Source organism: Cyprinodon tularosa, unplaced genomic scaffold, assembly GCF_016077235.1.
Source record: "Cyprinodon tularosa strain WSP-4 unplaced genomic scaffold, ASM1607723v1 ctg137, whole genome shotgun sequence".
Taxonomy (NCBI): domain Eukaryota; kingdom Metazoa; phylum Chordata; class Actinopteri; order Cyprinodontiformes; family Cyprinodontidae; genus Cyprinodon; species Cyprinodon tularosa.
Window position 1 is genome coordinate 637,102 of NW_024038189.1, and position 71,250 is coordinate 708,351.

Genomic DNA, 71,250 nt, shown 5'->3' on the forward strand with positions numbered 1-71,250 from the left:
ATTTTCGATAAAGAAGACAGGTGGTTTGAGAGGGGCATGAAGGAATCCATCTATGTTAAGGAAGAAAAACCAACCTTAAACAGAGGGCGTGGACCTACAATGCAATCATCGTAACCCCAACCCCTGTACAGGAGAGTAGAAGGCTTCCCCTATTCAGCCAGGCCAGCAATTCCCTTTAATGACCCCCTTTCAGACACCTAGATGGGGTATGTAACAAAAGAAGCCAAACGACCCCCATTCCAAAGGGGTGGACCCGTTCACCTGTTTCAGTTTGCATGCTTTCTAAGCAAAAACAATACTTTGTTGGGCTACTGGATAATCCAGACTCTATTTCTGACATTTTGAATTTAAAAAGCTTCCTGGATCGGAAGCAAAACATCTTCAAGCTTGGAAACAAAGATCAGTAGACTGTTTTTAGTTTTCTTTTTTTTTTTTTTTTTGGAATATATGTTAGATCTGTCCAGGGTGTACCCTGCCTCTCGCCCGTACATCCCACTTAGGATAAGCTTGACAGAAAATGTCAAGGTTAGGCTGAAGTTTAAGGACCCAAATGCAGAGGCAGGGAGGCAGAGGTGAGTTCTTGCAGTTTTATTTGAATGATCACAGTTTACAGAGGCAGGAATCCAAAAATCCAACTTAAAATGTTTTACTATGGAGAAAACAGGGAAAACAAGGCAGAGGAGCCAGGGAAAAACAAAGAGAGATGAGAAACCAGCCATGAGGAACTGCACAGGGAGAGTATTTATGGCTGACTGCAGAAAGGCAGGACTAACGAGCTGATTGGGAGCAGGTGTGAGCAGGACCAATTGGGAAGAAGGGAAAAACAGGCACAAGGGGGTAACAGAGGATAATTATAGAACTCAGCACTTAAAGAAATAAACTACAAATACAGAACACTAATAAACTTAAAAAGAAACCCAAGCAGAGGGCAGAAGCCTGACAGAAAATGGATAATGGAGTATATTTTAAGTAGTTTTAAAAATGGTACTTTTACACTTGAGTACACTCACTTGAGTAAACAGCTTAAGTTGATAACTTTAAGTTTTTTTAAACATTAGCATTTTGATCTACTTGAGTAATATACATGAATACTTTTGACACCTCTACTGATTATCCTTTCATGCTTTTAAAAGTCGGGTCGCAGTAAAGCTTATACGACTACAACTCCCACAATGCAATGCATCCTCTGCTTCCGCGTGACGCGCTCCCCGCCTCTCACGTGAATCACACGCCAACATGGCGGACGTGGAAGTCGCTAAATCTCTAAGCGGTCTGTTGAATGGAATAGCTCAAATGGTGTATTACAACAAAAGCGAAATAACGGAGGACTTGCTGAAAAATGAGCTGTATGCGGAAATGCCGCAGGAGGAATTCAAGAGTTTGTACGAAAAAATGAAAGGGCTGATAAAGGTAGGAAAAAACATCTTTCTTCCCTGCTTGCAGATACAAACAGCATAAAGTAGGTATGAAGATGGGTATGACACGAAGCTGGAGGCATTAATGTTCGAAAAACTAATATAAATGCTAACGAAATTAGCACTTTGCATGATTTTAGGGGCTAAGCTAAGGCTGAGTATTTTTCTTTAAAAGTCAGTGACTGGGGTCAGATTTTAATGCAAACTCTTCTCTGTAGGCCTGCTAATTGATGCTTAAGTTAGTTAAAAATGCACATAGAGCCTCCTTCATTAGGCTAGTTGTAAATAGACACCAACATAATGAATTTAATTGAGTGTTTCCCTGCTAAGTGTATCAGTTTTGGCCAGCAGGGGGCAGCATTGCCTGCTTATTATCACAGCAACAGTTTTTCAGACTTTCTTTAAAAATGATGTCAATTATGTGTGGAATTGATCGAGGCTAGACCACTCGCAGGCAAAAATGATTGTGGCCGCTGGCGGGTGAGGCTAGTTTATTAGGCTAATCCTAAGTTTCAGCGTTTGAAAGCTTGATTGCCGACCTTCCATTGTTACGGGACTTTTTTTATCGTAAACTGCTTACTTCTTACATGCATGGATCTGCATATTGTTTTTACTTTGGACTTGAAATATATTTATAAATCCTCATGTGTTTATATTGCAGGTTTATATGTAAATGTAAGAGGACGACACTGTTAAAAATAAATAATTGGACCGATCTTACTGGTGCTCTTCTGTTTATAAAGTAGATCTTAGCTGTGCTGAAACTAAACAAACAGCGATGACCTTTTAATAACTGAAGAGTTTTAACTTTAAGATAACTTAATGTTATTTTCCATTAATTTATTGTTGGAAAGTATGCAATAACACATGCACACTACTGTGTAGCCTGTGTAATTTTTTACTTATTTATAAGGTCAGTACATCTCTACAGAACAAGTGCAATAATCCAAGTCAACTACTATGTAATCTTCCATTCCCTGCAGATAATTTTATATCTAAGAGAAACATATTCCAGGACATTACAACAATTTTGTAATGCTTTTTTATACTATATACTTATATTTATGTGTTATATTTATGTTTATACACTCTTAGTATATTGTCTGTTGTATTTTTATCTTTATTGGCATCATGCTTTAACTCTTTTTACTCTATATAAGCTACAGTGACCAGAATTTCCCTAAAGGAGTAATCCCAAGGGATAAATAAAATTGAGTCTTTCAGTATTGTCCACTAATATTTCATTTAGTATTTAATTAAGATTGAATATGATTGTTAAATAATTTGGTCAAAATAAGAGAAAACAGTTGAATGAATGGTTAAGCTTTGACTCATATTCCTGTATTTTAGATCAAATTCGAATATGGTTTATTTTACAGAATTTAGCTATTGAATGTATCAGACTTACTGATCAAAAATGAAGGACAACTTTTTCTGATCCTCGTTTTTCTGTCTTCTTATTTCTGAAGTCCATCGCTGCAGCAGACATGGACCATGCCCAGCTGGAGGCCTTCCTCACAGCTCAGACCAAGAGGCAGGGTGGCAGCGGGCTGACTGCTGAGCAGGCTGCTGCTCTCTCCCGCTTCTGGAAGAGCCAGCGAACACGAGTGAGAGAGAGCCTGCTGGCTCAGTGTCGCTGGGAGCCCACTCTCAGGGGCCTCTCATGGAGAGTAGACCTCCAAACTGCTGACAGCTACGGGAGCGCCGACCACAGAGGGCCAGTCGCCTTGATGGAGCTGGAGCTTGGCAGAGATGGACAGGTTAGAATCAGTCCAGGTTTGCACACATTCTGGCTGTTTATGTCTACTGACGTGGGGTTTAAAAATAGAAACACAAACTGAGAAAATACTAAAACAACTAAAGATTATTTTACTAACCAATTAAAGTGTCAAATTTTTGTCTTTTTTTATTAACTGATGTAAAATACGCTTTTTCACAGAATCAAACCAGGTGAAACTAAAACTTTTCCACTTATTAACAGGTGAAATGCAAAATATTTACATATTTTAAAATAAGATAAGATAATTCTTTATTTGTCCCACAGTGTGGAAATTGCAGCGTTGCATCAACAGTGCAGTAGGAAAAAAAGAAGAATACAAAGTATAAAAAATATTTAAAAATATATAAAAAATATACATTAAGTATATACAGAAAAGGCAACACTGGTATAAAGTGACAACAGTAAAGTTCTGTGCAAATGATTGATTGTATTAAATTATTGCAGAGTTAAATAGATATGAGTGAAGTATATAATAGATATGCAATAATAACAGGTAAAGTGACGGTGGACATATGGTTGATACGGTTTATATATTTATATAGTTTATATGTTTGTATATATTTTTACATTTGCAGTACAATTACTGCTCTTGGACTACATTCACACTGCAGGCCTTAATGGTCAATTCCTGATCGTTTTTGTGAAATCCAATAGTTTTGCGTGTTCATGTATATTTCCAAATATATATATGACTTGCATGTGATTTCCTGTCTGAAATGCATTCAGAAAACTTAAGGGTCCTGCATGAGCATTAAGGCTGATTTATACTCAGAAACCAGGTCGTCTGCGTTAGAGACTGACATTTTTTCTGGAATCCCATAGGTCACGGGATTCCCGTGGGATGGGAGTCAGTATTATTAACGATCATGTAATTGGGACGGTACAGGATTAAACATTAACGGGAGCAGACGGGAGCGGGAGCAAACCAATAGTAACTAAAAGAAACAAGGATTGATGCCAAAAAATTAAATAGAAAGAAAAAAAAATCCAGTACTGGCGCCGCCATTTTGTAGTTTTTTTCCTTGAAGCCTACACTATAATGCGAGTCAAAAACAACAAGAAAGGGAGTGGAGCAGGAGCGGGGGGTCATTCTGAATGGGAGTGGGAGTAATTTCACCAGGAGTGGGACGGGACAGGATTTAGATTTCTACTCTGGCCCGGGATCGGGACGGGACACAATTTTTTTCTGTGGGAGTGGGACGGGACAGGAGTGAAAATCCACTCCTGTGTCAGTCTCTAGTCTGCGTGTGTTGCAGTGAATGCAGATATGCCCCGCCCCTTCCGCAGACACTCTGCTATGGAAGTAAATATGTGCCATCAGAATTTGAATAAAAAATACCTCTGAAATTTGATTGTTGTATATCAGTGCTTACTTTTTCAGTATTAAAATAAATTCAGAATATATTTTTAACCTAAAAAAAATTCAATGTTATTATTTGTACATAAAAAAAAAAATCAGTGTAATTTTTTTTACATGGTTGCAATTTTCAGTTATTAAAAAAATTCACATTCCTATTTCAAAGTGTTCAAATTTTCAATATACATATTTTTCACAGTTTAAATTTTCAGTGTTAAAAAATTCAGCATATAAAAAATTCAACTTTTCAAAATTCAAATGCAATATTTTCGTTGTCCTCCAATTCAACTTGCTCAAATTCACTGTCTCAAATTCAGCGTCTAAAAATTCGCTGTAAAAATGGCCAAGGTTACTTCAGGTCACAGACATTAGCAATGGATGTCCGATTCCAACATCCACCTAATCACGTGATACAACCGTTGTATTGAAGAAGTACCAGAATCACCCAGGCTGGCGACCATGGAGGCGAACTCAAACCCAACGGTGAGTTTAATGCTTTCATATTTCTGTAGTATATTTTATTTTGCACATGAAGTTTGATACATTATCTTAAAGCCTGATTTAAAACACTGGTTTGGGCCGTTGTTAATCTTACACCGTGTAGTGCCGGCATATTACCCCCCTCCCCCCACCCAAATTTCCCCCGTTTTATTTCAAAAAGAAATACCACTTTTCCAGGCAGTCTTAGTAAAGTCGTAATTTTTCAGGAGATGCTACCGCTAATGTAGTAAGCTAATATGGCTGTCTTGTGTGCTTCAAAGAGGGGCTGTGAACAGTTCCGACCCCACTCTGATCAGCTACTGTATTGTTAGCTCGGAGGTAGCGAGAAGTAATATGCCGGCACTACACGGTGTAAGATTAACAACGGCCCAAACCAGTGTTTTAAATCAGGCTTTAAGATAACGTATCAAACTTCATGCGCAAAATAAAATATACTACAGAAATATGAAAGCATTAAACTCACCGTTGGGTTTGAGTTCGCCTCCATGGTCGCCAGCCTGGGTGATACTGGTACTTCTTCAATACAACGGTTGTATCACGTGATTAGGTGGATGTTGAAATCGGACATCCATTGCTAATGTCTGTGACCTGAAGTAACCTTGGCCATTTTTACAACGAATTTTTAGACGCTGAATTGGAGACAGTGAATTTGAGCAAGTTGAATTGGAGGACAACGAAAATATTGCATTTGAATTTTGAAAAGTTGAATTTTTATATGCTGAATTTTTTAACACTGAAAATTTAAACTGTGAAAAATATGTATATTGAAAATTTGATCACTTTGAAATAGGAATGTGAATTTTTTTAATAACTGAAAATTGCAACCATGTAAAAAAAATTACACAGAATTTTTTTTTTAATGTACAAATAATGACATTGAATTTTTTTTAGGTTAAAAATATATTCTGAATTTATTTTAATACTGAAAAAGTAAGCACTAATATACAACATTCAAATTTCAGAGGTATTTTTTATTCAAATTCTGATGGCACATATTTACTTCCATACTCTGCTGCACCTCTCCATAATTGTAGGTGACTGCAGACAGGAGGCCTCTGATTGGTCGAACCTACATCCACTCTACACTGTTAAAAACCTTGCAGGTCAGCTTAAAGCTCTCTTCTCTCAATAAGCCATAAAGAAAAAAAACAAAAACAAAAAACAGGTATTTAAAAAAATCTGTGAATCAGGAAATTGTTTATTTACCAAACTGACTGATTGCTGTTTTCTTCTTCAAAAAACACTTTAGATTTTAAAATGGAAAAATATTTTTCATATATTTTTTTTTTATTTAAAAATTCAAAGTATAACATGGATGCATAAAAAAAAAACTCATTTTATCTTAAATTCTGTTTCAAGCAATAGATTATAATTAAAAATGTCTCCTGACCTTTACTGGTTGATGATTATCTTTATCTGGACCCCTCTGATTTTTAATTGGTTAACCCTACTCTATAGCAATGTTGTTCTAAATCAGAATTCACCCGTCCTCTGTATGAATTTATATCAAATATCAAACAAAAACATTTAAGTAGCAAAGTATTTAGCTACAAAAAATACTGTCAAATATTTGGGTTTCTCATACGGGTGAAACTCCTGAGCCAACAAACAAGTGTTGTATTATAGTCTGATTACAGTAAACTGGCTATGAGCTGGATTAGAGGGCTGATTGTACTGTGGCTGGAGGCCTGGTTCAGATTATTGGTAGCTTTTAATAAGCCTCAGTCCCATGAGAAAGCTACTTTATTTTTTCAATTTCACTGAAAGCAGCTTTAGAGACCTTCCCTGAAAAAAACAAACAAAAAACATCTCACAGATTTAACCCCTCAAAGGACCAGGGTCTATAAATTACTTTGTGCTTCATCATATATCTTTAAGAGAAAGCATGTCATAGGCTACGTTCACACTGCAGCCTGAAGTGACCCAATTCCGATTTTTTTGCCCATATGTGACCTGTATCTGATCTTTTTATGACAGTCTGAACGACACAGATCGGATTTTTTCAAATGCGACCCAGGCCACTTGGATATGTGGTCCTGAATCCGATACGTATCTGATCTTTTCAAATGCGACCTGTGTCTGTACGGCCAGGTCGCATTCATCCGACCTACACGTCATTGATACTTGACAAATGTTACTAAACGTTACTAATCTGCGTCCTACTAAGCGGAGGCGGGAAAAACTAACAACCATGGCGGAAGATAACACAGAGAGCAGTCAATAGAGAGAAAGTGAGAGCTCTGTACGGACGTTGCTATTACTGCCCCACAAAACGCCATTGTAAGAAATCTGGCTCTCTTTCTTTTTGATCTTCTTAAAAAGATTTCATTCGTAATGTGCCTGCTCCTGTTGGAGAAGAACTTAAAGAACGCAATATACGCTGCGGTATTACGAGTCATGTTTACTTCCGCAAACACTGAGGACGCTTGCTACATGTGACGTCATCGCGTCCTCGAGTGCGCATGCGGGACACTTCGGTTGAACGCTTTCAGTTCACACAGTAGATCACATACAAGTCGCATATACTTGGAAGTGTGAACGGACATGCAAAAAATTTCACAAAATTTCACAAAAAAATCGGAATTGAGCATTAAGGCCTGCAGTGTGAACGTAGCCATAGAGATGCATCATGGAGGGCTTATTTATTGACCTGTATAAACATCATTCTCCATGTTTTAGTTTTGGTTTAACATGATGAGAGAATAAAATACATAAGATAAAGCTGATTATTTTTGCCCGTAAACTTTAAATTAATTTGGGAAAGTAACTCTGAGCATGTATTTCACTCTATATTCTATTTAGTAACCATGTTTGTCTTATGAGAATAAAAAAATCTAGCCTTTTATATGATTCTATCTGTCTCTGAATTTATATGTTTTGACGATGCCACATGTAGTTTAATGGGATTACATGTGATTTTCCAACATAAAGGAGCAACTGACTCTGAAGATGAATAGAAATTATGCATCATTTACTATTAATTTCATCCAAAATAATCGAAAAAAAGTGCATCATATAGATGCATTCAGATTCCTGATGCTTTTCCCCTTGAAGGTGCTTTTGTTTTTAGAAATAAAACTTTAAAGGAACTACTTAAGCATGTTGGCCTAAATATGTTGTAACTGTCCTATTAACTTACAGGCACACCATGTACGTTTTGGCCACCAGGGGCGCTAGACTTGTAAGTTTCCTGTCTAGTGCCCCTAGTGGCCACAAGCGCTGCAGCACTGTCACAAAAGTCAGAAGGCGTGGGAAACGCTGCTGCCCTCTGAAGAGCACCGCCTGTGTTATTATGTGACAATATTTTATTCAAATTTATTTAAACTAAACGGCTTACAGAATTATTGATATATTTTATTTACATATAAAAGTCTGATAACTCTCAAATAGGACTTATACGTTAACATGAATTTAATCTAAGTTCAGCAGAGGAAAATGACAGTTCATATCACTTTGTTCATGTTGATGCAGGAGTTAAAAACATGGAGATTAATCATGAGTAACGTTTCCGCTGTGTTCTTATACCTCAGTCATATCAGTAAACCATGTGTCGGTGCCTGTCTGATAAGTTGTGTTAATATTTATTTTGAAAGCGGCTCTTCAATGCCAAGGTTACAGATGTACGTCCCCTTTATCAAACCAGGCCCCTGAGAAGAGTATCTATAACAGTATTATCTATAAATCTTACACTTCCGTTCTTCTAACCGTGTGACTCACGCAATGAAGATGATTACCTTATCCTGACTAAAGGGGCCTCTGCTTATACTGCTCTGTCTTCTAGAGGAGATTAAATAAAACATTTGAATTTATATATTATGTGGGTAGGAAAAATATAATTGATGGAGAAATATCCATGTCTATATTTAGTAGACATTTAATTAATACAGATTATCTTGCTTTAAGTCTCCTAAAATCCAACACAAACACTTTAGAAGTCACCTGATTATTTAAAGAAGTCACTAATGTTTGTGTAAAACTACCTTTTTTTAAGTCTCAAATTTATTGGTGGACAAACTGCTGCATGAAGGCTGAGGAGGAAAACAGACGAGTCAGGGTGAGAGAGAGATGTTGTTGTGCCAGCTTACCAGAAGATTATGGATATACTAAATAACTAGAACTGGAAGTTAGTTGAATGATTATAAGCAGAGATGTCAAAAGTACTCACTTTCCGTACTTGAGTAAAAGTACAGATACTTGTGTTAAAAAATACTCTGGTAAAAGTGGAAGTACTGATTAAACTTCTTTACTCAAGTAAAAGTAACAAAGTACAGGCTTGTAAATTTACTTTAAGTATAAAAGTGAAAGTAGAAACCACTTTTTTCATGCCGTTGCCTACATTTTAAATGGATGTCTGCCAATAGGACTAGATCTCCGTTGTGTTCATTTTCAATCATCTCGTCATCCATGCTACTATGCTAACGCCACCGCCACCAAGCTGCAATGATTTGCCGCCAATGAATACCGCCGAATCTGTCGATTCATCATGTAGTGGTGCGTCAAATGCAACGTAGATTCCGATCCAATTAGATTGAATTTGGTATTGATGACGTGAAAAATAATAACGGTAACTCCATTGAAATGATTCAAAACTAAAGTAACGAGCCAATTTTTAAAAATGTAAGGAGTAGAAAGTACAGATATTTGTGTAAAAATGTAAGGAGTACAAGTAAAAAGTCACCATAAAAATAAGTAGTAAAGTAAAGTAAAAATATCAGAAAAATCTACTTGAGTACAGTAACAAAGTATTTGTATACTTATAATCTCTGATTATAACTGTAATTTGCTTATTGAACAGGGTTTTAGCCACTTACCAAAAAAGTTGTAGTCCGGAATCCAGTTGTCTTTCACCAATTTAGTAATTTAGGCTATGGCTATCAGCAGAGTTATTAATACCAACCAAATAAATGTGCTTCTGTTCATTCGGATGCTTTTGAAAGAAGCGTGAATCCAACCTGAGTGATAAATTGTTCACTGTATAAAATGAACACAAAAGACCACGGGTTAAAATACGATGGTACCTTTATTAGCTACAATCACACAGTATTATATCTAATAACTAAGCTAAACACTGAGCAAAATTAAAGAAATAAAAGGGGAAGATTCCCTGAAGGGATGTTCAAAGTTTAAGGCTTAATGCATTTTAAAGTGTCCTTTAATAGCAGCAGATGAAATGTGAATAATCCTGACGCAGAGATGTTAACTGCAGTCAAACAGTGAAGTTTGATTCAGATTATAGCGAAAAATTAATGACTCAGGAATTCCTTAAACTATGATGAAGCTGAAAGACCCGTTAGCTTAGCTGGCCCCAGGGGTTAGAAAAAGAGCAAAATGCTCTGACCTGGACATCTAGAAAGACTTTTGATTAAAACTGTTTCATTTGTGAATAAAGCGCAAACATGGATTAAATAGGGAAAATATTTATAATTTCATTTACTGGGTTACAATAGTAACATTTAGGATTGGTGCTAAGGGGTGAGGACCAATTTTTAAAATTGTAGAGTTGCTGTTTTGTCAACATAATCCTACGTAAAAATATGTGAAGGAAAATGTAAAATGATGCTTTTATTACATTTCTGAACAGATTGTAATTAGGCTGAGGAATATTGTCTGCAGGCATTCAAAATGGCCCTTCCCAGTCAAACGGCCGCTGAATGGCAGCACACTTCCCTCCAACTCCCAGCGAAATCTCCTCCAACTTCCAGCCTCTGAAGTTATCGCCTCTTGCATATTTTTTTCCACCCTTTGCGAATGCCGGCTTTTCAAATTGGCCTAATGCCAGTGAAAAACTTTTTATTGCAAAGTTTAATTAAAAATGCTTATATTCACCTTAAAACTAATTAATGATGTAAATGAAAAAAACTTTCCTTTTTGATAAAGCTTATTGTATCCGGAGCTATCTCTATAGTTATGCTGCTATAGGCTTAGACTGCTGGAGGACATAGGGACCCCTTTTTCATCATTCTGCTTCATTCTATATTCTCCCACTCTGCAGAATCTATTAGTTCAATCTCTAACGTTCTGGTATCATATAAGAGTGAGTCGAAATATACTCCCTCTCCTACTGTTCTTCAACTCTAAAAGCTAAAAATAATAAAATCCCTCAGATCAAGTGTTTATTTACTGCCCTTTTTCTTGTTTCCAGCAGGACTCCGACTTTGTGTGTGTGGAGTTTGATGAAACCAAGGTGAACCATGTGCTGAAGAAGATGGCCGACATCCAGGAGAGCATAGACAGAATAGTTCATCACACGTGAAAGAGCCTGGAAGAGTCAGAAGAGCGTTTTTACACCAGGCCGGGACGCTTTAAGAGATAAATGGTTGTCCTCAGTGGAATATTACCACTAAGTAAAGGTGTGAGGAACATAAAGGCTCATATTTCATGTAAACCCTGTTTTACTCATGATCTAATAGGTTTGGAGCCGTTGTGGTTGATAATTTTTTTTTTCCTCTGCCAGCTTCAAATGTTTCATGTAAATTATAGATCCTGTTTGTTGACCATCTGTTGGACTTCAGGACCTTTGGATTATTGATTAAAGCAAACATTACAATCAAGGTGATTTAATGTAGTTTAGGTGTTTCTCTCTATTGTGAGTAACTGGTTTTATAAAACATATTTTCATCATCTCAATAAAATACAAATGACAAAATATTTCGTGTTTGAAATACGTATTTTAAATACTTGTATTAGAAATACTGGCCATCCCTGTGCGCCAGCAGCCTCTCGGCGGCACTATCAAATAGTTTGAGATGCGTACCTGGGGTTAAAAAGTTATTATTTGGTATAAGTTTAAATTTCATGACAGGCACAGCCAGATTTGGGATTCGGGACAAAACCTTAGAATTTGGACTGTCACTAATTTTTCTGGATATCTGGTCACCTTAAAGGTTACTGGTATGAATTTTACTTTTTTGTTTTTTTCTGTTTAAAGGCATACTATGCAACATTTTTCAGTTAATTAATGTGTTCCATAACGTTTTGGATGATTAAATGAGTCATTTCAAGTCGAACAAAGGTTTTCTCGGCCGCCCTGGTGGTCTGTAGGGGAAATACCGTACTTGCAATTGCAGGAGCCCTCGGCCCGCACCCACCGGCCCAGAAGTCTCGTGCATCGTGAGAGTCGGTCTTGCTTTACGGCGTGAACTGCTACACGCCCCCAGTGAAAGGCATGCTCGTTGCTAGCGCAGTGCCGATATTTGTGCAGGTATCATGGCGGAACCAGCGAGAAAACAGCGAAAGCCCATGTCGGAAACATGCTAAATTTTCAAACTCGAAAATTGGAACAAAGTGGTCACTTTAATCCCAGTAGACATGGTGATTCGTTGCGTTCGCCTGTCTGCTAAGCTCAAAACAACCGTGCCTGGCTTGACGGAGAAACCAGGAGAACAGCTGAGCATATTTACAACAGTGCACTTTTACTTTCACCCTCTGGGGGGAGCCTCGCTGGAAAATCAACACCGGTTGCATAGTATACCTTTAAATCAGATAAAAGGCAGATTATATACCTCAAGAGCAATAAGGAAACAAACTCCTGTCTAATCAGATATGTTTTAATTGCAACAGAGACCTAAAGACCTGGGCGGTGACGCATTGATGAAGTGCAGCTTAATGTATCACAGTATGGTGGGAATGTTTTATTGTTGCAAGCAAACATATGGTCTAAATGGAAATTTGGAAAAAAAAAAAAGGTTTAGAAAAAACAAATGTAATCCAGAAATTAATCTTTGAAAATCATTTTGATAAAAATAACTGCTTTAAAATTTGTATTTGCTTGCAACAATAATGGAACAGAATTCACTCCATATGAGGAAAACTATTCAAGTTTAGTTTTGAACGCCATAACTTCATGTGAGAGATATTTTTAGTGTTTCTCTTACGTAACATACCAGCTGCTTTTTATCAGAGATATACACTCGCTACATGCTCTTATTGCTGGATTAAATGGGATTAGTTAACAGAACGTGTGTTTATATTTCCCTGATACAGCTCAGGTCATAGATCATGTTGCTCTAGAGTAGACAGTGAAGGCCAACCAGTATTTATAGATCCTATCTAACATAGTATTATCAGTTCATGTAATAAAACCATAAATTTTAAACCGTGGACTTTGATTTGATCACCATTACATTTTTTTCCCCTCCCATAATCTTCCAACATCAGACTAATTTAGTATTTAACTAAGATAAAGTAAATTTTTTATGGGATTATGTCTGAGTTGTTGTTTGGCTTGAGTTTGAGTCCAATTCTTTTGTGATCTTATAAAACTTTTAAAGGACAGAAAAAAATAAAAAATGCAAATTCTCATCCTTATTGTTGCCTTTTATTAACCCTGATGACAGTTTCTGCACATTGGAACATGTCATACATTTCACTGCTGCTTGAGTTAAGGTTAAAGTCTGCTTTGGGTGTCTGTTAACGGTTGACTGGTCTAATGGGGCTTGTGATGGTTTGATAACTCTTGGAAAACACCCTTCTTGATTCCCACTTTTTGCTTTACTCAAACATTTATAGTGATAAAGTATTTTAAGCCTCAAATGTAGCTTTAAGGCTGCTTTGATGGTAATTATTATTGAAAGCACACTGAGAAAGCTACGGAAGAGGATTAGGGCCACTGAAAAAAAAAAGTTAACTGATTTTTTTTAAATTTTATTTAAGTAAAGTTTGGGAAAAAAGTCGGAATTCTGACTTTTTTCTCAGAATTCTGATTTTTTTCTCAGAATTCTGATTTTTTTCTCAGAATTCTGACTTTAATCTCAGAATTCTGACTTTAATCTCAGAATTCTGACTTTTTTTTCTCAGAATTCTGAGATTAAAGTCAGAATTCTGACTTTTTTCTGAGAATTCTAAGAGTAAAGTCAGAATTCTGACTTTTTTCTCAGAATTCTGAGATTAAAGTCAGAATTGTGACTTTAATCTCAGAATTGTGACTTTTTTTTCTCAGAATTCTGACTTTAATCTCAGAATTCTGACTTTTTTTCTCAGAATTCTGACTTTAATCTCAGAATTCTGACTTTTTTTTCTCAGAATTCTGAGATTAAAGTCAGAATTCTGACTTTTTTCTGAGAATTCTGACTTTAATCTCAGAATTGTGACTTTAATCTCAGAATTCTGACTTTTTTCAAAGAATTCTGAGATTAAAGTCAGAATTCTGACTTTAATCTCAGAATTGTGACGTTTTTTTTCTCAGAAATCTGACTTTAATCTCAGAATTCTGACTTTTTTCTCAGAATTATGACTTTAATCTCAGAATTCTGAGATTAAAGTCAGAATTCTGACTTTCTTCTCAGAATTATGACTTAATCTCAGAATTCTGACTTTAATCTCAGAATTCTGACTTTTTTTTCTCAGAATTCTGACTTTAATCTCAGAATTCTGACTTTTTTTCCTCAGAATTCTGAGATTAAAGTCAGAATTCTGACTTTTTTCTCAGAATTCTGACTTTAATCTCATAATTGTGACTTTAATCTCAGAATTCTGACTTTTTTTTCTCAGAATTCTGACTTTAATCTCAGAATTCTGACTTTAATCTCAGAATTCTGACTTTAATCTCAGAATTATGACTTTAATCTCAGAATTATGACTTTTTTTTCTCAGAATTCTGAGATTAAAGTCAGAATTCTGACTTTTTTCTCAGAATTATGACTTAATCTCAGAATTATGACTTTTTTTCTCAGAATTCTGACTTTAATCTCAGAATTCTGACTTTAATCTCAGAATTTTGACTTTAATCTCAGAATTCTGACTTTTTTTCTCAGAATTCTGACTTTAATCTCAGAATTCTGACTTTTTTTCTCAGAATTCTGACTTTAATCTCAGAATTCTGACTTTAATCTCAGAATTATAACTTTAATCTCAGAATTAGGACGTTTTTTCTTGTCAGAATTCAGTCAGAATTCTGAGATTAAAGTCAGAATTCTGACTTTTTTCCCATGTTAAACTGAAATAAAATTTAAAAATCAGTTAACATTTTTTTTTATTAGTGGCCCTAATCCTCTTCCGTAGAAAGCTTTAGGATTAAACAGCATATTGATATTCAGTAAATTCAGTTTAATCTTATCAGTCTTTTACTTTTCATGCATCTGGTGCCTCCATTAAGCACACTCAGCATCCAATGGTAGCTCCACTTTTGAATTCCTCACTTGTTAAGGTCTCAAGCACCTAATTTTCACATTTTACATCTTTATATTTTACAGAATTAATAACCCAAGCAGAACATTTCAGCCCATTTTTTACCAGTTTATATACTGTGCATTTGTATCCATTTGAGGTTTTTCTGATTGTAAAAACTCGGTAAATGCCACTTTCAGCATAATCACACACAAAAAAGGTTTATGATGGCAGCAGCTGATATTTTTATTCTCTAAGCACCAAACGGAACCTGGCTAGATGCAGCTATGATGACAAGAAAAAGCAAAGAGAACATAAAGTTAGGGGTTGAACTTACAAATTCTGCAGAATTGGAGATTAGAGAAAATAATGAAAAGGGGTTTCTTTGTCTTCCGGCAGTCTAAGCCTATAGCAGTTTAACTATAGAGGTACTGCTGTAGATCTCCAGACGCTTTTTACTCCACCTGAACCTCTTATGTTGACGTTTGATTACTTTGGTGTAAATTTTGAACAAAAGGATTCAATTAAAATATGCACATGAGTGACAAAAATGGAAATGTTAATTCACTGTCTTAAAAGCTGGACTAAACAAAAGTTAGTTTTGTATACTCTGTGTATACAACATGACAATAAAAGATGTCTAAGTGTAAGTCTAAGTGAAGAGGAACACTGGTGCTGCAACCACAACGGAGAGAAGCCAAAGTGTGGGGACTGTCTGCCCGCCTCTGATGGCAGTAGCACCGGCAGGTCCCGCCCCCGCAACCCAACCTAGCGTGTTTAGATTAGGCAACCCTTTCCAGCCAATATCCAGTTTCAAATTTCCTACATGGTGTTGTGGTAATGAAACTTTCTCATGTTCTGAGGCACCCGCTTGGTTTGCTAGATGGCAGTGGCTGCATTATGTGGAAGAGACTCATCACATTGTGTGTTTCATTTGTCTGAAAGGAGTCAGGAAAAAAAGTCATACCTAGAGCAAATTTAAGAAAGACAACCCCTTTATGAATGCCAGTGAAAAACTTTTTATTGCAAAGTTTAATTAAAAATGCTTATATTCACCTGAGAACTGATTTATTTAATTAATGATGTAAATGAATAAAACTTTCCTTTTTGATAAAGCTTATAGTTAGAGTGGCTCAGGTTATCCTGAGCTATCTCTATAGTTATGCTGCTATAGGCTTAGACTGCTGGAGGACATAGGGACCCCTTTTTAATCATTCTGCTTCATTCTATCTCTATTCTCCCACTCTGCAGAATCTGTTAGTTCAATCTCTAACGTTCTGCTCTCTCTGCTTTTTCTCATAGTAGCTTCATCTGGTCTGTTCCTGCTTGGCTGTGACTCCATCCTGGAGAGAAATATCAGCTGTGCTGCTGCCATCAACACCTTTGTTTCTAGATGTTAAGGATCTGCCTGCTTTTGCAGTGTAGTCCTGTTTCTCTGACTGTGACTAACTGGATGTGCTCTCTTCATCCTCTGACATGGGAGCTGCCTGGCTGTGTGTTTCCTGGACAGTTTTTTTTTTTGTATCTCTGCTTCTGTCTCCTTGAACCCCAGTGGGCCTCAGCAGATGGCCGCTCTCACTGAGCCTGGTTCTGCTCGAGGTATCTTTCTGTTAAAAGGGAGTTTTTCCTCTCCACTGTCGCTACAAGCATACTTGGTGTGAGGGATTGCTGAAGAGTCAATGAGTCGATGCAATCAACTGGTTTTCCTTAGATAGAAAACTTTGAATCAGTTTGACTGGATGATCTGGTTGAACTGTAAAGTGCCTTGAGATGACATGAGTTGTGAAGTGGCGCTATAGAAATAAACTGAATTGAATTGATGATGTCTGTGTTACAGACCCTGGTTGCCTGCACTGAATCGCATATGGCAATAAAGTAGTGAATCTCTGTCAATTTTTAAATTTTTATTTAGTGTATTTTAAATAGGCCTATATGCTCATAGGTTTTTTGTTTAAAAAACAAAAAAAGTTTTAACACCCCCCCTGATCCAAGTTACTTGCAGCGGCCCTGAGCATAGATAGAGCATGAAAAGAAGTAAACAGTCACAAATGTGTCTGCAAGTTTCACAATCTTTGTGTAAAACCTTTTGACCATGACTCCTCATGGGGGTGTCGCCAGGAATTTCATGAAAGCCATTTCATGCCCCCCCCCCTGTTTTGGATTTTGACAAGATATTCCTATTTTATTTCGCTATAAAATGAAACAAAGGGCAGATTATTTTTATGCTGGCGCTGAGAATCTATTTTTTATTCATGTAAACATGTAGTGACAATAATGGTCAATATATTTATGATTTGTTTCGTAATTTAATTCTGAAAGATCACAAAGATAATTTATTTTACTGCTGGGTTTTCTTTTTATATTAGAAGTAGCTAGTGGGACATATGTTTTCTTCTTCCTTTGGGGTCCCGCTCAGTCAAGGGCCCTTGGAATCTTCCTAACTTTCCCCCCCATTTGGCGCCCCTGACTCCATCTGTTTCAGCCCAGATCCCTAAATAAAGCGAAGCCGCCTCTGAAAAGCACCCAGACCAGAACAGGTTGGAGCTTGTAGAAAAGCTGAGGGAGGAGTTACTGCGCGCAAAACACAGGAAGGGCGCAAATTCACATGTTAGACTGCAGGGAGGAAGATAAGGCAGCGGTGCTCATATAATGAGGTCAGGTGATGTGAATGAAGGTGGCTATAACGCAGCCAGTCGGATCATTGTCCCACCGGGAAGCAGGACCTACCGGGGGGTCGGGTTGGGTCTGCGCCACAGGATCAGCTGGAGGTTTGTTACACTAAACAGCTCTCGGTCTTCCTGTGGTTAATTTACTAGACTTCACTCTGCTTATATAGAATATCATTTTACAAGCACATAAAGACATTTCTCTGTTTCTGAAACTCCAGCGCTTTGGCTAAAAGTTTTCATACCCTCTAAACCTTCTCTCAGTCTGTGTTGTTACAGCCTCAAACTTTATAGAAGCGCAAATCTGTACAGTGAAAAGTTTACTGAAAAGTGTGGCGTGCTTGTGTCTTTAGGACCCTTTATTATCATTCCCCTAAATAAAAGTGGAACCATGCAGGCACCATAAGAAGTCACCTAATAAATTAACAATTTGTTTTATTTATTCTCAGAATGGAAACAATCAAATTAATCATGATGAATCGATTATTGAAATAATTGGTAACTAATTAAGTAATTAATCGGTAATTAACCTCTAACTGGAGCGTAGAGACTCTAAAGTGTGACTTTAGCTCATAGAGCAACCCACATTGAGCAGTAGTTATACCAAAATTAGGGATGCAGGATATTGGGATTTTGGCCGATATCCGATATGCCGATATTTTAAAATTCATGTAGCCGATAACCGATATCGATACCGATGTTAAAGCTGGACAAAAATGAGTAGTCATTGAAAATAGCAGTTTTGTTATCCATTTCTGACACTTTGAAAAATAATATACTCAAATATATTTTCATATGCTGATATCAAATAGATTTTTTAAAAACGCGGTATCGATCTATTTTACTTTCAAAATCTCGTGAAATTTCATCGTTCTGTTACAAACTCTCGTGATATTTTGCAAATTCTTGTGAGATTTTGTTAGTAAAATAGATCGATACCGCGTCAATATATCAACATATAAAAATATGGCAACATTTTGTGAATTTTTGGGGGATTTCGTAGCATAACGATGACATATAGCAATATTTCATTAGTAAAAGAGTTTGATATGGTGTTTTTAAATGGCAATATATCAGCATATGAAGATATTGGGATATTTTAATGTATCAATATTTTTTCCCTCGTCTTTAGAAGTTTTTAAGTCTGTAAAAAATACGTTTTTGAGGAAGAAGAAGAAGTAGTATTTTTTTTTTTTTAGACTTTAGAAACTCAGAAGCTGATCAAATATCGGGATAAATGTCAGTGGGGTGGCCGATGTCCAATACTCAGTTTTAAGGCCGATACCGATAGGGGGCCGATTATATCGTGCATCCCTAACCAAAATATGTTAACATTTTGCATTAAAGATAAAAACATATTCCCCCTGTCAATATGCTCTATCCAGAACTCCTTAAGTGGAAACGTTTTCAGTTTAACCTGGTTTAATTTCACTAAATATCTTCTTTAATGAACCTTTTAAAAAACAATTATTAATTGAAAAAAAATTATTTCGTGTTTAATCGATTTGCAGGATAATCATTAGTTGAAGCCCTAATATCAGTTTAAATCCTATGGAAGAGGATTAGGGCCACTGGAAAAAAAATAGTTAACTGATTTTGAAATTTTATTTCAGTTTAATATGGGAAAAAAGTCAGAATTCTGATTTTTTTCTCAGAATTCTGACTTTTAATCTCAGAATTCTGACTTTTTTTATTGTCAGAATTCTGAGATTAAAGTCAGAATTGTGAGAAAAAAAGTCAGAATTCTGACTTTTCCCCCATAGTAAACTGAAATAACATTTAAAAATCAGTTAACTTTTTTTTTTTTTTTTTTCCCCACTGGCCCTAATCCTCTTCCGTAAAATCCAGCTCCTCTGTTACTGGCCAAAAACAGCATGAGGAGCACAGCAGGTCAGAGGGAAAGCTGTGGAGAAGTTAAAAGCAGAGATAGATTATAAATCCCACGTTCTGAACCTCACATCAAATGTTGTTCAATAAATCAAATAAAAATGATGGAAGTCTCTTTGTAAATGTGAAATCTGCACAGATGTATAGTTGAGATAAGATAATACTGTTAGTTTTCCAACCTGTCTTTGAAGGGAAGAATTGTGTGGATGCTTTTCATTCAGCTGATGTGAGAACAGATGCAGTAAAGTGCAGGTTATATAGCAAAAAGCCGTGAAAGACCTAATAATGAGGTGGTAATGCAAAATGAAACCCTAAATATACAAACAGGGATCCTGTGTGAGAACGCTTGGATCCCTTTGCTGGAATGGTTCAGTCATTGTCCAGGCTTAAATTAAACCCATGGGAGGATTTATAATTGTTGTTTAGGGATGATCTCAATCCATTCTGACTGAGTTTTTTATTTTGGAAAGGAAAATGGGAAAATATTCCAGTCTCTAAAAGTCCAAACCCGATGGAGGAATATCTTAAAGGATGGACATTTGAGGTCTGATTACAGCTGGATGTAAAATAAACAAATTATATACTTTTTCATCACCTTGACAACTTTGCACTTGGTACAATAGGTGGAGATATTGGGAATACTTTTCTAAAACAGTCTATATCAAGATCAGATTAGTTAGTTTCTCATGTGACGGAGGCTAAAAGCCACATCATATTCTAACAATCATTAACCAGGCAAGTCAGATGATGAAGTGTAGCATTCAGGTTTAGTTCTACACATTATTAGAAGGCAGAGATGGCAAAGTACTCACTTTCCGTACTTGAGTAAAAGTACAGATACTTGTGTTAAAAATACTCTGATAAAAGTGGAAGTACTGATTAAACTTCTTTACTCAAGTAAAAGTAACAAAGTACAGACTTGTAAATTTATTTAAAGTATAAAAGTGAAAGTAGAAACCACTTTTTTCATGCCGTTGCCTACATTTTAAATGGATGTCTGCCAATAGGACTAGATCTCCGTTGTGTTCATTTTCAATCATCTCGTCATCCATGCTACTATGCTAACGCCACCGCCACCAAGCTGCAATGATTTGCCGCCAATGAATACCGCCGAATCTGTCCATTCATCTTGTAGTGGTGCGTCAAATGCAACGTAGATTCCCATCCAGTTAGATTGAATTTGGTATTGATGACGTGAAAAATAATAACGGTAACTCCATTGAAATGATTCAAAACTAAAGTAACGAGCCAATTTTTTAAAATGTAAGGAGTAGAAAGTACAGATATTTGTGTAAAAATGTAAGGAGTAGAAGTAAAAAGTCGCCATAAAAATAAGTAGTAAAGTAAAGTAAAAATATCAGAAAAATCTACTTGAGTACAGTAACGAAGTATTTGTACTTTGTTACTTCCCATCTCTGTTAGAAGGGGACTGATGCAGTGGAACCTGTTTGGAGGAAGGAGTATGGAGCCAAAGAGGTGTGTTTAAAAAAAAAGTAAAACATAAGAAAAATCATTAAGCCTGAATAAAAGTTTTTTTTTTTTTTTGATAGAAAAATATTTATATGTGGAAAAAAAAAGTTTGTTCAAAAGAAAAAGCCTTAAACCTGAAAAATAAAAGTTTGTTCAAATGAAAAAGCCTTAAACCTGAAAAATAAAAGTTTGTTCAAATGAAAAAGCCTTAAAGGAATAGTACACCCAAAACATGATTAGCCTTCATTTTCTACTCACCCCCATGCTGAACAACACTCTGGAGTACTTTTTTGATATCTCAAATGCATCTGGAGATCTGGGAGGCTTCTTGCTGTCTGCTGACATCAAATAATGGAGGTCTATGGCGCCCGAGACAGAAAGGTCCATAAAAGTCCACAAAAACGTGTCAATATTCCTCCATACTGCTCGTCCAATGTATTCCAAGTGTCCTGAGTGGGTAGCATCCAGAATTTACTCGAAACGAAGTCATTTAGAATGTTTTTAGAGCATAAGCAGTAGTGTATAGGATTTCCTGAAAGCGCGCACCTGCGAGTTCATGACGCTACGGAAGCCGGCAGACCAAACCAGATGAAAGTGCGCATTCAGCTCGGCAAAGAACTCATGCTCTTCCTCAACACTGAAGTCCTCAGACATTTTTCTTTCGTTGTTTCTTTCTTTGCACAGGTAAACAGCACATTTCTTCTTCTACGCTTGCATTATTGGCAGAGCAGACGCTGAATGCGCACTTTCATCTGGCTTGGTCTGCCGGCTTCCGTAGCGTCATGAACGCGCCGGCGCGCGCTTTCAGGAAATCCTTTACACTACTGTTTATGCTCTAGAAACATTCTAAATGACTTTGTTTCGAGTAAATTCTGGACTCTACCCACTCAGGACACTTGGAATACATTGGACGAGCAGTATGGAGGAATATTGACACGTTTTTGTGGACTTTTATGGACCTTTCTGCCTCGGGCGCCATAGACCTCCATTATTTGAATGTCAGCAGACAGCAAGAAGCCTCCCAGATCTCCAGATGCATTTGAGATATCAAAAAAGCACTCCAGAGTGTTGTTCAGCATGGGGGTGAGTAGAAAATGAAGGCTAATCATGTTTTGGGTGTACTATTCCTTTAAACCTGAAAAATAACTTTGTTTAAAAGAAAAAACAACGTTTTAGATACAAGTTTTTTTTTTTTTTCTTAAACTTGCATGTTTTTTATTACATTTTTTTTCAGACTTATGGCCCTGTTTCAGCGTAGAGGGCAAGGGGAGTAGAATAGTAGAATCAACACAGTGGCTGAACAACCTATTGTCAGCTGTTGCATTCAGTGACCGTGGGAACTGGAAAAGTCATCACTATTCTATGTGTATGCGATTGGTTTCGAAAATTTACATGCTTCACCAATAAAAGTAGTTTACAAAAATACACAACACAAATCTCTGAAGATGAATTATGATCAGATTTATGATCAGATTTGCACAGCATTTTAAGTCCGTGTTGGAGATTTCCCACGATTTCACACAACATAAAGTTAAAGAAGCTGCTGCTTGGTTAAGACAAGTATGCAAGGTAGAAAACATTAAGCAAACTGGCTCCTATTAGCTGTTTTACCTGATGGTGAAACATTTTCATTCTGGCTCAGTATGAGGTTCAACTGGTATGATTACCTCAGATCAAAAGCCTCAGTCTTAGTGGCAAAATAAAACATGCAACAAGGAAGTATTTAAATCACATAACTAACAGTAAACCTGTTTCTAAAATGATGCAACCCAATGTTAATGTTATATATATATAAAACAATGTATTCGCTGCTATTTTTAATTTTCTACAGACTTTGCAAAGTCTGTGTAGTAGATCTTAAGCTTATTATGCAGAAATTAGTGTATTTTGTTGTTGTATTTTTCTGCTTCTTATAGTGGAAAAAAAAGTATAAATAGCAGACATTAATATTTAGTCAGGCTGTATGCTCCGTAAGCCGGCCTGTAATGTTGGTGAAGATTCTCAGTCATCCAGGTCATAGTCATTCAAAAAAAAAAAACAATCCACCAGACTTTGTTTCTAAGTTTGAAAACATTTCGCTTCCCATCCAGGGAGCTTTTTCAGTTCAAAATGTCAGGAATAGCATTGATTTCGAGGTTTTATACGGTTTTACTTTTAAACGTCTTCAAACTTGGAAACAAAGTACAGTGGATTGTTTTTAACTTCACCTTAATGGTACATAGTCACCTTATATGCGTCTACCTCAATGACCAATATCCAGTTGATTATTTCAAAATAAGGCTATACACTCCAAACATCATTCCTGATGGTGTTTTGATGCCGTTTTTGAGCCTAAATGCAACCCCAGAGCTGAGGATGATGAGCTGATATAAACAGACATGGCGCCATCTACCAGTAGCACAGCTGAGCTACCAGAAAGCCAAATGGTGGCCATTGAGGCAGCTACTTCCTGCTAACTGTGCTGTAATGCCTCACAAAAAATAACAGCTTGGAGGATAGGAGGTGATTTACTGGCGTAAAAATACAAAAAAAGTAAAATAACTTCCCTATGTACTTTTAATAGGAGTATCTTTCCACACCATATCTTCCTGTAGTTGTTGTGACTAGAAAATTGAATTTCTCTTTTTATGTAATTAAGATAAAAGTCTAAAAACTTTCTTTAAGTGAGCTGACTGGCAGTTCATATTAACAACTGGGAAACCTCCATATAACTGGAAAAAACTCATTTGTTTTGGAAAGACATCAAACATAATTTAATTTAATTTAGTTTATTTATATAGCACAAATTCACAACACATGTCATCTCAAGGCACTTTACAGTTCAACCAGATCATCCAGTCAGATTGATTCAAAGTTTTCTATCTAAGGAAAACCAGTTGCTTTCATTGACTCTTCAGCAATCCCTCACACTACAGTAAGCATGCTTGTAGCGACAGTGGAGAGGAAAAACTCCCTTTTAACAGGAAGAAACCTCCAGCAGAACCAGTCTCAGTGTGAGCTGATATCTGCTGAGGCCAACTAGGGTTCAAGGAGACAGAAGCAGACATACAAAGGAACTTGTCAACCAGCTCCACAGGCGGCACCGTCCAGAAAACACACAGCCAGGCAGACGAGCTCTGAGCCAGCTCCCATGTCAGAGGATGAAGAGAGCACATCCAGCCAGTCACAGTCAGGGAAACAGGACTACACTGAAAAACAGGCAGATCTCGAACATCTATAAACCAAGGTGTTGACGGCAGCAGCACAGCTGATATTTCTCTCCAGGATGGAGTCACAGCCAAACAGGAACAGACCAGATGAAGCTACTATGAGAAAAAGCAGAGAGAGCAGAACGTTAGAGATTGAACTAACAGATTCTGCAGAGTGGGAGACTAGAGATAGAATGAAGCAGAATAATGAAATTTGGGTCCCCATGTCCTCCAGCGGTCTAAGCCTATAGCAGCATAACATAAGTGGACCTTTTTACCATCAGCCTGCCCAAACTTTGTTCCACCTATAGCAACACTTTGCTCTCTTTAACAGCAACCATTGGTTATGCACCTGGAGATTGTGTTCTTCTTTACTTTATTTCTACGTGGGATGCATGGCTACTTCAAACATAAGTTTTGTAACCTTATCTTTATGCATTTAAAATTGTACTTAACATAATCTCAGAACATCTAATGTCATCTATAATGTGGTTTGAGTATCACCCACACAATTCAAAACATGTGGGTACATGACAGGACTTGTCATGTGAATTTCGTTTTCTTTTCTGCTGCTGTAACATTTTTATAACACTCCCTGCTGTTTCAGTCTCTCCAGTTTGAATGCCTGACATCTCCGGGAAAAAAACAACAACAACAACTTGGTCCTTGCTGGAGCTCATCCATGTGAAACGAGGCGCTCCCCACCCTCCCCCACCAGCATGCTGTCATCCTATCACTACGAAGTATGTAACAGGTTAGTTTACTGCCGGCACAGTGTTCGCTGTGAGCTCCTGTCTCTCAATAATGTGTCAAAACAAAATTACGTATGTCTGAAGCAAAAACATTGAATACACTATTCGATCATTTTACTACTAACTGGCATTTCAGAATAAAAGGCATTTATGCCCTTTTCTTGAAAGATTTCAAATTACAGGAACAAAATTTTAGGAATTGGGTGTGTTGCAGGTGATCTACAAAGATTGCAAATACTACAAAGAGTCCAAATACCTCTCAATCCGTTGTCATGGTACACATGCCTACTTATGGCCACAATGGCCGTAGATATTTTTGTGTTTGTTTGTAAGTGATTTACCAGTTTCAGTTTTGGAAAATGGCTTTGCATGTGGTACATGTTTACATTTACCACATGCCCAATATGTGGTCAGTAAAATATTATCTGCATATCGATGAAGACGCACAGAAAAAAGGTTTAAACACGTCTGCTGAATCACTTTGCAGCTTTTGAACATCTGCTCTAAGCTCACAAACATATTTACGACTGTTATAGGACATGCAAACCTTCTGAAAGTTCAGGTCCCTAGTGTCATATTATACAACTTTCCCACTGAGAATGTTAATGTGTTTGCTGGGATTTTTGTTTTTGGACACAAATTAGCGGACATAACTGTAATATGGAAGGAAAATTATAAATGGTTTACAATGGTTTTTTTTTTAAAGCCGACTGTTCTGTATCTGGCCTAGGAGGTTTCTCAGAGGACATTAGCAAACAATTAGCATCAGGAAGGCCAAAGGACACAGTAGAGATATCAGAGGTAGTTTAGGAAACAATTTCCTGGGGTTTCATCTAAAAAACTTGCTTACTCAGGCATGAAACATGTGTATGTTGCTTTATAGTGTATAAAATCTTGAACTTACGGTGGCCCTGAAGTGCAACTACAAATCTAAAAGCGCAACTACATTAAGGAAATCGCAACTACATAAAGCAAAGCGCAAGTACATTCAGAAAAACAAAACTACATAAAGCAAAGCGCAACTAGATTAAGGAAAACACAATTACATTAACCTACCGGAAAAGGTAGGTACCACTGGGAAACATGAGACATCGCTGATTGGACGACGGCGTCGTTTGACCCTTGAACCGGAAGTCATTCTGCCTGCTGTGGCTTTTGAAAACATGGATATTGTCGGCGCCCCAAACATAGCTGCCGTTATCCAGGAATATTTTGAATCAGGACATACGTACGAGGTGATACTGGATATGCTCAAGACTAATCACGAAATTTCAGTTAGTTTGCGTACACTGAAGACACACTTAAAAGAAGCTGGACTGTTCAGACGACGCAACTTCCGGTTCAAGGTTCAAACGGCGCCGTCGTCCAATCAGCGATGTCTCATGTTTCCCACTGGTACCTACCTTTTCCGGTAAGTTAATGTAATTGTGTTTTTCTTAATGTAGTTGCGCTTTGCTTTATGTAGTTGCGATTTCCTTAATGTAGTTGCGCTTTTAGATTTGTAGTTGCAGTTTGCACTTCAGGGCCACCGTATAAACTAAATGTTATTGCTGAAATTTTTAATTGAATGAGCTTCTTGAAAGGGAAGCGAAAAGTCTTCAAACTTGGAAACAAAGTCCAGTGGAATGTTTTTAATTTTCTTCTTTTTGGAGTTATGGAATATTCTATTGAGATTATCTAGAAATTTCTGGGCTAATTACAGGGCAACATTGCTAGGAAACATGTGTCAGATTGTCTAAGTCAAAGTCCAGACTGGAATTCATTAAGTTGGGGAAAAGACAGTCTAAATAAATTGGTAAGCTAATCGTCTTCAAGTTGTACAAAGCTTGGAAATTTGAGAATTTTGTTCTTTTTTACATCAGATAAAACTCATGAGTTTGTAATAAAGATAATTATGATTATACCAAATCACGTCTTTATCGTGACAAGGGCTTACATTGTATACTTCTCTATTATATTTCACAAGTACTAAATTTTGAGATGCAAAGAAACATAATTAACCTCTAGTATACATATTGATGTGCTCCATTGTGCGTGCCGTCTAAGCTCATGAAGCCACTGCTGCCCGGAAAGTGGAGTCATGTGCATTGCTGAATTAGAAACGTATGATTCTTGCTTGCCTGTCTTTGTTAGGGGAAAGTAGGAAGGATTAAGGAGGGGATGAGGGAAAAAATGTTCCTGGGGGATTATTAGGGAAAATGCAGTCCTGTATTCTACATGTCTGAACTCTGAAAGCAAACGTTGGGGAATCAAGCTTCCTGTTTACCTTTTTGTTTAAGACTTAGTGATAGACCTACTTTCTGAAATGTTTCTGAATATTCCTCTTAATTCTGGCTTTGCTGTAAGTCCAGAACAACACTCCACATTTCCTGCATCTTATTTTATTTATTTATGGAGTTTTTCATAAAGTTTATTAATTTAACTCTGTCCTCTCTACATTCAGGGTGCAGACATGTCGCCGTTTGGCCGTAAGAAAGGAAAGACTCTCTGCATGATAATATTGATCAACATCTTCATCTGTGTTTTCGTGGGCATCTTGTGGACATTTGGGCACAACAAAGACGATCCAAAGAGGGTTCGGATTCCATCCCAGAGGTTTTGGCGCCCTCATATAATGAGTAAATCCTTCTGGAACAAGGAGCAGGAGCGCCTGGACGTGATTAACAACCCGCTTATCAACTCTGAACTCTTCTCTAACTCCCTCATTGCACTGCCAGATTGGCTTAATGATACTGGACCTCTTGACCTGTGCGAAAAGGATTTTAGAGTCCCAAGGCAAATCATAGACTATAACACACTACCAAAGCGGTTCCAGGACTTTCTCCTACACATGCGGTGCAGGACTTACCCAATGCTGATTAATCAGCCCTACATATGTGATAAAACACCTTTCCTTCTCCTGGTGGTCAAGTCACTGATCCCTCATTTTGACCGGCGACAGGCCATTCGTCAGACATGGGGGCAAGCTGGTACCTTAGCCAATAGACCAGTGAGAACAGTGTTCCTGCTAGGCAGTGCTTCATCTGAGGACAACTTTCCAAACCTGCAGGGAATGCTTGACCATGAGGCAAAGCTTCACCAAGACCTGCTTCAATGGGACTATAGGGACACGTTCTTCAACCTCACCCTCAAAGAGGTCCTTTTTCTACAATGGTTTACCAAGCATTGTCCTCAAGCTCAGTACGTTCTAAAGGGTGATGACGATGTCTTCGTCAATACCTTCAGGATTATTGACTACCTAAAAGGCTTGTCTGAGGGCAAGGCGAAGGATTTGTTCATTGGGGATGTTATAATAAATGCAGGTCCACACAGAGACAAGAAGCTGAAGTATTTTGTCCCTGAGAGTGTGTTTGTGGGGCAGTACCCACCCTACGCTGGTGGGGGAGGTTATATGTTCTCTGGGAATTTAGCAATACGCCTGTGCAACATTTCTCAGCAGGTTGTCTTGTATCCAATTGATGATGTCTACACGGGGATGTGTTTGAAGAAACTGGGCCTGGTCCCTGAGAAGCACGGAGGCTTCAAGACGTTTGGCATTGAAGAAAAATACAGAGACAGTCCATGTGTCTACAGAGACTTGATGCTGGTTCACAGCGTAACGCCACAGGAGATGCTGAAGATCTGGTCATGGGTTGTCCACCCTCATATCAGCTGCAACTGACCTGTTTTAACAGGTCTTTGTGATAACAGTCTATTCTGCATTTAATTCAGTACTTGAAAGAAATCATAATTTATTGCTTTAAAAAGGAGTACTTTATGAAGCTTAAAGTTTTGAATAAACAAAAAGAAAAATCTACAGTGTGACTTATTGGTCTTCTAATAAATGCATGGTTTGAAAACGCAATGATCCACTGTTGGGTACTGCTGCAGCTAGAGGGTGCTAGAGCTTCTTTTAGTGAGGCACATCACATTCAATTCCTGTTTATATTTATATATATATATATATATAATCAAAAAACTCTTCCTTACCTACCACAGGCAGTCTTCCCACCTTTTCTTCCAATCTGGGGTCCTCTACCGGAAGCATGGGAGCCTGAGGGTTCTGCCAGTATCTTTGCTGTTACTAGAGCTGCACTCTGCTGGGCTGAGATGTCTGATGTATTTCCAGGGATCTGCTGTAACCACGCCTCCAGTTTGGGGGCCCCTGCCCCGAGGGCCCCAATGGCCTCGGGTACCACTGATGCCTTGACCTTCCAGGTTTTCTCCAGCTCTTCTCTCAGCCCCTGCTATTTCTCTAGTTCCTCATGTTCCTTTTTCCTGAAGTTGCAGTCACTTGGTATCGCTATGGCAACCACAACGGCTTTCCTCTGCTTTTTGTGCACCACCACAATGTCAGGTTGGTTTGCCAACCTTCGGAGGTGTGTCCCACTTTGACCTTGGAGTTTCCAGTCAATACTTACACCCGTAGCACATATTGATATTGATTTGTAATGTTATTAAATATTGTTGTTTGTTCTATATGCATTTACTAGATGTCATTTTTTTTCTCCTTTTATTTCACGTCTAGGGTTTTTTTATGTGTTCTCTTCATTCTTTTTTAGCCTATAGTAATTTCTCCCTATAACTTTTTATTCCCCTTTCACTTTAATCTCTCTGTATTTTCTGTCTGTCAATCAAGCAGAGCATCATAGCAGAGCCATAATTCTACACTTGTCAAAGATAATCTCCTATTCAGAGTCCTCTAATGCTGGATATATAAAAAGAATAAATTCAGAAAAGAAGTAAAATACGGAAGAGGATTAGGGCCACTGAAAAAAATAAAAAAATTGAACAGATGTTTTAATTTTTCTCAGAATTCTGACTTTTTCGCAGAATTTAGACTTCCTCAGAATTCTGACTTTTTTCTTAGCAGTCTTACTTTAATCAAAGAATTCTGACTTTTTTCTCTGAATTCTGACTTAAATGTCAGAATTCTGACTTTTTGCTCAGAATTCTGCCTTTAATCTCAGAATTCTGACTTTAATCTGAGAATTCTGACTTTTTGCTCAGAATTCTGACTTTTTTCTCAGAATTCTAACTTTTTCAGAATTCTGAATTTTTTCTCAGAAGTCTGATTTTAATCTCAGAATTTTGACTTTTTTTCTCAGAAATCTGACTCTAATCGGAGAATTCTGACTTTATTCTCAGAATTCTGACTTTTTTTCCCATCAGAATTCTGACTTTTTCCCCCATAAAAAGAATAAATGCAGAAAAGAAGTAAAAATATGGAAGAGGATTAGGGCCACTGAAAAAATGTAACAGATGTTTTAATTTTTCTCAGAATTTTTTTTACTTTTTTTCTCAGCAGTCTGACTTTAATCTCAGAATTTTGACTTTTTTTCTCAGCAGTGTGACTTTAATCTCAGAATTTTGACTTTTTTCTCAGAATTCGGACTTCTTTAGAATCCTGACTTTTTTGCTCAGAATTCTGACTTTAATCTCAGAATTCTGACATTAATCCGAGAATTCTGACTTTTTGATCAGAAGTCTGACTTTAATCTCAGAATTCTGACTTTTTGCTCAGAAGTCTGACTTTAATCTCAGAATTTTGACTTTTTTGCTCAGAATTCTGACTTTAATCTCAGAATTCTGACTTTTTCCCCATAGAAACTGAAATAAAATTGAAATATCAGTTAACTTTTTTTTTATTTTTTCAGTGGCCCTAATCCTCTTCCGTAGAAAACTGTAAAAAAAAAAAAAGGAAATATATTTTTTTTCCTGTTGGTGTTTTTACTTATTTGACTGAAGATAATTAAGGAATACCTGTGAATCTATGAAGCACAGTTGCGGGCTGATAGTGGATTAAAACTATCACATTATTCATCCATCAATACGTGCAGTGTGTGTGTTGGTGTTTGGGGTCGTGTGGGGGGGCGCAATTCTAAGTCAAAGGGGCACACTATAAGGCAGTGGTTCTCAAACTTTTTCTGTCATTCCCCACTTTGGACAAGGGGGAATTTTCAAGCCCCGCCTGTCCCCATCGCCCCAACACAATGCTAATGAAATATGAAACAATCTTAAAATGTTCCAATTTTATTGAAGTAACAAGTAGTATCTAAATTAGTGCTGTCAAAATTATTGCGTTATTAATGGAATCTGCTACGGCACTCTTGCTGTCTGTGTACGCCACAGGTCAGTATTGTGTGTGTGTGTGTGTGTGTGTGTGTGTGTGTGTGTGTATGTGTGTGTGTGTGTGTGTTCTCATTTTTGTTAAGAGTCTGAAAAGTAACTTTCTAGAGCATAGACTACCTCCATCTAGTGATGTCGGTCTATTGATTTTGATGTATTGATTGAAAATTGTTCATTATTATCTTGGTTAATTAACATCTAATGTTAACTCTACTGCATTTTATAGCAGTAAGGTAAAATGCTTGTCTTTGTTCAAAAGACTGTATTAAGTGTAAAGACTGTCTTTTACATCAGCCTGTTTTCAGGGCCTTTTTTTTGCCTACATATTTGTTATTTTTTGCTACATGCCTCCCCATCTTCTTGCCATATGTTTCTATGGCATAAATCAGTGTCTGTGACCTGTTCTCATTTTAAAAAAAGAACATTGGCACAAACCTAGCCTGTATGTATTTTTTTGTATGTCATCGAGAGTATTTAAATGATTTTCAATCAGGAAAAAAATGTGCGATTAAAATGCGATTAATCGCGAGTTAACTTAGGCATTGATGCGATTAATCGCGATTAAAAATTTTTTATCGATTGACAGCACTAATCTAAATACAAACTATCTACATCAAATAACAGCAAGCTCAAAAATAAAGAAAATAAAAATGCAGCTGTGTCAAAATTTGTATCAAGCTCAAAGATAGAAAAAATTAAAGTGCCACTCTGCAATCTGTTAATAAAAGAAAAGAAGTGAAATCCATCTGGCAATACAGGTCTATTTATCCCTGCATTAGTGGCTGCAATGAGCCTGTTTTGCATTGCGGTTTCTCAAAACGGTGTTGCAGGCTTGATACTGCCACTCTCAAGTCATGCTTTGTTTTCAGTGAAGCAACAGCTGAAAAGCCCATCTCACAGAGATATGATGTGGCAAAGGGAAGAAGAATGCACACAGCTCTCTGCCCGATGAGTGGATACTCCCTCTCCACTCCAAACCAGAAACATGAACATGTGGCTGTGTGAATCGAACGCCGTTATTTATTTCAGATAAAATATTTCAAATTCAGTTATTTATGATCAACCTGCGCCGTCAATCCCGGCGCATGTGCGCTTTATTTGCTGTCTGGACGCTGAGGGTAAACATGCTGTGTCCCTTACTGCAGCGCTGAGAGGGACTCCTGCGATAGCGGGGGAGAACGGGGTTGGGAGGGAGGAGGCGCCCCACGGCAGCACCTGCCGCTGGAGGACAAGAAAAGGAACGAGACGTGCTTTCACGTAGGAGCCTCCAAAAGTCGCTAATTTGTCGCTAGTCGCTTTTTTGAAAAAGAGTCGCTGGAGGGGTCTGAAATATAGCGACAAAGTCGCTGAGTTGGCAACACTGGGGCGCGAAAGTTTATTCCGTTACAAATAATATGCCGACGTCACGTCAATCATTATTTTGGCACTTCAGTTCCAGGTGAAATTTTTCTAATGTTCTTTTAATTAGACTGCATGTAGGCTAGTAATGATTACTTTGTGGGTTTGATTGGTCTAAAAAGCGGCAACATACAGCTATAAGGAAAGTTTGCTCTCACACATTCTACATTTATAGTCTCACACACACACACACACACACACACCGGAACTTGGCGCGCCCCACCTGTCACGTCTCAATTCCCCACCAGTGGGTCGCGCCACACACTTTGAGAACCGCGGCTATAAGGCAAAATCAACTGAATTAGATTTTAGGTACTAGGGCGACATCTGCTGGTGGCCAAAAGCGGCGCAGATAGAAGCGACTTCAATCATCTACTTGATGAGATCCACCTGTGCGGATAAGAACGGAGAAGCATAGAAGTTATCTTTCATTTCGGCACATTTTCTCTCGCACGAATAAAAAGAGCAACAGTAAAGATTTTGGTAGTAAAATGCCTTTAAGGAGCAGCTTGATCTTCCAAAGCGCGTTGCTGGTGTTTCTACTGAGATTTGGAAAACTTTGTTGCGTTCAGGTCTGTTTCAGAAACTTTCAGCTTCTTCAGGGTTTAATCCTTCAGCTCTCTGTATTTACATGAGTCTGTTCTCTGCAGGGGGACACAGATACACTCCCAAGACTTTCAGGTGACATTTTCACTCATTTATTTATTGTACGTGTTATCTTTTTTCTATGTTTGTCTGTTTTAAATATTTAATATCCTGGTGTCTTTATCATTTTTTTTCAGTAACTAGGATTCACCTCATTAAAATATCTGAATTACTTTGTGTAAAATATAACGTTGGTGAAACAAATAAAACATCCTTCCTGTCTTGTTTAAAAGCTATCAAGGCTTTAATTGCTCTAAAATTGATCAGCCTGTCCTCATTACTGCACCAGCTGACCAGAGGTGGGTAGAGTTCCCCAAAATTGTACTATAAATTTTACTCAAAAGTAAAAAAAAGTATTCGGTAGCAAGGCTGCTTGAGTACTGAGTAATCATTGGATATTAACATGAGATTTAATGTTGAGAAATTATCCTGGCATCAGACTTTATGTGCAAGTTGTCATTTTGGACACTCAAATGCCTAAGGAATAAAAACGTAATTGATATAAAAGAACAAATTTGTGTACAAAAATTACTTACCACTTTTTTTAAACATAACACTTAAAAGATAAATAAATAAAACAAACCTTTACAATGACACTTTGTACCAAACTTCCATTGTTAATATCTACTGTATGATTATCTTATTTTCAAATGGTTCACATTACTCAGAGGACAGTAGTCAGAGATTTTACTTAAGTAGCGATACTTTACAAGAATATTACTCAAGTAAAAAGTTTGGCACAGGTAACCTACTCAAAGTACTTTTTTTTTTTTTTTTTTTTCCCCAAAAAATGTGAAATGTAACTAATCACTCCCCAGCTCTGCAGTGAACCGCTATCATGTACAAGCATTTAAAAGAAAAAACCCTCCTGGTCTCCAAAATGTGAAAACATTTCAAAGGAGATTTTATAAATTAAATGGGAAATTAATTTCATAGACAATATTTTTGTTCTAGCTAAAAGTCTATGACCTACACTGGAAAAACAATCTAGAAATAAGTAAAAATGTCTTATGTTAAGTGTATTTACCCTTAATTTGAGTTGGTAAATAAGATGATACCCCAATTGAATAGTATTTTTACTCTTAAAATAAGATAGTTAGATAAAATGCACTTTAAATAAGACATTGCAACTATGTTTTCTTAATTTAAATGCAAATGTCTTGTTCCACTGGCAAAATGTCTTTTTTACCTCCTTAAACCAAGAACAAAGGCACTTTATTTGAGAAAAAATGACTGATCAAGATTTTGATTTTTTCCAGTGTAAAAACTGATTTGAATCAGTTCCTCTAAAAGATGCATCAGCAGACTACTAGGCTGCTGATGATTTTAGTTTATTTTTTTACTCTTTGCTTGCCATCTTGTGTAAGGGCTATGTATCTTAAACAGAAGCTTTAGTTGAGTAAATAGGATATGCTTTTAATATGGTAACAGATCCCTCCCCACCTGAACTGAAATGTAGAAGTTTTACTTTTTCCTGGATATATAGTCTTAGTTCTTCTATAACATTGTGTTAAAGTAAAAGTGTTTATTTTGCATTTTATTGGCGTTTTGTTTGTGCATCATTTGGAAATGGAGGGAAATTGAACTTTGATGCTTTTTACAAATAAATTAGAGCTAAAGTTTCTATTCAGCCTGCTGGATGTCATTTTGGTTAAGACCAACCTTCCCCATCTTGTAGACCTACAGTTGGGATTGTTCTAATTTTCAAATGGACTCCAGTTCAATCAGATGGAGGGCGTCTGTATGTCAATATTTCTCGTTTACTCTTAGCCTGGGTATTGATTTTTCATTTCAAGAATCAATTTGATTCCAGTTCTCAAGATTCAGAACCGGTTCCATTGTTTCTATTTAAAACATTTCTGTGGCTGCTTCATGAATCATGTGACTGAAGTTATGTAACGTATAGATACTAGTATTATATTAATATTCAAAAGCAAATTGATAAACAAATGATTACCTTAAATATACGCTATTTTTTAAAAAAAAATCTATTTTTCCAACAAAAAGTTGATTGTTAGAGATGAGAATTGATTCACTCAATTTTTTTTTTTTTTTTTTTTTTTATACAGCCCTACTTGCCAGTGACTTTAAAGGAAAATGCATGATTTCCATTGTAGCTGTGGTTGTGTTTAGTCTTGTGAACCTATGCTAGTTTTGTTTGTCTTGAACTCTAAATAGTTTAGCTTCATCCATACCAACATCAACTCTTGATGTTCCTCTTGAAGAAAAGTCCAGAGATAAAAGTATTTTCGCAGTGCTTTGCATTGTTGTTTTTTAACATGTTAAGTTTTCAATTTAGACCAAAAAGTAAAACTTTGATCCCATCACAACCAAATTGGATCAGCAGTTCTTCCATAACTGCTGTCTTCCTACCATGGCCTGAGGACAGGGGTGGATTTAGTAAATGTCAAGTCAGCTTTTATTGTCACTTTCTTCATATGTACAAGACATGCAAGGGAAATGAAATTACGTCTACTCTCTAGAATATACAAGACTGACATAAAGTGCGGGACATGACAGGTAACAGTGATAAGATAAATATGAAGTATAGACATTACAATAAAAGCAATAAAACAGCAGCAATAGTTTGTTCCAGGCTGAGGTAGTGCAGGTAAGGGGGCCCCTGAATTGAAAAGACATCACATAGAATAGACCCATTATATAGATAGACATACATTATTTGTTCTACATTTTGTCCCTTTTCTTGTGTTCCTCTCTGTTTTGTACTCAGCTGACTTTTCATCAGTGTTGGGCACGTTACTTTGAAATAGTAATTAATTATAGTTACTAGTTACTACTTCCAAAAAGTAACTGTTACTCTGCAATAAAAGTAAGTAGTTAGTAGTAAAAGTAACTATTGCGTTACTTTTGCGAGTGTATGAAATTAATAACTGGGGATGTCTAATTCTGAAATCCTGTGTTTGGGTTGTTATAGATACTGCAACATGTAGCTATATCTATCCATCCACCCATATTTCTCTCTTTCTCCATATAGGCTAATGATCGTTCACGCTCTCCGTAGTTCCTGTTGCGCGTTTCCTGTCGCTTGCGCGGTGAATCGTGCCGCCGCGCTGTGCAGAGATGCAGGGGAAACTGTATCTGATGGGGAAACGCAGCTCGACGTAACACCAGTATTTCCATCTGGAAAACGCTGTTTTGCTGCTGGAGTCCTCCTCACTCTCCATCCTCCCCTCTCTCATGACGCGCGCACGAGTTCTATCATGAAAAAAGGTTCATTGTGCGACCTGAGTAACCTGCAGTAACGGGGTGTCGGCAATTGTAACTGCGTTATAGTTACAGTAAGAGTAATAATTTTGATTACTCGTTACTAAAAAAAGGTAGCGGCGTTAGTAACGCCGTTACTTTCAACGCCGTTACTCCCATCACTGCTTTTCATGCTGTCTCAAAAGGAATGAAAGATTTTTTCCAATCACTAAGCTCACTTAGCTGAATCTACTTGCTCTGGAGAGCAGAGTTCGCTGCTTTTAGATGTTGTCTCCAAAGTCTGCAGTAGCAGAAAAAAGTCTCTAGATTTGGCGTTAGGAGCTTTTTAGAAATCAAAGTGCTAGAGGGGTCTGAAAAGTGGCTAAATATAGCGACTAAAGCGCTAAGTTGGCAACATTCCTCTTTGCATCCATTGTTTTTAAATGGTTTGCTGCTGTCTGTTTGGACCTTTCTGAACATGTGCAGCAAATGGACTGATCCAATATGGTGGACACTGAAGGGGGGGGGCTGAGACGCACCTAATATTATCAGCATTCTGATGGCATTTTAGTAAAATAATTTTTATCAAAAACCTGATTAATGTGCACAAATAAGGAGTAGTTGCATTAACCATACGTATAAACTGACTTTTATGGGGCCCCAAGTTGGCAACTGCCTAGTATTGCCTAATGGTAAATCCCCGACTAATGTAGCGCTGCCACGTAAAGCCCCACAGAAATGTACATTTGTGGCTGAAATAGGACAAAATAAGTTCTTGTTTTTGGAATATTTTGGTCAGACACTGTGGATTTATGTGTTTTATCTCGTCATCAGATGAACCTAAAGGGGATCGCAGCGCTTTCTTCGCCCTGCGAAGCTGCCACCAGCTGCTGCAAAGCGACAGCGGTGAGTTTTTCTCCCCAGACTACTTGTGCTCCAACCCTCCTCTGTGGTGCAACTGGACCATTCGGGTGGATCCGGGGAAGAGGATTCATCTCCGCTTGGAGGACTTGACCCCTGATGAGGTCTGCCAACTGAAACAGGACCAGATCCATGTGGATGAGCCTGGTGCCCAATCAGGGGGCCACAAGGTGCTGCAGAAGTGCTGGCAGGAGGCCAAATTCACGTCTTCGTCCAACACTCTGTATGTGGTGGTACTGATCGGCGGCTGGCCTGACCCGCCTTACAGGGGCTTCTATGCTCGCTACCAGGCATTTGGACCACCGGTGGTTTACAACCCACAGAAAGGCTCTGCACACAAAAGCAAGGAGTCAGACTGGTCTCCTGGAATGACAGACCTCAGTGACTTTGAGTCGTTACCCAAGGTGGAGGTGGAGGATGCTGATGTGACGTATGATTATTTTGATCAGCATGTGGCCCTGACAGCGGGGCTGTCTGGAGGTTCCCACAGCAGAGACGGCGCTACAGAGGTGGGTTTTCTCTCTAGGACACACTGATGCACGACACGCACTAAGGTCCAACAGGGGTGGATTTAGGAAAGTTGGGGCCCTAGGCAAAGTAAGGCAGGGGGCCCTCTGAATTGAGAAGACACACTTAATGTTATAAGTGTTCTGATTGCATTTTAGCCAAATAATTTTTTATCAAAAACCTACTCAATGTGCACAAATAAGTAGTTGTATTAACCATCCATGTAAACAGAGTTTTCTGGGGAACTGCCTTATATTGTCTAATATTAACCCCTCCCCCCGGGGTCCAGCTTAAAGTAAAACTTCTTTCTACAATTTCATTTCAAAACCATTCAGTACGTTTCCTTTTTTTTCCTTCTAATTAACTCAAAGCGGTCCGTTTCATGAAGTGTGAAAGTTATGTATTCTAATTTTGTCTTTAACAAGTCATAATCGAAATGGTGTCTTTATTTGCATTTAGCTCTTCCAAGTCAGTAATTTGTCGAATGTGGAATTACTGTTCCATCTATTTTAGGATATGATTTGGGTGAACAGATCTTAAAGAGGGAAAAAAAAAAAGTGGGATTGGAGCTTCACTATTTATTTTTATGGGAGTTTGTCATTTATAAACAATTTAAATAAAGTTGAAAGAACTTGACGTATGTAAATGTATGAATGTATTTTAAATTGGATGCAAACGGAGGAGCACAATTAAGTTTCATACAATTACTAACAGTTTACCATTTTATCACATAAACCAGCAATATTATTCCAATTCTTAAGACTTTAATATCTAATTTATTGTTACTTCCATTTAACAGTTTGACTAAAGGCTATTTTCCTTTGTGAAATGGACCAGAATTTTTTTTCCCTCTGCTTATAAAGTAACTTAATTTTACTTGGTTAAATCTTAGTTTTTCTTAAAGGAATAGTACACCCAAAACATGATTAGCCTTCATTTTCTACTCACCCCCATGCTGAACAACACTCTGGAGTACTTTTTTGATATCTCAAATGAATCTGGAGATCTGGGAGGCTTCTTGCTATCTGCTGACATTCAAATAATGGAGGTCTATGGTGCCCGAGGCAGAAAGGTCCATAAAAGTCCACAAAAAACGTGTCAATATTCCTCCATACTGCTCGTCCAATGTATTCCAAGTGTCCTGAGTGGGTAGCGTCCATAATTTACTCGAAACGAAGTCATTTAGAATGTTTTTAGAGCATAAACAGTAGTGTATAGGATTTCCTGAAAGCGCGTTCACGAGTCTACGGAAGCCGGCAGACCAAACCAGATGAAAGTGCGCATTCAGCTCGGCAAAGAACTCCTGCTCTTCCTCAACACTGAAGTCCTCAGACATTTTTCTTTCGTTGTTTCTTTCTTTGCACAGGTAAACAGCACATTTCTTCTTCTACGCTTGCATTATCGGCAGAGCAGACGCTGAATGCGCACTTTCATCTGGTTTGGCTGCCGCGGTTTCCGTAGACTCGTGAACGCGCTTTTAGGAAATCCTATACACTACTGTTTATGCTCTAAAAACATTCTAAATGACTTCGTTTCGAGTAAATTATGGACGCTACCCACTCAGGACACTTGGAATACATTGGACGAGCAGTATGGAGGAATATTGACACGTTTTTTGTGGACTTTTATGGACCTTTCTGCCTCGGGCGCCATAGACCTCCATTATTTGAATGTCAGCAGACAGCAAGAAGCCTCCCAGATCTCCAGATGCATTTGAGATATCAAAAAAGTACTCCAGAGTGTTGTTCAGCATGGGGGTGAGTAGAAAATGAAGGCTAATCATGTTTTGGGTGTACTATTCCTTTAAGGCTTTGAGTAATATTTGCTGTATCTTATATTTGATTTTTTTTTTTCTGTTTTTTTTTTTTTTTGCTTTGTTTTCTTCATTCCTATCCCAAAATCTTCCCACATTTGCAAAGCACAGTAGTATAAGGTAGTTATCTGGTGCTGTGACATGTGGATCATTGGTTTTTCAGGGGAAATCAGATTTTAGGGCGATCTGTTCCCCCCTCTTTAGCTCCGCCCCTGTCCCTGGTCCAGAACTGTTTACAGCAGCTCTGATTTCTTAGAATTTAGAAAAAATGGCTGCGAATTTTCTCTTTTAAATGTTGCAGCATATAGTTAATATTTCCACTTGTAGTAGAAATTTTAAAATCTGTAATAAAATCCTATATCCATCTCCAGAAGAACTACACCCATGTTTACCAGTTCATGGCTGCCCCCACGGCGCCGACGTCCATCCCAAGAACAGTCAGATCAGGAAGAGGTGCTGCTCACAGCCACTCCGGTCAGCCTGACCCTGTCGTTCTTTCTGCAACCCCACCGCCTCAGCAGCAACACGAGTTCATATCCAACAACAGCCCTCCAACTTCAAAAGTAGGAAACCTGGTGGAGGATGTAGCCACAGATGAGGGTCTAATTGCTGGTGGTGGTCCGGAGCAGGTTGCAGAGCATATCAGTCGCGTCTCAGACCAGCAGCCATCTTCCTCTGATGGAACTGATATGATGGAACCCCAATCTGAAGACATGGGGAACCGTAAGTAGAACTATGTCCTCAATGCTTGCAGATGTGGTTCTTTGAGGTTATTGGTAATATTTCCTCTCACTACAGAGATCTTGTCACAGTGAGCTTGGTGAAAATGTAAACGCGTCCCTGTGGTGGAGACCTGAGTGAAGTTGGGCCCCCCACCTTCTTCAAATCAGACAAAATTAGTGTCAAACGTTTGTGCTACGTTTGTGCTGGTTTGTGCAGCAACAATTTTGGTTTGTGCTGCTATCGTTTTAAAGAAATATTTCTAGAGGTCATCAAAGGTCAACCAGGCCCCCCTCTTTCTTCAAATCTTCAAATCAAAGCAGCACAAACGAAAATTTTTGCTGCACAAACGGAGCTGAGTTAATTGACACCTATTTTGTCTGATTTAAAGAAGTTGGGGGGGCTGGTTGACCTTTGATGACCTCTAGAAATATTTCTTTATATCTTTAAAACAAGAGCGGCACAAACGAAAATTGTTGCTGCACAAACGTTTGACACCAATTTTGTCTAATTTGAAGAAGGTGCGGGGGCTGGTTGACCTTTTGACCTTTACATTTTTATTAATATCTTCAAATCCAAACTAGCACAAACGTAGCACAAAAGTTTGACACTAATCTTGTCTGATTTGAAGAAGGTGGGGGGGCCAACTTCACTCAAGTCTCACACCTAGAAATATTTCTTTATCTTTAAAACGATAGCAGCACAAACGAAAATTTTTGCTGCACAAACGGAGCTGAGTTAATTGACACCTATTTTGTCTGATTTAAAGAAGGTGGGGGGAATGGTTGACCTTTGATGACCTCTAGAAATATTTCTTTATATCTTTAAAACAAGAGCGGCACAAACGAAAATTTTTGCTGCACAAACATTTGACACTAATTTTGTCTGATTTGAAGAAGGTGGGGGGGGCAACTTCACTCAGGTGTAGTGGAGGAACTCAGAAGCTCACCGGATATGCATGTTATCAGCTCAGCCTGTCAATTAACCCTCTGATCGTGACTTGGTCAGAATAGGAAATGTGAGTCAAGGAAAGCTTCAGGAAAACGCTCGGTTCAATGCTGCTGAACAACTAAGTCTGCTGAAGGGTTTACATCTGAACTCTCACAATATCAGCATTCTAATAGAAAAACACTGATTCAGTTTGAAGTTTCTGTAACCCATGGTTTAATGGTTGAGTCGGATATTCTCTTTATTTTTCACTTATTCAACCCTACCTTATTCAATTAAGTTTATTTACATAGCGACAATTCAGAACGCATTTCATCTCGAAGCACTCAACAGAGACAATTAATTTAGATCATACACTGCAAAAACCATCTAAAAATGAGAAAATATGCCTTAAATTAAGTGTATTTACCATTAATTTGAGTAAGTAAATGGGATAATTTGCCAATGGAATTAGTATTTTTAGTCTTAAAATAAGATAATTAGATAATATGCACTTGAAATAAGACAATGCAATTGTTTTCTTATTTTAAATGTAAATTGTCTTGTTCTACTGGCAAAGTGTCAATTACCTCAATTGAAGAAAAAAATGTACGTATTGCAAGAAAAAATGACTTATGTAGATTTCAATTTTTTGCGGTGTACAGTCAGATGGTTCAAACTTTTCTAAGGAAAATCAGCAGATTAATTGACTCAAAGGCAATCCCTCACACCAAGCATGCTTGTAGCAACAGAAGAAAGGAAAATCTCGGGCTGACTCGGGTTCAAGGAGACAGAAGCACACGTGCAGGAAAAAAGAGATACAAAAGGCAGCTGTCAACCATCTCCTCAGGCAGTCTGTCCAGGAAACGCACAGCTTCGCAGACGAGCTCCGAGTCAGCTCCCATCTCCGAGGATGAAAGGGAGCACATACAGTCAGGAAAAACAGGACTACACTGAAAAACAGGCCACGCCCCATCATCTTTAAACGAAGTTTTTGACGGCAGCAGCACAGCTGATATTTCTCTCCAGGATGGAGTCACAGCCAAACAGGAACAGACCAGATGAAGCTACTATGAGAAAAAGCAGAGAGAGCAGAACGTTAGAGATTGAACTAATAGATTCTACAAAGCGGAAGAATAGAGAGAGAATGATGAAAAAGGGGTCCCTATGTCCTCCAGCAGTCTAAGCCTATAGCAGCATAACTATAGAGATAGCTCAGGATAACCTGAGCCACTCTAACTAGAAGCTTTATCAAAAAGGAAAGTTGCAGGAGAGGAGCCTGATGACTAAAAGATCTGCCTCCCATTCTACTTTTAGAAATTCTAGGAACCACTAGTAAACCTGCAGACTGACAGCGAAGTGCTCTGTTAGGAACATAAGGAACAATCAGATCTCTGATATCAGATGGAGCTTGGCCATTTAAGGCTTTATATGAGGAGGGCTTAACAGGAAGGCAATGAAGGGAAGCATTCCACACTCAAAAATTAATAATGAAAGTAGGAAGGATTTGTGCTAATATCCAGCTGGTCGATGGTGGTATTGGTCAAAACTCAAAGCTGCAATATTGGCAAAAGTTGATGATATGGGGGTGGTGTTACATATTTTTAAATACTTTTACATTTTCACTTTTGTTTGGTTGTTAATTATTTTGGTCAGTTTTCCTTTTTCTAAAATGATTCTTAAGTTAAAGTTGGCTTGAATGGTTTAAACTCCTGCACCACAAACTGACTGTTTAGTTCTTTAATCTGAAAGTCTGTTTCCGTCTGTGTCTCAGTGAACATGAAAAATCAGTCTGAGAGTCCCCATCTGCCTGGTGGTGAGTACAGTGGACAGTTAATACTTTAATAAAAATATTTTGGTCGTCTTTGAATATTTTAAGTCAGAATTGTTTTATTTAAATAGGATTTTATTACAGTTTTTATGTGTTGTATAAACCTGACTTCTCAGACACTTTTTGGGGTAGTTTGACAGCCGTTGCAGTGTTATGGGTCTCTTTGCAGATCACCTGTTTGAAGTGGCTGTGGAGGTGAATTTCAGTCACGATGTGGAGGAATCCTGGGACAACCTGGCTCGGCTGCTGCTGCTGTCAGTCAAGACTTTGGTATGCTGGTTTTAAAAAAAGGGAAAACTGAATGATCCAAACATGATAAACAGGACCTCACAGATTTCTAAAGGCCTCTCATAATGTTTGTATCTCTGTAGATCAGCCAACAGCTGGAAGCTCTTCAAACAAAACCGTCCCTCTCTTCAAAAAGAATAAAAAGGTTTGGTTTAAAACAGCCTTTTAAGAAAAGGTGTTTGAATGAGAAGGTGTTTCCAAACTTTTGGTCTGTACTGTATATTACAAAGTCTTCTTTATTATGATATTGAAAATTGTAGAATTATGAATTAACACATGTGGAATTTAATGTGAAACGACTGAAAATGTCTTATATTCTAGGTTCTTTAGAGTAGCCACCTTTTGCTTTGGTTACTGCTTCGCACACTCTTGGTATTCTCTTGATGAGCTTCAAGAGGTCGTCACCTAAAATGGTTTTTCGCTGCACAGGTGTCCCCTTTCAGGTTTAATAAGTAGAATAGATTTACTTTATTTATCCCAAGCTGGGAAATTGTAGTGTAGCAGCAGCTTTACACATAGTGACAGTCACAACACAATAAGATAAAGAAGTGGGATTTCTTGCCTTATAAATGGCGTTAGGACCATCAGTTGTGCATGCAGAAGTCAGATGGTACACAGCTGATAGTCATATTTTTAGAATTTTTATTTTTATATTAAAGGAATAGTACACCCAAAACATGATTAGCCTTCATTTTCTACTCACCCCCATGCTGAACAACACTCTGGAGTACTTTTTTGATATCTCAAATGCATCTGGAGATCTGGGAGGCTTCTTGCTGTCTGCTGACATTCAAATAATGGAGGTCTATGGCGCCCGAGGCAGAAAGGTCCATAAAAGTCCACAAAAAACGTGTCAATATTCCTCCATACTGCTCGTCCAATGTATTCCGTGTCCTGAGTGGGTAGCGTCCATAATTTACTCGAAACAAAGTCATTTAGAATGTTTTTAGAGCATAAACAGTAGTGTATAGGATTTCCTAAAAGCGCGTTCACGAGTCTACGGAAGCCGGCAGACCAAACCAGATGAAAGTGCGCATTCAGCATCTGCTCTGCCGATAATGCAAGCGTAGAAGAAGAAATGTGCTGTTTACCTGTGCAAAGAAAGAAACAACGAAAGAAAAATGTCTGAGGACTTCAGTGTTGAGGAAGAGCATGAGTTCTTTGCCGAGCTGAATGCGCTGGTTTGGTCTGCCGGCTTCCGTAGACTCCTGAACGCGCTTTTAGGAAATCCTATACACTACTGTTTATGCTCTAAAACATTCTAAATGACTTCGTTTCGAGTAAATTATGGACGCTACCCACTCAGGACACTTGGAATACATTGGATGAGCAGTATGGAGGAATATTGACACGTTTTTTGTGGACTTTTATGGACCTTTCTGCCTCGGGCGCCATAGACCTCCATTATTTGAATGTCAGCAGACAGCAAGAAGCCTCCCAGATCTCCAGATGCATTTGAGATATCAAAAAAGTACTCCAGAGTGTTGTTCAGCATGGGGGTGAGTAGAAAATGAAGGCTAATCATGTTTTGGGTGTACTATTCCTTTAAGAAAAAAGCAGCTAAGTAAATCAGAATCAGGTTTATTGCCATTGTTGGTGAAGGAGTTCACAAACTAGGAATTTTTATGGTACAATCGTGCAACATGAAACATATAATATGGAATAGGTAAATAAAAATATCTAAAACACTGTGGGTATAAGGCATGCAATAAAATAGACTATTATATACACTTACACAAAGAAAAACGAGTGGCCACCATAGCTTTAAGAAATGATCAGTCAGTGCAAAACTTTGTAGCTCTTGATGGTTTTTGAGACTGCAGTCGGGGACACTTTCAAAGAAACTGGCTCACATGAGGACTGCCCCAGGAAAGGAAGACCAAGAATCACTGCTGCTGCGGACGATAAGTTAATCTAAGTCACCAGCCTCAGAAATGGCAGGTTAACAGCAGCTCAGATTAGAGAGCAGGTCAATGCCACACAAAGTTCTAGCAGCAGACACATCTCTAGAACAACTTTTAAGAGGAGACTAGGTGAATCAGGACTAGCAGACAACAAGCAGAAGAGACTTGCTTGGGCTAAAGAACACAAGGAATGGACATTTGACCAGTGGAAATCTGTGCTTTTGTCAGAGTCCAAATTTGAGATATTTGGTTCCAGCCATTGTCTTTGTGCGACGCAGAAAAGGTGAACAGATGGACTCTACATCCACCATGAAGCATGGAGTAGGAGGTGTGGGGTTGCTTTGCCGGTGACACTGTTGGGGATTTATTCAAAATTGAAAGCATACTGAACCAACATGGCTACCACAGCATCATTCAACGGCATGCTATTCCATCCGGTTCGCGTTTAGTTGGATCATCGTTTATCTTTCAACAGGACAATGACCCCAAAAACACCTTCAGGCTGTTTAAGGACTGTTTGACCAGATGACCTGGCCTCCTCAATCACAGGACCTGAAGCCAATCGGTTTGAGGTGAGCTGCACCGCAGAGTGAAGGCAAAATGGCCAACAAGTGCTAAGCATCTCTGGGAACTCCTTCAAGGCTGTTGGAAGAGCATTTCAGGTGACGACCTCTAGAAGCTCATCAAGAGTCTGCGAAGCAATAATCAGAGCAAAAGGTGGCTACTCTGAAGAACCTAGAATATAAGACATAATTTCAGTTTCACACTGTTTTAACTATATTATTCCTCATGTGTTAATTCATAGTTTTGAGTCCTTTGGTGTCAATCATCAATTTTCATCATCAAGAAAATACTCTTTGAATGAGTTGGTGTGTCCAAACGTTTGATTTTGAACTGTATGTAGATATCAGAGTATTTTTGCCCCATTTGGTAAAGTTTTATATTTTTGGAGACAATGGGATCCAAAATCAGGTGAAATGAATGGGTTAGAAAAACCCTTAATGATCTGCTTCGTGGTGGTTTTGTGTGCAGGCTGAATGCAGGAGCCCTCTATATCCTCTGGCTGCAGATCGGACATGGGCCTGGAGGGGTGCAGATCCACAGGGCCGTCCACTCGGCCATGCAGGGCCTCCTCGCCACAGGCGTCAGCCTCAGAGTCGGTCACAGAAACGCTGTCATCATGTCTGTGTCCACAGCAGGTACTACTCCGGGTGTCATTGAATCTCTGTGGCCTGCTTTAGATAAAATGATACCATGTTTTGATGGTAATGTGCAGCTCAGACTAGGTTCTGTGAGCTACTGAATTGGAGCTGAAGGTCTAGTCTACCAGATAACACCACTGTAAAGTTGGACATGGGCATTATTGTAGTATGAGCAGGGGTGTAAAAAGTATTGTTTATCACTCGAATAATAGTATAAATCCTGTTAAACACTGTTAAAAAAGTTTACCTGCATTGGTTTTACTTTTATGCTCCAGTTTTAAAAATTGCACTTTACTCAAGTTATTCTAACTTCTACAAAATGCTTAAAGGAATAGTACACCCAAAACATGATTAGCCTTCATTTTCTACTCACCCCCATGCTGAACAAAACTCTGGAGTACTTTTTTGATATCTCAAATGCATCTGGAGATCTGGGAGGCTTCTTGCTGTCTGCTGACATTCAAATAATGGAGGTCTATGGCGCCCGAGACAGAAAAGTCCACAAAAAACGTGTCAATATTCCTCCATACTGCTCGTCCAATGTATTCCAAGTGTCCTGAGTGGGTAGCATCCAGAATTTACTCGAAACAAAGTCATTTAGAACGTTTTAGAGCCTAAACAGTAGTGTATAGGATTTCCTGAAAGCGCCCCCATGCGTGCTCACGATCCTACGGAAGCCGGCAGACCAAACCAGCGCATTCAGCTCGGCAAAGAACTCATGCTCTTCCTCAACACTGAAGTCCTCAGACATTTTTCTTTCGTTGTTTCTTTCTTTGCACAGGTAAACGGCACATTTCTTCTTCTACGCTTGCATTATCAGCAGAGCAGACGCTGAATGCGCACTTTCATCCGGTTTGGTCTGCCGGCTTCCGTAGAATCGTGAGCGCGCATGGGGGCGCTATTAGGAAATCCTATACACTACTGTTTAGGCTCTAAAACGTTCTAAATGACTTCGTTTCGAGTAAATTCTGGATGCTACCCACTCAGGACACTTGGAATACATTGGACGAGCAGTATGGAGGAATATTGACACGTTTTTTGTGGACTTTTATGGACCTTTCTGTCTCGGGCGCCATAGACCTCCATTATTTGAATGTCAGCAGACAGCAAGAAGCCTCCCAGATCTCCAGATGCATTTGAGATATCAAAAAAGTACTCCAGAGATTTGTTCAGCATGGGGGTGAGTAGAAAATGAAGGCTAATCATGTTTTGGGTGTACTATTCCTTTAAGAACAAATACTGAAAACCTTATACTAGTAGCCTCGTGAGACCATCCTGATCTCGCGAGCTTTCAAGGTTTCACTCGCAGATCAGTCTGGAGACTCTCCATTAAAGAAAATTTGAAAACCGTTCACCAAACGAACATCCAATCAGCGTTGGCTTTGAGGCGGGTTGAGGTGTGACGCAACGAGAAGCGCGACAGTTCAGTCTAAAGAACATGGCGGCTTCAGCCGATGAAACTAGCGTTAGCGTGGCTATCGAGCAAGTTTTATCGGAATTACAGAGTATTTCTTCACTGAAAGAAGAGCAAAACACTGCTCTGGAGGCTTTTCTCAGAGGAAAAAGATGTTTTTGCTCTTCTCCCGACTGGTTTCGGCAAGAGTAGCCTGGCTGTTAGTACGTCATATGCTTCGTTGATCTGATTGGTTTATTTGGCCCGTCTATCACCAACATAGGCCAATCAGCTAACCAGTATTTTCGCCCCTTCCCAAAATTACTTCAACGGAAGGTTTCCAGATGGATATGCGGAGCAAATCCATCTGGTGGAGTCAAGTTATTATACTACTGCTTTATGATGAGTATTAGGACCAGGAGTCTAACTCAGAACTTCTGAATTCCAAACACGATGCCCTAACCAGAAGGGCCGCCATTGGCCCGCCAAAAAAAACGATCTACAACATCCTTAATTCCCCTGCCCTTGTTCAGGATGACATTGGGAAAGGTTTGTATATTTTGTGTAATCATTAGCCAGCTGTGTTTCTTTCAGATGTGAATGAATGTGGGACCCAGCTGGTTCTGTGTGACGTTAACGCCGACTGTGTGAACCACTTTGGCACATATTCCTGCCACTGCAGGCCAGGCTTTCAGGATGAGTCCCGTCTGGGATCAGGAGGAACTACGTGCATGGAGGAACAGGCTGCAGGTACGGTAACTCTGACTGACTTTTTGGTCGCGTTCAAAGTTTTAAAAAATTGCAACCATAGAGCTGTTTCTTTTTTTGTTTTTGGAGATGTGGATTGGATCTAGAATGCTAAGAAGAGCATTCTGAATCAGTCACTGGAAAGACTTAAAACCATTTTATTGATTGCAGTTCTCACCAAGGAAAGTCTTTTGGTTTTGCATCAAAGGGTCTCCTACATGCCTGTATATTGCTATTAAGATTGCTCCAAGATCAGCAATTTCAAGCTAGTTTCCTCAGATTAAGAACGTCAGGAGAATGGTGAATGCTGGCATGAATCTTTAAGGTGAAAAAGCTAAAACTCTGAAACTTTTTGGAAAAAAATCATAATCCAATATACTACTTTGCAGTTTACATCATAGTTGCAGATCTGTTGAATGGTTCTGAAACAGGTCATGAAAGTGTAATAAAAAAAAGCCTAAATCTCATCAGTCTAGCCTTAACAGTTCTGTTATAGTAGCTAAAAGTGCATAAATGTTGCCGAATGTCAGCTGCTACTTCTTAATCCCCTGCAGGCTGCAGTTCAGACCTGTCTTCTGAGACTATAGGGATCTACGTTCTGTTCTTCCTGCTCGGCTTCCTCCTCCTGGCACTGCTGGCTGTGGCGGGCGCGCTCTATCGCCGTCACCACCGGGGAGGTTTCATAATCCGCTGCCCCAGCAGTGTCTCCTCACCCGACCCAAACAACAATCATCTCCCTCCTGATGACAACTACTCTACTCCCAATGACAGTGACCTGCCACCTCCACCCCCACCTATAAGAGGAGGCAAAGAGGTGCGGGCCCCAGTGAAGGAGCGCTGCCGCCCTGTGGACCTGCCTCTGCTGCGTTTCAGCTCTCTGCTGCCCCCAGATGGCTATATCGAGCCTCAGGAGAGTGGAAAGATGTAATCAATCAATAAGCTAGTTTCTATGTATTTAGATTTTTTCCCCCCTTTTTTGAATAACTCATATCCACTGTGTGCAACGTGTTCAATTAAAGACACCATAAAACACAATTTCCTCCTTTTTTTTTATTTATTTTTTTTTAAAAGACTGTAGCTGTGTAAAATCAAAATGACTGCATTGTTTATCACAATGTCCTTCATTACCAAAATGCCCTGTCATTTTTGGAAATATCTGTTCAGGTGCAAATTTTTCATTAGAATTTCCACTGTCCCAATTGTAAATTTCATCTGGGATGCTTCTGAATGTTGGAATTACAAGTCAGAGTTGGTGCAACAGCATGGTCACAGAGTCTTGCATTCAAGATCATGGGCATAGGTTTGCATAGGGACATGTCCCTACCAAAATTTTGGACCAACTTACATGTCCCTACTAAAAATTAGATGTAAATAACATGTTTATAATTTACAATGCAGCAGTAGAGGAGTTCTGGATGGAGAATATTGACAAGACAAAAAGATTTTTTTTTTATCTAAAATGCTAAATGGCTTTTTTTTTTTTTTTTTTTAGCACAATTTTGGTATTTTTGGTATTCCATTTTCACGTCGAGCATAAAAAAAAAAAAAAAAAAAAAAAAAAAAAAACTGCATATTTTTGCATAAGACTAATGACATCAGACCAACAATGTCCCTACCAAAGTTGAAGTCAAACCTACGCCCTTGTTCAAGATGGTTATTACATTCAACAGTACTTAAAAGTAGTGAATGAAAAGAATAATTATAAACGATATCTTTTCGGAGGATATTTTTTTCATGCTGTGAAAATAATCGGAGTACTGAGCAGAACGATGTCGTAATGGACGCCCATGGGGAACACAAGGGTCCACAAGCTTAAAATCTGGCAGCCATATCTGGGATTATGCAACTACAAATCGTTAAATTTCTGATGATGGAACAGGCGTTTAAAGCCGGTGTGACAGATCAACTGGGGAGGAGATCAACTGGTGACGGCAGCTGGAAAACCGCTGATTTTTGCAGATGTGTCTGTGGGCGGGGCTATTCAGGACCCCTCGCCTCAAACAGGAAGTAAACTGCGTGTAGACTCCAAGAACTACAAATTATTTTGTTATCTGATCGATACGAAATACGTTGAGATTTTAAGAAGTCACCATCACAAAGGTATTTAATTGCATTAAGAAAGCATATAGCATGTTTTAGGGTTTTCTCCAAACCCGCACACAGAGATTTGAGGAACTTGTCCTGCTGTTGTTTATCTGTTTGTTTCAGAGCCTCAGCGATGAGAGAAAGAACCGAGTAGAAAAACCACAGAAAGCTGTATCAGAAGGAAAAACAGCCAGTGCAATAAAAGATCAATGGGAACAACTAACGGTGTATTTTTTTCCCATTTTTTTGTCGTCCTGTATGTCTTGTAAATTAAAACGAACGAAAATAAAAATTTCCTCTTTTTTTCTGAAAAGCGCAGACTGTTTATATGGAGGGAAACTAATTACTTACAGCCAAACTCGTTCCCAGAGGAGTTATAAATGTCTTTAAAGTTTAAGATGTGTTGCAGGAACAAAGCAAAATAACATAACTGCTGCGGAGAAGAGTGAAATCTCTGAATTCAGTTTATATATTGTGTGAATATATGTGATATTTTGGGCATCGGGGCGAACAAATGCAGAACCTGCTGAACTAAAGCATTAAAAGAAGCAGCAGAGCCTCCAGGCTAACTGCTGCCAAACAATGAATAAATAAAACAGGGATATTTTACGGTAGATATCTGATCGAAAAAAAAGATCTGGTTATTATTTTTTCTTTTAATAGTATAGCATAACCTGCTGTCTAACTATCTCTTAACGGGGAGGCCCCATTCTGTTCTAAGAGTAAAGAAGGAAAAAAATAGTAATATCTGATATTCTGGAATTCAAACATGTTTTAAGCGATCAGCGGACTCTGAAACATTAACTGTCACCAGTTGATCTAGACCAGCTCTTCAACAGGCAAAGCAGACACACGCAACAGGTTCATTAACGCAGGTGGGGTCATATACAGTGCACGTATCAATAGCTCAGCAGGTAAACAGACGCTTTGTACATTAATACAACGTCGGTCGCGGGTTCGATCCCACAGATACTGTTATGCCCTTCTTTTATTTTAACAGATTTTCCACAGATGGGCAAGACAATATTATCTCCTAACTCTGAAATGACAAACATTTCCTCGCAATCAACGTTTTGTGCTTTTTGTCATTCTAATTGTACCAGTGGAGCAAACAATTTAGACCAATAGTAAAAAGTAGACAAAGCAATACTCTATTGCCAGTAACTTGAAAAACGCGAATGATTTAAAGTTGTTCTGCATGCAAACCTAATAATGTGGCGTCATCAAAACAATAGAAGGGAATAACATGACAGCTGACTGCGTGAACATGGTCACACATCATGACGGGTTCGTAATTGCGGTAAGAAAACTAATCAACAATAACAGTTAAACATTTAAAGTAGCCTGCTACAACCCTAATTGAGGATAAGATAATAACATCCAAACAACATCCCAGGAGATGGAGTGTTTTACAGCCCATATTCCTCCAGATCCCGCTGGATCACAAGTTAATCTGTGACACTCTGCAGATTCTGACGCTTTCAGATCCTCACGATGCATTTATTTGATCCCCAAACTTAAATGACTCATAATATTTCACATTATCCACAGACAACAGACGTGTGTTGGATAGATATTAGGCCAGGATAAATTATAACCTTTATTCTGACCCGTTTGTTTACATTTGCGGCATTTTGATCGGGCAACCACGCAGCCAACTAATCTCTCCAAACAGCTGTGCTGTGGACCCCGTCACAAATTAATCTAGTTCTTCGTTTAAGAATATCTGCATTTTTCTACAAGATAAAACATAAAACAGTCACGGCGACTCATACCCACACCATAGCGGTAGCTGCTAACTCTGGGATTTAAATTCTACTGTGAAAACTGAAAGAGTAAAGTTTTCGCATCAACAGGTATGTGATTCAGATTCTATTAGCTGCAATGCGCCTAAGTAAATACATTTTACCCCCTTTTTACATATGGGGCAGTAAAACCAGTTCGTTATGGTCTCATAACTGGATATTATGAACAGACTGAACACAATAGCAATAAAAATAAAGGTGTTTGACCTGATACAGTTCATCATACGGGACAAAGTTTTGGGATCCACAAAAAAAACAACAACACCGTAGTAGAGACTTGTATTTGTGTCCAGGCAGGAGAATAAAGGAAATATGAGAGCATTGAATCTAAGAAAATAACTTTTTGTCAATATTCAAAAAATAAAGTGGGAATAGTTGGAAGGATGAGAAGCCCAATTGTTCCGTTTGCAGTCAGTTTTTCTTTAAAATGTGCTGCTTACACACGTGCCTTCTGAATGACAGGCCTCATTAATGGATTTATTTTTACGTTCAGGAATTTATGAAGTGGGCGGACTTTATCGTCCAAGCTACAGGTTTTCATTTATAGCTTATCGTTCAACAGGAGAAATGACACTCCAGTGTGAGACAGACTTTTATTTGTATTTTTTCTTTACACTTGTGAACGACGCTGTTCTCTGTGTGGGATTCTCTGCACTATCTGCTTTGCCGAGGATACAATTTCTTTACCACATCGTTCTAATCTGAAAAAACAAAGCAAAACAGAAATTAATTCATTAGATATGTCGGTTGATTTTTTTTTGGCGAACAGTTTTGTTACGTTAGGAATATTTTTTCGCCAGGCATCAACACAGCCACCTAAGCTTCAGTAACATCTGCGGTGCGCATAGATTCTAACCAGTTGATCTCCTCCCCAGTTGATCTGTCACACCGGTCCACCATGCCAGCTATCAGCTGGATGATCCAGGCTCTCTGTACCTGTAAAGAACATTTGATGTTCTGCAGATCATTATTAAACTCCCACTGGTTTTCCCCTATAAGTGGCAAGTTAAGCACAGATATAATTAGGGGTGTGGGAAACAATCGTTTTGGCGATATATCGTGATATTCGGCTGCCCAATATAATATCGATCTTTCACTTCTTAGTATCGATTAAAAAAAAATGGTTACATAAAACATTGATGGGAAAATGGGCTACCTCTGCACCACCACTCTGGCAGAAAGCGCTGTGGAGCCCTTTAACTGTGCGTGCAGCACCAAATCTGTATTTGAGGCAGTCACAGTGGAAGAAAACCCCAAACAACATGGATAATACCTAATCAATATTTTCTGATGAAAATATACAGCACTTGCTGTTTTATCTCATCATTTAATTTTGATAACTGGGGAAAATATGGCAATATTTAGTGATACTGCAACATCGTGATATCGTATCGTGACCCAAGTATCGCGACATGTATCGAATCGCAACACTCATGCCAATACTCACCTCTAGATATAATGCAGTCAGGTGATATTTGGATTATAGCATTTCATTTTTCACTTAGCAAATTAGCTTGTTTAACACTAAAGTTTAATTTGATTACAGAGTTTTGACTTGAATGTCTTGATAAAGCAGTACGGTAAATCTGGAAAAGAATAATGGCAGTCATGCATTTTAGTTTTTTGTGGTGGTCATGTGTAACTAGTTAATGGATCCTGGTACTTCTTTATGACCGTGTTCAGATAAACCAGGATAATGGGAGGAAAATCTTACAGTTATCAGGCTCCCCTCCAGTTGAACCCACTTACTAGATGTGGTCCATGAGGCAGACACCCTTTCTACTTTTAAGCATGGCTTAAAATGTTTCTTTTTGATAAAGCTTATAGAGTGGCTCAGTTTATTCTGAACTATCTCTGTTTATGCTACTTTAGGCTTAGACTGATTGAGGACCCCTTTTCATCATTCTATTTCTATTCTCCCATTTTGCAGTATTAGTTAAATCTCTAACTTTATGCTCTCTTTGTTTTTTCTCATCATAGTAGCTTCATCTGGTCTGTTCCTGTTTGACTGTGACACCATCCTGGATAAAATTTCAGCTGTGCCGCTGCCATCAACACCTTTTCTTTTTATGTCTGTTAGTAATTGAAATGTTTTGATCTCACACTAGAAATTCACCTCTGCATTTAACCCCTACCCTTGGGGAGCAGTGGGTTGCCACTGTGCACCGCCTGGGGTTAACAGTCTTGCTCAGGGAGCCAGAGTGTCAATCTGTGGGAGTTGAACTCAGAACCTCAGGGACCCAAACACAATGCTCTAACTACTACGCCACAACTCCCATACAGAAGAGCAAAAGCACTACATGCAGGGTATGCACTCTATACTGCAACCTTAAAGCAGTGCCTGAGACATGTTGAAGCTTGCCCCATTGTCCAGTGTAGTCCTGTTTCTCTCACTGTGACTAAATGTGTGTGCTCTCTTTCATCCTCTGACATGGGAAAAATATTCCTAAAATATAATTCCTAAAATATTAGGAAAAGGGAGTTTTTCCTCTCCACTATCGCTACAAGCATGCTCGGTGTGAGGCATTGCCTTCGTGTCAATGAGTCGATGCAATCAGCTGATTTTCCTTAGATATAAAACTTTGAATCAAATTGACTGTATGATCTGATTGAATTGTCTCTGTAAAGTGCCTTGATATGAAATTTGTTGTGAATTGGTGCCGTATAAATAAACTGAATTGAATTGAATGACCTATTTACTATAACTTCCAATTCTAGTTATTTAATATATTCATAATCTTCTGGTAAACTTGCACAAAAACGATGTGATGGAAGACAGAATCAAAATGAAAAGGAACCCCTGAGATGATGCACAGGTCCTACCTGTTCAACGTTTTTTTATACTTGATATGGTGCCAGGTGATTTAACCTAAATAGCATACATTGATCCACAACCGTTCAAGCAGTGAACTAGTTTTCCCCATAATGTGATAACAGGCTAAAGCAGTCCGAGTCTGAGTTTGTGTGTGTTTGAAGAACAGGCAGTGCTATTTCAAACCTATGCACATCAGAATAACAATTCTGGTCAGGGCTGGTTATGAAACTTCAGTCTGAATGCTGCCAGTATTTCAGCTTTTTCGAGTTTTTGTCTTCCATTATCTTTCCCCAACCTGGATATTTAGAGGAAGACTTCAAGTCCTGTCTGCAAGAACAGCGCTGCTTTTCAGGATATTAGCTTTATGTTCGCTTTTTTTTATTTAAATTTTCTGCACACATTTCTATATAATCTTTGTCTGAAAACAATCTGAAATTCAACAATCTTTTATGTGTGTGCATTTATAGCTGGTCTGTATGTTTGGGTCAAAATGTGCTATTGGATGGTGTTTGGCCTAAAAGTTGCTGTTTGCACTCCAATCTAATCACTGTCCGAATGCTCCTCACGTCCAGAATCCCCAAGGACAGAATCCACACATGGTAGTTTGCTTGATGAGGGTAGATGGCGGTCAGTTGTAGGTCCGCCCTGTGGGCTCAGCTTCCTTACTCCCCAGGGGGCCTGAGGTCAGTGAGGTCGATCCTTCCTCGTTGTTCCGCTCGTAGTGCACCTGTCTGAGCAACACCCAGCTTCCTGCAACCAAAGACTGCATGCACCTCACGTCACTCTCTGTCTGCAATATGTTGAGAATCGTCATCATTTTTATGCCTTTTACAAAAAGATGCCTCTTTGTTTTCATCTGGCAAGTTGAGAGATAAACATATTTTCTTAATTTGCGTACTTGCTGGTTTTAATAGAAATGTGTGGAAGACGTTATTTAAGAAAATGGTAAAGTATGCTTTTCTTAGTTGAGTAGAATTTTTGGTGCTCCGCTCGTCTCTGGTTACAACCACATTGTTTTGGATTCACAAGGAGAAACATCAGCAGTAGCTGATAGCTCCACTATGCTGGTGGACGTTGGAATCTGTAAAGTTTTTCTGCCAGAAAGGCAGAACTGCTGAGAAATGCTGATCTAGCATCTAAAATCTAGATTAGCGGGTTAATAATCCCAGCAGCATTTGTTAACCTGTAACACTTTCCTTCTTGTGTTAAAACAGGCTCTGCTGCAGTTTATTTCTTTATGAAGAAGCTGAGCCACGTCTGATTGGGTGGTGAGCTGCTGGGGCTGATAACGGGGTAAACCTTAACAACTTGCAGCTTAGTGTCAGTCTATCTACACAATGAGGTGATTCAGCAGCTGTTTCTCACAGTGGTATTAATTTAGAGCACAAAGCCCAATCCCTGATTCTGTCACAAACGGATCGAACCAAACATCAACAATTGATTACACTCGGCCAAGGGTACAGAGTTAGAGCTGAGCTTTTTCTCTAATTTGGGCTCCAATGACCTCCAACCCTACAGCTCCAGGCCACAAACTATATTACTGGTGTCATCTGGCCACAACAGCTCCGCCAATGTATTTGCCACTTCCCCTACAAGATAAACTGCATAGCTAAAAGACATGAACCTACTGACTTGTCTTCCACTAATGCCTTCAGTATTAACTGTCATAGGAGAACATTAATTACCGTAGCAAAAAAAGGCTCATACTTACTATGGCAGAGATGAATTGTGGTACATAGTAATAATAATAGTAAATAAATTTTAGGAATCTCACTCTGGAGAAATTCACCTCTGCATTTAACCTATCTCCATGGGGAGCAGTGGGCTGCCATTGTGCAGCGCCCGGGGAGCAGTGTGGGGTTTAAAGAAAAAGTCAGGTCAGGAAGGAATAACAATGTGTCGTGATCTGGCCTGTTTGCTCTCCCTTAATTAGTAATTCCTTTCACCTGTCATCTTCCTTCCCTGCCTCAATTATAATTTATTCCTCTCACCTGTTTCCTCTGGTTTATATTCAGTTCAGCCTGAGCATTCAGTGCCAGATCACTAACTGTTTTTTCTGTTAGCCTGTCTGTTCAGTTTATTTCTTGGTTCATGTCCTGGATCCTAGCAGCCAGGGAGGAGACCAGTTTAAAGGTCCTGCATCAAGTTCTGGTTCCACGTCCTGTCTCGGCTACCCTCTTCCACTGAGTCTGCTCATCTACACCTGATCCTGTGTGCTCCTGTGCGTGACCACCCTGTCACGCTTTCGGACCCAGTCAGACTCTGAACCCTCCTGGGAAGTTGTGGATGCCTGGAAGTTTGGATCCTGCTACCCGTTCTGTTCCTGCCTGATCTGGATCCTGATCCTGCCTGTTCTGTCTGTTCCTGTCTGTTCTGGTTCCCTGACCAGGATTGGCTTCCAGCATGTCCTCTGGGACTGCAGCCCTGGGGACATTCTTGGACTGCACTGTTAAACCAGGTAAGTGGCCAACTCAGATAATCATCTTCTGTCAGATGATCGTAGTCACTTACCTGTGTTTCTCCTGCAGTGTCTGTGATTGTGCGATGCCCCGCTCCCCATCCTGCAGTGTCCGAGAGCCACAGCTCTTTCATTTTGTTTGTTCATTCAATAAACGTTTTGAACTTTCCTACTGACTGTCTCTCCTTGAATACTGGGTCTATCTGTCTGCGGTTCATGACACAATGGGTCATTATTTATTCCTAAAATGAATAGGTTCGCAGTAATTTAATGAATTTATAAATTACTGCATGTTGTCCGACTTCCCTTGCCCCTCTTCTCCTGTAAATATGGTGAAGCCTTCCTGAGTTTCCGGTGTACGTGATCCAAATGAGCCAATGAGCTGTCAGTCTGGGTTGCTGCTGCTGCTACTTTTAGACACAGCAGGCAAACCTGTGGCAAGCCGGGCGATGGGAAAGAAGGAGAAGACGATGAGAAAAAGAGAGCAGAGAAAGTGTAGACTGCTGGAAGAAGGGAAATGGCGTGATCAAAGATGACCCTGCACATTTAGAGGATGTTTGGCTCAACCTGCTGCTGTGAAGCAGGATTCTCCACCATGAACAGAATCCAAAGTAAATATCAATCCAGGCTAAAAATGAGCACCTTGATATGTGCTCTAGAATGGCTTAGTCTCCAATCAAACCCAGGTTTAACCCTATAATGCCAAATGTATCGTATTTGATACATACGGTTTCTGAAATGTTTTGCGTCTGACACCTTTTGCATAATTTATTGTTAAAAACTTTGCTCAAAATCCTATTATACACAATCAGATATATAGCAGAAGACTACACAAAAAATAATCTTGACTTATCGCATAGTAATAAATTATTAATATCAAAAATGTATTTCTGATTTTTCTTTTTACATATTTTGTTCAAAGGCCAAATAAGGACTTCAAACCAAAAAAAAGTAATTTGCTGTTTTGTTTTATTCTTGGATCGGGCTTTAAAGGTTTAAAGCCTTGCAGGGCAGCCTAAAGCCCACTGCCAACATTAAGACAGAAAAAAGAAAACATGGTCAGTTCAGGTGTTTTATAAAATATGTGAATCAGGAAATTGTCTTTATACCAAACTGAACGACTTAAAAAAAAAACACTTTAGATTTTAAAATGGAAAAATATTCTATTTTTTTAAAAATATTTTTCTATTTGAATATTCAATGTAAAACATGGATGCATAAAAAGCTCATTTTATTTCACTGTTAAATTCTGTTTAAAACAATAAATTCGAATAAAAAATATCTCCGGACCTTTACTGGTTGATGATTTTCTTCACTCGGACCCTGCTGATTTTGAATTTGGTTACCCCTGCAGTAGGCCAACACTTCCATTACTGGACAGACAGTTTAATCCAGGTATGTCTGGCCAGAGTTGTTGTGGTTATTGGGGTTATGTCTTGCAAGTCAATGACTAGATGCAATCAACTAGTTTTCCTTGACAGAAACTTTTAACCAATCTAACTTGTCTCTGTAAACCTTGAGATAACATGGGTATAATTAGCCCTATACAGTATAAATAAACTCAACTGCATTGAATTAAGCAAAACCTATTACACCAGATGAATGATAAAAATGTGTTTTTATATTCTTTTATATCAATTTGACTCAAGTGGTTCAAAGAAGGCTTGAATATATTTATAATAAACATCACCAAGCCTCTAAGTCAGTTATTCAGTGAATAGATAGAAGACAAGTTAACAATTTATGAGGATTAATTGTTTTAGAGCCTGTTATTATACTGAGCATGATTACAGTATGTTGCTATTGTTACAGATTAAAAGGTATGCAACACTGGCGCTGTGAGCAGGATAGACCTACAGGGGGCAGTGTGTGTCCTCTGCCTCTGTCTCCTTCCTCTGGCTTTAATCTTCTGTTAGCCATATAAAAAAGATGCACTTATAATCATATCCCTGTAATAAAGGAAATGTCTCTTTGTCCTCTTTCATTCAGCACATTGTCACAACCCAGAGCGTTAATCCTACAAACTGACGGACAGTTGCATCCTGGGAAAAGAGCCTCACGCCTTTGTTTGAGCAAGTCAAATCTGTTAAGCCCCAATTCTTTTATGGGTATTTGCATACTCGGAAGTATTCTTTTATTGAAGGGCCAAATCCTCCTTGTATGTTATGCGAGGCATTTTTAGTATCATTTGTGGGGTATCTACATGCACTATTAGCGCTGCATAATACCTTCACATAATACAGCAGCATAATCTTCCAGATAAAGGAATTTTCTTTTTCTGAAGTGTAGCTTTAGGATGGGGATGAAATGCAGCAATTTCAACCAAATTCAAAGAGGCTCAAATGTCATCAGAAATGTCAAGCGCCTCTGCAGTGACAGGATACGAGAATTATGCTTTTTTTTTTTTTTTTTTTTTTATCATTTTCATCCACAGCCTGATTTCTGCAATTCAACTCTGAGCTGATGGACCTAAATCGCCCTGACCACCGTGATGTAATTGGCCTGATAAAACCGCTATTGGTTACCTCTGATTTACTTCCATTCATTGTTTTCTTTTTCAACCTGCCTTTGTTTTTTATGCTCTCTCCCTTCTCATTCTCTACTTTTGTCCTATCCTCCTCTTACACAATTGGAAAGATTTCTCCCTTTTCTTACAGAGTTTCTCCAACCGGATGATAAACTGTTTATCTATCTATGGTGTTGGACCCAGTGTGCTTCACACGTTCACGCTCTCCACAGGCCTTATCTCTGCTGCTCTCTGGAGTCCCTTCTGCAAAAGCTCTGATAAGATTGTGAAGCTGAGATGGCAGATGGAGAACTGGAGAGTGAAGGCGTTGTGGTGTAAAGGGAAACCTTTAGAGTCCAAAATTACTTTTAACCTTGACATATTAGCTTAAATTTATGCAGAAATTGAGAAAAAAATCCATCTTACAGATCTGATATTTTAGAAGGTAGATTTTTTTAACTCAAAGTGAAAAAGATCACCAGCAATTAACCGGATTACCATAGATAGAAAACCTCAGAAAAAATGTCATTTAAAACAGTTTATAACTTTTAAGTAATCCTGCAAACAGACAGACAAACACGGCAAAAGCAGGACCTTCCTGGTGGACGGGTTTGTAGGTAGATTTTAAAAAAGACATCTTAATTTAGCATTGGAAGAAGAGTTAAATTATTCGTCATTCTTCCTTAGCTTCATATAGAGCCTCAGCCAGTCTGGGACTCTCTGTGCCAATTGGACTGCCCTGATCCACCGCTGTCCTCCTTCAATCACCTTAGCTCCAGAAGGGGGCACAGCCACCTCATCGCGGTTCTGTCTGAGCGCCAGAACACAGTCTGTTGTTTGGGTGATCCATCCTGTTAGGTTTATTCTTTTATACATCATGTGCATTGTTATTTTGTTAGTCAGATTAGACAGAGTAGAAGGCCTTCCTTCACATTGTGGATGTCACGGTGTGTACGGAGGTCATCTAATCAGGACCGCCTTTGTGTCTTTAAGAATACACAGGATATGGGCACATCTTGGAGCCGGTCTGATAGGAGTGCTATCTGTAACCCTGAAGCATAGAAGCAAGCTGCATGGAGTTCAAGACATGGATGGCGTGTCAGTTTCTGATACGGCCAGCTCAACATCAACATGATGCAACACATAGACCCATGAGCTATAAGAAGCAGGAGATTACCTTGTTAGGGGCTCAAACTTTGCCGGACGCTCGCGGACGTGATTTTTGAGACCACAGCTGTGCAAGCTTTAAGCATTTTTCTCTGTCCTGTAACGACCTGATCTGGAATAAACTCTGTCATTTTTTACTCCTGTTTTTATAGTCTTTTTTATATGGTTTTTCCCAGTTTGAGTTAAGAGTAGTAAATAACTTGCTCCCAGGAAAAGAACCGGTGAGAAGACCCCCGGGGCGCTACAGCCTTTTCTTCCAAGGGGACAAATCCTTCTCATTTTAACAATCCCCAAACTGGAATAATTTATGGTCCCAGGCAGAAACTCTGAAGAAAGAGGCCGTGATCCACCAGGACTCCTCGAACCAGGAGCAAGGCTGAATGATCTGTTGGACTCTGGAGCGCCAGCAGTGGTTGCTGGCGACTTGCTCCACTAAATCCAAGTCTGCTATATTGAAGTGAAACAAACAATGAGCAAATTCAATGTGAATTGCTTGCAAAATATCAGATGGGTGAAAGTACACTAAAGTGGCACATTTTTTTTTTAGCTGGTTTCAAGATTGGTGTAAAATGAACAATGCAAATGAGTAAAGTCCAGGCCTTGCAAAGTGTGACAGCAGCACTGGTGAAGCTGGTGTTATGTTTATTCAATGATGATTATAAAATTAATGTGTGTTTATGAAACATTTTTGCAAGGGGATGCTCCACTCCTGTCTCATGATTCAGTCAGGAGACCATCCTGCCTTGTCATTCTGATGGATAATTCTGTCTTCATGAACTGATCAATTGTTCTGTCAGAACAATACTCTGTTTGTAACCATGCGTCATGTTCTGTTAATAAAATGCTCTGCGGAGGAGGTCCAGTGGGAGGCGTTTGAGTCTGGGGTTCAACTGTCTCTCCTTTCTGCAGAAATTGTATCCATAATGGTGTATTTCAGTTCTTCTTTTGCAAAAACCTACATTTTATGAACCTGATATTTTGTTGCCGAAACCCGGGAGTCAAGATCCAATTGTCCAGGACCATGTGGTCTAAGTGTTTAACTTTAATTCAGTTGATTTTTATAGCACCAATTCACAACAGGTCATGTCAAGGCATTTTACAATTCAACCAGATCATAGAGTGAAATTCATTCAAAGTTTTCTATTTAAGGAAAACCAGCTGATTGCATCGACTCATTGACTCTACAGCAATCCTTCACACTAAGCATGCTTGTAGCAACAGTGGAGAGGAAAAACTTCCTTTGAACAGGAAGAAACCTCCAGCAGAGCCAGGCTCAGTGTGAGCGGCCATCTGCTGAGGCCCACTGGGGTTCAAGGAGACAGAAGCAGAGATACAAAAGGCACTTCAGTGTAGTTTGTTTTATTTTGTTAATTACTGCTGCTTTAGTGCTGACGATGGTGAAACTGACAAGTGTAACAGCCAGTCTTGACTGGACTGTCCAGTAAAGATAAGCCTGCTTGTGGAGGGAGTGATCATTTCTGCTTACAGTTAAAACAAAGGGGATCTTTCAGAAGTTAATCTGCACAGTGACAGTAACTGTTCAAGAAGGGTTAGGTCACCAACTTTGTTCATCTTTCTAAATACGAGCTATATCGGCAGAAGTGGCTTGATATTAAGCTGTACTGGCCATAAATGGGTAACACCCACAGAGGAAGAGGTGGCGTCACTGTGAAGTTAAGTGACTTAAATATGTAGGTAAAAGATAACATTTCATCACATTTGCAGCTATGGTTGTCATTGGAAGTATTGAAAAAACTTGCTATGGAACCTTTAAGTAAGATCTTCTCCCTTTCCATACAGGGACTCTCAGACATGACGCAGCAGTTTTCTGCAATTTCTTGTAATTTCAACTTTAGGACATTCCCTAACCTTTTTTTTTAGCATTAAGGCTACTTCATGTGTTTAAATGTGTCATAGAAAGAAGAGGAAGTTAAAGAATTCTTGCCAGATTTATTATTGATCATGAAATTAATGATTAGCCATCATGTAAACATGCATACTGTAAACCTCATGTCTACAGCCATGATTCTCTTCATTGAATTGTTAGGATAATTATCATTGATGATGTGTTAGTATATTACCCCCTAATATTACCTGCCTGTTGCGTGTCAGAACTCATGTTTTCCCTAGTAGTTGATCTAATTAGGACAGTTCCTCTGTCCGGATAGACAGTTTATAATCTTCATTCTGTGCATGACAAAGTTTTGGGAATGGAATGAGAGCGGCGTCCTTCAGCTAAGAACAAAGTGTGATATTTTGATAAGGCCGAAGCCATTGATGTCTCCTCATCTGCTAACGTCTATGATGTAATGATGTGATGATGTGGCAGACTGGAGTTGTATAAAATGCTTCTTTAAATGTTGACCAGGCTCACTTCACGAGAATTGAGTCTGGTTCATAAGCAGCTGCCTTCTGTAACCCTAAGCAACTCCTCTGATCTGAGTAAGATTTCAATTTATATAAAAGTCTGTTGTCATTTCTCATGGTTATTTAATACATATACATAATGAAGTGTTATTGAAAGAGTTTGACCCAAGTGATCTCAGAGAGAAAAAGCTTCATGGTGTAAACACAGAGCTTTCCTTTAACAGAAGTATCTGGGATGTTTCACCGTGTTGCAGCATCACTTTCTCTCCAGCTCTAGTCTACAGCATTTCATGCAGTTAGCTGCTCTGCATCTGTTCTCTGGCTGCTGTTTGCCTGTTTGTTTTGTTCTGTCCTTCTGTTTATTTAAGCACTGATTTCTGCCAGCAAGGGACACACGACAAGAGCCACGGCACGAACAGAAAACAAGCCCTCGGAGACACGACGAAGTGAAGGGGAAGAAATAACAACACAAGGAAGGAAACAAAGCTCAGATATAAGCTCTGATTAAACAGAATAAACAATCAGGCTGCAAAGAAGAGAAGAAGAACCAGAGAGAAAAATAGATGCGCAGCACACATGTGCACACACACTTAGCGAGGAGAATAAATACGACAGGCAAACATGGTAAACAACACGAGTTTAAAAAGACCCCGGTGAGAACAAATTACAGCAGCTGCTGCTTTCGGTTGGTTTCAGACACAAAAGCAGAAAAGTACTAAAAATGTTGTCTTAACAAACAGTGTTTATTTGATCAGTGTTTCTGCTGCAGGAGTGTTGGATATTTAGGTTTCTTAAGCTATAAGTATGAAGACAAACCCATAGGACATACCTTTAATGATTCAAGAGTTTGAGCTCATTGGCAAGCTTTGCTGCACAGATGTCCATCTAACAAAATTGAAATAAAAATTTCTCTCCTTGTTTTGAGATTGATATACTAAAAGCAGATTCTGTTAGCTTTTTAATCTCATCCCAAAATAAGTGTGATAATCTGCCATGGTAAGACTTGTTGAAAAAAGGGCTGCAACTAACCATTATTTTATAAATCGATTATTCTCTTAATTGCTTTTTTGATTAATTAATTATCAGCCGGATAGCTCCTTAAAGAAGATTTTTAAAGAAATTAAACCAGATGAAACTAACACTTTCATCACACAGATGAAAACATTTTTTATCTTAAAGGTATACTATGCAAACGGTGTTGATTTTCCAGCGAGGCTCCCCCCAGAGGGCGAAAGTAAAAGTGCGCTGTCGTAAATATGCTCAGCTGTTCTCCTGGTTTCTCCGTCAAGCCAGGCGCGGTTGCTTTGAGCTTAGCAGACAGGCGAACGCAACGAATCACCGTGTCTGCTGCAGTAAGTGACTATTTTGTTTTCAATTTTCGAGTTTGAAAATTTTGCATGTTTTCATTCATTATTTGTTATGCATGTGTCTAAATAACAAAGATTGTAGTTAGCCAAGTTTGAGTTTTCCATACATTTATCCGACTCTCGGATGACATGGGCTTTCGATGTTTTCTCGCTGGTTCCGCCATGATAACTGCACAAATATCGCCACTGCGCTAGCAACGAGCATGCCTTTCACTGGGGGCGTGTAGCAGTTCTTGTCGTAAAGCAAGACCGACTCTCGCGATGCACGAGACTTCTGAGCCTGTGGGTCCGGGCCGAGGGCTCCTGCAATTGTAAGTACGGTATTTCCCCTACAGACCACCAGGGCGGCCGAGAAAACCTTTGTTCGACCTGAAATTACTCATTTAATCATCCAAAACGTTATGGAACACATTAATTAACTGAAAAATGTTGCATAGTATGCCTTTAAATGCAAAAGTTTTACATATTTTTCTTATAATTTAGATGTAATTAATGCTCTGACTGGGTCGCTCTGTGAGCTCAAGGCACGTTTTAGATTCTCGAACCTCTATTTAAAGATTAACTGATAACTAAATTAGTTGACAATTATTTCCATAATCGGTTAAGCCGATTATTTTTTTTAAGCCCTAGTTGAAATCATTATACATATTCTCAAAATGGTCTTTATGAATTATATTACAAACCTTTTTCCCTTTATTTCCTTTGACGCTTTTAATATAATTGAATTTCACTTCATTTAATGGGCCTTTTTATGACCACATATGCTTCGGCTACAGTATTATAACAACTTAAAATCTTTTGCATAATAGTTGCATGTTTAAACAACAATCCATCGAGGCAGCTATCAAGTCTGGGGTTAAAGTTGGATTGTTAATCATCGTAATCCTGTAACTTTAGTTCAGGAAACAGTTTGAAGGCTAAAGTAGTATTATTAAGTCTGACATGTACTCTGTGTTACCTGAAGATATGAATGTGGGCTTTCTGTATGGAAGTGAATCTCTGAGTACCTGGAACCAAGCACCAGTAGTTGTTTGTGAGGGTGCACTTGTGCATGTAAAGTTTATCCATAGAGAAAATGCTCAATAGTGGTTGTGGAGAGCCGAAGAGGAGCCCCCCCCCAGAAAAAACCACACATTTAAATCAAATATCTACAAACACACACTTAAGGTTATTTTTTTATAAACATTTTCTGATTTAACTTACACCCAAACCCTATAGAAATCCCACAAACTATGTGCACAACTCCCCCCATATTTCCCATGGTCTCTCCCAGAACCTTTAAATGATGTCTGGACCCCCGGGGAAGCATTTGTCCAAACACCCTGGAGAGAACACAGAAAAGACAGGTAAGTCACTTTCTCAGCACCACAACACTCTTTTGCACGCACTTCCAACAAACTTTACACTAACATTTGCTGAAGTTTCTGAACAGTAACCCTTGCTTGCTCTATCATCAATTCTCTTTTCCACAGACAACGACCCCAATTACTAATGGAGAGCCGCTGTGGAGTGCCTGGAACAAAAGGCTACATGCTAACTTTTAAAATACACAATAAATATTCAATAAATATTTTAAAATCTTGCGTGCAAATTGTTTATGTACAAATCTATGCTTAAAGTGCAGTGCTAAATAAAGTGTCATAGTGCTAAGCAAGCTGTTTTTTACTAAAGTGCAAAGGCTCCTTTAAAGTGCTACAAACTATTTACATAAAAAGCTATATACATAAAAATAGTTCCAGTAATGAAGACCTCTTCATTACAGTAGACTGTTGACAGATACCCTGAAGGCTCCAAAAGGATTCATATCCCTGTCAGATTTACACTTAAAGGGATATGCAACTAGTTAAACATGTTGGTCTGAGTTTTTCTTTTTCTATTACTATTAGCTTCAGAATTTGTTTCTGAAGTAAAATCTCTTAAATACTTAAAGTTATAGTGGAGGATTTTCATAAATTTTTGAAAAGACCCGCCCTCTCAACTTAAAAAAATGCACATGCACAACCCTGTACCTGCTATCAAACCCGTGTGAGCGCGTGCACAAGCCCATTCCTCCTGGTGCACGCTCTCTATAAAAGTTGCTGTTTGCATCGCTCATACAAGCTTACTTTCCAAAAGATTTGCAATTTTTCCACTATGTCAGACTCGCCACCAGTAAGAGAAAATGGGGATGAACACGTAGGACGTCCTTACCTAAACATATCGCCAGAATGATTGACATTTAGGAGGACCCCTTATTTAGATGATCCACCCAGAAAAAGAACATCCTCCACTATACCTTTAGGAAAAGTAATGTATCTTTTGTTATATTTTTCACCAGTGGAGGGTGCTAGTTTTTTGCCTGTGCAATGCATGCTGGGTCCAGGTCTTACTGGACTGGAGCCTAGTGGTTAAACAGAGGAAGACTAAAATACCATGTTTTTTTTGTTATATTATGTTTGACTGCTGTTAATTTAGACACTGCCACACTGTGGCACTGCCTCATCTCTTGAAACAAACAAAGCTTGTTATCTGCTGCTTACTATATTAGCATATATTACGGTACTACATTAGAATACTATTGTCAAGTAAGGGTTGGAGGTTTGACATGACCCAAATGCAGACACAGAAGCTTGAGGTGGTTACTTAAAGGTTTAATTACAAAAGTTCAACAGAAGCAAAAATCCAAAACATAAATCCACAAGATCCAAAACAACTGAGAACCAGGAATACTTACAAAAAGGAGGCAAAGAAATAAAGACAAACTAGCAAAGAGGGACTGAACAGGAGGAGAACCAAGTTAATTAGCAGATGTGGAGCAGGTGTGAACAGAGGCAAGAAGGGAGCTAGGGAAAAGGAGACTGACAAAAGAGGGCAAACAGGAAATATCTAGGAACTAAAATACAATAAAAATAACTAGAACACAAGAATGGAAATAAGACCAATGAAAACTCACAGATAAAACTTGAACAGAACCAAAACCATGATAACTATGAAGAATACTGTTTTATAATTAGAATGAAGCCTCAGGTCACCTCACTCAGTGATTACCGGCCTGTCGCACTGACTCCCATAGTGATGAAGTGCTTTGTGTCCATTCTGCCCCCAACATTCGACCCGTTCCAGTTCGCCTACCGAAGGAACTGCTCCACTGAAGACGCCATCTCCCCTGCTCTTCACCTGAGCCTGGCACACCTGGAGGAGAAGAACACCCAGGTGCGGATGCTGTTCCTGGACTTCAGTTCAGCTTTCAACACCATCATCCCACTAACCTGGCTCCGCCAGATGGATTTGCGGATTCCGTTGAAGTAATTTTGGGAAGGGGCGAAAATACTGGTTAGCTGATTGGCCTATGTTGGTGATAGACGGGCCAAATAAACCAATCAGATCAACGAAGCATATGACGTACTAACAGAGCGACGACGAAGAGGAGCCAATCGATAGATCAAACTCTTGCCGAAACCAGTCGGGAGAAGAGCAAAAACACCTTTTCCTCTGAGAAAAGCCTCCAGAGCAGTGTTTTGCTCTTCTTTCAGTGAAGAAATACTCTGTAATTCCGATAAAACTTGCTCGATAGCCACGCTAACGCTAGTTTCATCGGCTGAAGCCGCCATGTTCTTTAGACTGAACTGCCGCGCTTCTCGTTGCGTCACACCTCAACCCGCCTCAAAGCCAACGCTGATTGGACGTTCGTTTGGTGAACGGCTCCAAATGTTCTTTAACGGAGAGTCTCCAGACTGATCTGCGAGTGAAATCTTGAAAGCTCGCGAGATCAGGATGGTCTCACGAGGCTATCATCCCACAGCATCTAATGGGCAAACTGGAACAGCTGGGATTCAATACACCCCTCTGCTATTGGCTGCTAGACTTCCTCACCAACAGACCTCTTTCAGTCCGAGTCGGACAGAACACCTCTGATGTCATCACCCTAAGCACAGGCTCCCCTCAGGGCTGCGTCCTGAGCCCCCTGCTGTTCACCCTGATGACACACGACTGCGTCCCCAGGTTCACCACCGATCACATCGTGAAGTTTGCAGACGACACCACGGTGGTGGGCCTCATCAGAGAGAAAAACGACCAGAACTAAAGAGAGGAGGTGGAGCAGCTGGTGGTGCAAAGATAACAGCCTGATCCTGAACGTGGAGAAGATGAAGGAGACACAACTAAAACCATAACCTCCTCTGTGTTAGTCTGTTGCATAAAACATTAATGTTTCTGATTGAATATTTCTGAATTTGAGAAAGTTAAATAGAGATAACTAAAGTAAGATCTATGATCAGATTTCTTTGTAGTCCTGCAACCAGTAGCTCCTTCCCTCTTTAGAGAATCAATGATGACCTTTGCAAAAGTCAAGTCAAAGCGCATTAAGGCAGAAGATACATTTGTGATTTTGTCCAGTGGAAGAAGTCGAAGCATCTTTCTTTGAGAGGCGTTTGAGAGCGTCACACTCCTGCGTTTTTATTATCATTACACTGTCAAAAGTACAATGCAACAAAATTCACTCTCTCCATTTAACCCATCCCCTTGGGGAGCAGTGGACTGCCATTGTGCCGCACAAAGGGAGCAGCGTGGGGTTAAGGGTCTTGCTCAGAGAGCCAGAGTGGCAGTCTGTGGCAGTGGGTTTCGAACTCACAACCTCAGGATTCCAACCCTAACCACTTGGCCGCCACTCCCAACCATCTGGAGTGCAATTTATGAACTTCATGAAATTTCAGGTTTGCGAAAACTGAACAGGGGTGGAAAGTAACAAATTACATTTACTGAAGTTACTGTAATCGAGTACTTTTTATGAGTAATTTGTAATCTTCTGAGTAGTTTTTGAAATATGTAATTTTTACTTTTACTCGAGTAAATTTTAACCTAAGTAGTTTTACTTCGCTACATTTAAAACCCCCTCACATTACTAAGTAAAAAGAAAATAAAATAAATTGTTACGGAACCGACATTTAATCGCCATTAAAAAATAGAAGAAGACTTTTGACTTTTAACAGCACTTTATTTACACAATTCAAACATATAAACAATTGATGTAAAAATAAGTGACATTTAAAAATCACTATTAAAGTAAAACAAGTGTCAGTTAAAATCATTAAATGAGGAGCTTGTTAATAACAGTGGGATCCTGTTGCGTTTTAGTTTGATTTCTGGTATCTTTTGGGCATTTAATTTTGTGTGCATTTTGAAAACTTTAAAGCTTAGTTTAAATTTCTTTATTCCTATCATGATGTTGTCTGTTGGACAGTAGGATTGAAAATTGTTTGCACTTTATGGTTCAGGTTTTGACTGTCCTTGTGCTGTGAGGAAGTATGTTCTTTAGCCCAGCTGATGTCCACTAAAATAATAATAATAATAATAATAATACATTTTATTTAAAAAGGCGCCTTTCTGGACACTCAAGGTCACCGTACAAAACAAAAAGTGTCAGAAAAAATAAAAATTATAATTATAAAAAAATTTAAAAACATTTAAAAATACAGAGGCTGTGACAGTGAAATTGATATTTTTAAAGAGAATAAGCAATCTTGAACAGATGGGTTTTGAGTTGTATTTTAAAATGGAGAATTGAGTCCGTATTTCGAAGTTGGGGTGGTAGAGAGTTCCAGAGGCGGGGGGCAGAGCGGCTGAATGCTCTGCTCCCCATGGTGGTGAGACGGGCGGAGGGGACAGACAGGTGCAAAGCAGATGAGGATCTAAGAGCACGAGAGGGGGTGGGAACATGCAGGAGGTCTGACAGATATGGGGGGGCAAGATGGTGAAGTGCCTTGAAAGTCATCATGATAATTTTATATTGAATGCGGAACTGTATGGGGAGCCAGTGGAGCTGTCGGAGGACCGGAGTGATGTGGTGGATAGAGGGAGTTCTTGTTATGATTCGAGCAGCTGAGTTCCGGACCAGTTGTAGTTTGTGGAGTGATTTCTGAGGAAGTCCAAAGAGGAGGGAGTTGCAGTAATCTAGTCGGGAGGTGACAAGGCTGT

General features: G+C 38.8%; 4 protein-coding genes and 1 long non-coding RNA gene across 8 annotated transcripts; all 5 read left to right on the forward strand.

The window, feature by feature from the left end:
* Positions 1–1,202: 1,202 nt before the first annotated feature.
* On the forward strand, positions 1,203–11,701 carry commd1 (copper metabolism (Murr1) domain containing 1). Of its 2 annotated transcripts, none has more exons than XM_038278008.1 (3): positions 1,203–1,410; positions 2,885–3,175; positions 11,196–11,701. In XM_038278008.1, exons 1-3 carry the CDS (start codon positions 1,237–1,239, stop codon positions 11,304–11,306), a joined length of 576 nt encoding a protein of 191 aa, XP_038133936.1. In that variant the 5' UTR covers positions 1,203–1,236; the 3' UTR covers positions 11,307–11,701. The 2 variants fall into 2 exon arrangements, with proteins under 2 accessions (XP_038133936.1, XP_038133937.1); XM_038278009.1 differs by having other exon boundaries at positions 1,237–1,410; positions 11,199–11,701.
* Positions 11,702–17,734: 6,033 nt separating this feature from the next.
* Positions 17,735–28,914, forward strand: b3gnt2a (UDP-GlcNAc:betaGal beta-1,3-N-acetylglucosaminyltransferase 2a). 3 transcript variants are annotated; one of them, XM_038278010.1, is made up of 3 exons: positions 17,735–17,925; positions 24,976–25,111; positions 27,564–28,914. In XM_038278010.1, the coding sequence occupies exons 2-3, from the start codon at positions 25,088–25,090 to the stop codon at positions 28,779–28,781; spliced, it is 1,242 nt and encodes a 413-aa protein (XP_038133938.1). In that variant the 5' UTR covers positions 17,735–17,925; positions 24,976–25,087; the 3' UTR covers positions 28,782–28,914. The 3 variants fall into 3 exon arrangements, with proteins under 3 accessions (XP_038133938.1, XP_038133939.1, XP_038133940.1); XM_038278011.1 differs by lacking the exon at positions 17,735–17,925 and adding an exon at positions 21,061–21,186; XM_038278012.1 differs by lacking the exon at positions 17,735–17,925 and having other exon boundaries at positions 24,976–25,122.
* A 4,110-nt stretch (positions 28,915–33,024) lies between these two features.
* On the forward strand, positions 33,025–37,932 carry zgc:66455 (uncharacterized protein LOC393502 homolog). Its single transcript, XM_038278050.1, has 3 exons — positions 33,025–33,198; positions 33,277–33,307; positions 37,310–37,932. The coding sequence occupies exons 1-3, from the start codon at positions 33,118–33,120 to the stop codon at positions 37,930–37,932; spliced, it is 735 nt and encodes a 244-aa protein (XP_038133978.1). The 5' UTR covers positions 33,025–33,117.
* A 5,638-nt stretch (positions 37,933–43,570) lies between these two features.
* LOC119778714 lies at positions 43,571–49,678 on the forward strand. The gene is made up of 4 exons (XM_038278063.1): positions 43,571–43,627; positions 46,419–46,585; positions 48,576–48,731; positions 49,283–49,678. Exons 2-4 carry the CDS (start codon positions 46,507–46,509, stop codon positions 49,654–49,656), a joined length of 609 nt encoding a protein of 202 aa, XP_038133991.1. The 5' UTR covers positions 43,571–43,627; positions 46,419–46,506; the 3' UTR covers positions 49,657–49,678.
* Positions 49,679–50,623: 945 nt separating this feature from the next.
* Positions 50,624–51,126, forward strand: LOC119778713. Its single transcript, XR_005280111.1, has 2 exons — positions 50,624–50,828; positions 50,937–51,126. It is a non-coding gene; the product is annotated as an uncharacterized LOC119778713 (long non-coding RNA).
* Positions 51,127–71,250: the final 20,124 nt, after the last annotated feature.

Excerpts from the sequence above, each read along its gene's own strand:
- LOC119778714 (XM_038278063.1), top strand. The coding sequence starts at position 46,507 with ATGCAGGGCCTCCTCGCCACAGGCGTCAGCCTCAGAGTCGGTCACAGA. Across the intron at positions 46,586-48,575 it reads CATGTCTGTGTCCACAGCAG|ATGTGAATGAATGTGGGACC; the intron begins GTACTACTCCGG and ends TGTTTCTTTCAG. Across the intron at positions 48,732-49,282 it reads CATGGAGGAACAGGCTGCAG|GCTGCAGTTCAGACCTGTCT; the intron begins GTACGGTAACTC and ends AATCCCCTGCAG.
- commd1 (XM_038278008.1), top strand. The coding sequence starts at position 1,237 with ATGGCGGACGTGGAAGTCGCTAAATCTCTAAGCGGTCTGTTGAATGGA. Across the intron at positions 1,411-2,884 it reads AAATGAAAGGGCTGATAAAG|TCCATCGCTGCAGCAGACAT; the intron begins GTAGGAAAAAAC and ends TTATTTCTGAAG. Across the intron at positions 3,176-11,195 it reads AGCTTGGCAGAGATGGACAG|CAGGACTCCGACTTTGTGTG; the intron begins GTTAGAATCAGT and ends TCTTGTTTCCAG.
- zgc:66455 (XM_038278050.1), top strand. The coding sequence starts at position 33,118 with ATGCCTTTAAGGAGCAGCTTGATCTTCCAAAGCGCGTTGCTGGTGTTT. Across the intron at positions 33,199-33,276 it reads GAAAACTTTGTTGCGTTCAG|GGGGACACAGATACACTCCC; the intron begins GTCTGTTTCAGA and ends TGTTCTCTGCAG. Across the intron at positions 33,308-37,309 it reads TACACTCCCAAGACTTTCAG|ATGAACCTAAAGGGGATCGC; the intron begins GTGACATTTTCA and ends TCTCGTCATCAG.
- b3gnt2a (XM_038278010.1), top strand. The coding sequence starts at position 25,088 with ATGCTGTCATCCTATCACTACGAA. Across the intron at positions 25,112-27,563 it reads TGTCATCCTATCACTACGAA|GGTGCAGACATGTCGCCGTT; the intron begins GTATGTAACAGG and ends CTCTACATTCAG.